The sequence below is a fragment of the Brachyhypopomus gauderio genome, unplaced genomic scaffold, assembly GCF_052324685.1.
Source record: "Brachyhypopomus gauderio isolate BG-103 unplaced genomic scaffold, BGAUD_0.2 sc314, whole genome shotgun sequence".
In the NCBI taxonomy this organism is placed as follows: domain Eukaryota; kingdom Metazoa; phylum Chordata; class Actinopteri; order Gymnotiformes; family Hypopomidae; genus Brachyhypopomus; species Brachyhypopomus gauderio.
Genome location: NW_027507135.1, coordinates 23,039 through 95,127, shown reverse-complemented (window position 1 = coordinate 95,127; position 72,089 = coordinate 23,039). Strand labels below are relative to the sequence as shown.

The 72,089-nt window shown below is 37.5% G+C and overlaps 4 long non-coding RNA genes across 4 annotated transcripts in view; all 4 read right to left on the bottom strand.

The window, feature by feature from the left end:
- Nucleotides 1-1,615: 1,615 nt before the first annotated feature.
- LOC143504678 (uncharacterized) lies at nt 1,616-3,675 on the bottom strand. The gene is made up of 3 exons (XR_013127618.1): nt 3,181-3,675; nt 2,465-2,568; nt 1,616-2,086 (listed from the first exon to the last, which is right to left on the bottom strand). It is a non-coding gene; the product is annotated as an uncharacterized LOC143504678 (long non-coding RNA).
- Nucleotides 3,676-27,312: 23,637 nt separating this feature from the next.
- On the bottom strand, nt 27,313-38,099 carry LOC143504680 (uncharacterized). Its single transcript, XR_013127620.1, has 4 exons — nt 37,943-38,099; nt 35,610-35,660; nt 34,490-34,553; nt 27,313-27,706 (listed from the first exon to the last, which is right to left on the bottom strand). It is a non-coding gene; the product is annotated as an uncharacterized LOC143504680 (long non-coding RNA).
- A 6,961-nt stretch (nt 38,100-45,060) lies between these two features.
- On the bottom strand, nt 45,061-47,120 carry LOC143504679 (uncharacterized). The gene is made up of 3 exons (XR_013127619.1): nt 46,626-47,120; nt 45,910-46,013; nt 45,061-45,531 (listed from the first exon to the last, which is right to left on the bottom strand). It is a non-coding gene; the product is annotated as an uncharacterized LOC143504679 (long non-coding RNA).
- A 23,638-nt stretch (nt 47,121-70,758) lies between these two features.
- LOC143504681 (uncharacterized) overlaps nt 70,759-72,089 on the bottom strand; it is a 10,861-nt gene continuing 9,530 nt past the window's right edge. Inside the window, exon 4 of the long non-coding RNA XR_013127621.1 lies at nt 70,759-71,152. This is a non-coding gene — a long non-coding RNA (uncharacterized LOC143504681). The remainder of the gene's footprint in view (nt 71,153-72,089) is intronic.

Sequence of the window (72,089 nt, the reverse complement as noted above, 5' to 3'; positions counted from 1 at the left end):
TTTTATCTCTTCTTTTTCATCCTGTGCTGTTCACCCATTGTCTTCGATTCATTTTTCACTACCTTAATTTTTCTCTGCATTCAATGCCTTTTCTGATATTACCCTCAATATCACTATATGGAAAATCTGGTTTGATATCAATAAAGGTCCAATTATTTTTCACCACTCATGCAATATTCATCCTTTTTTCATTCCTTCATCTTTCCATAGGAACAATATAGATTGAACAACTAAATCTGCTGAACTGATTCAACTGTTTATATGCTAAACATGGTGTTATATGGTCTTTATATATGGAACCGATATTTCAGTAGCATTAAGTAACACCCGTCGAATACATAAAATAAGGGTACTGTAAAAACCTAATTTCCCCATATAGCCTAAATAAGGTTTGGTAAGGATTTTGGTGTTTGGCCATATAAGAACCACAAGATCTATTTGAACAAGCTCCGGTAACAATATAGAAGTTAAATCACCATGGTGTCTAAGAGCCGGTACCAGACTGAAGTAGCTACACTACTGCATAAACCGGCAAAATTAAAACAATGACATTATGCTTAAATTTGTCTTACATTTCTGCACTTATGTAGCCGTTTACTTTAGGCAAATTATTGAACTGTTTAGCCTCCGAATTCGATTCTAGCGGCATTGATGAGCTCGCAAAGTAGGCTATAGCCTTTGTCTATTTTTATGTCAACAGGCGGTACTCGTTTGGCCATCAGACTTCCATCATTCATTTTAGATAAATAATAAGATAGTGGTAGTGATTGGTATCAACTGAATACACCAAGGGACCTGGTGACTTCGACCTTTTATGAGCATAGTGGCAGGGCAATTACTGCATTTCGAATAAAGTAAAGTAAAGCTCAGCACAGTTATATAAATATCTTACTTTCCTTTTTATAAAACTACCTTATGACAAAGTTGGAACAAAGATTTTTATTTAAATCACATAACTTTCAATTTAACAGAAAACTTTACAAAACTACAGTATTGTTTCCATTGCCTCCCTCCAGGGCTCATCACAATGGCAAACTATATCTGAAGCACTTAAAGCCACCACCCCATACAGCAGGCCACCAGCTGCAAAAGTAGTGTCTGCTCAAAAAAAAAAAAATGTAGACCATGCTACAAGTTTTAGTTTCAATGCGGACAAGGTCACTGTAGCCTCATCCAACCATTACATGCATTTTGGCATTACTGATGGCCAACATGCAATTAAAAGTTGTCATCAATTTGGAGTACCAGTCCAGTCACATCAACATGGAGGGGGGGGGGGGGTTACATTATTAAGGGGTTATGCCATTATCAAAGAAAAAAAAAAAAAAAAAGGCAGGACTTTTTTTAATTACGAAAGACACCAAAATCTTCAGGACCGCCTCAAAGTGTGACAGCAGAGATTGGAGAAAAGACCCCGGAAAACCATCTTGCCATCCTGCAGGGAACAGTGGATGCTGTAAGTTATACTCCATTGTGTTCACTTAAGGTGTGCACACACGTGTGTACTTGTTGCCAGTCACCAGTGGTGGAACAGATTATATTTCAAAATCTCTGAATAATTAGGAACATATTCAAGTTTTGGTTAATTAATGATATCTAGACTAAATAGGGAGGAAAATGCATAAGGCTGGGTAGTTTCTGGAATAATAGATCATTACATTTTACTCTATGAAGGATACATGACACATTTGCACTGCCACAAATGCTACTTAGAATAAGTACTTACATTTAAATCCATTTGTTGTTCAATTGAAATTGTTTTTTATTTTTTAATATAAACATCCAATTTTCTTGCTGCCCATCAAGACTTTTGTACAGTGTAAACTTTTGCAGACATGTACAATGCAATTACAGTGCAAATATTTGTCTTGATTTATTTTGAGGTGAGTGCACCTCGACAGGTCAAGCTTCACGAGGGGGACGTGCCCATTGTGGACCCCTCACTTGCGGATGGATACAAGAGAGTCCAAGTATCCCTTTGGCGGGAGACTGCCCTGAACGCCATCCATGTAGGCCAGCAGATAACCCTCACCGACCTCTGCTGGACAACTGATAGAACTGTGGGCTTCAAATGGAATTCCACATCCTACACAACCATAAAGGTGAAAGTTATGCAATTAATGTTTTCAAACATTTAAGCTTCAGTAAACACAAAGTATCATGCATGTATGTGACAATATACTAAAAATGGAATAAAGCCTTTAAAGAAACCAAGTGAAAGTTGGGGATTGTATACACTGCTGTTTCTTTGTAGCCAATTTAAGCAGCAACATGGTATGTTGGCCTTAATATTGTTATCCATCAATATGACTGCAAGATGTTTAGCTATAGCCTATGGTTATCAAATCATTTCAACTTACATTTTTAGTTATTCATATACTTACCAAACTAAAAAATGCTGAAAAAGTAGGCGTTATATTAATTATGCAGTAAATTACACGTTATTTCTAGCGCAACATTTTACCTGCTGTCTGTCTGAATCCAAGTCTGAAGTCGCGATACCCTTAGCTGGCTCCGTGAGCAGTTATTCTTTCGCAGTTTCCTCATTTGGGAAAGCACTGCCATTGCCTGATGTAATCACGAAAATGAACAGAACATTTAAAAAAAGCATAATATTTGAACTAATGTGAATGACGCAAGCTAGCAACCAAGTAGCTAATGCCAATATTTTTTATTTCATATTGCTTTAAAAAAAAAGCAAATCTGGCCATGACTTTAAACAAAACAGCAGGCAGCTGCTGTAGACAACTACGTTAACGCCTACGTGTTTAGCTACCTGCGATTTACTAGCTATCTAGCTTTAATTTAACATACTCTTAATAAATCTGCATGTTGTAAAGATGTGCACACCGACTAACACAATGCAACATCAAGCTTTTACACAAATGTTTGTAAAACTACATCTTTCACCGTAACTTAGCGTTCCCTTACTTGATGTTGAAGTAGCCACAAAGCTAGCTAGCTATAGCCATAACTTACCCGTTATATAGTAGTCTGCTGTGAATGAGCTCAGTTATAAACACATTAGGAGTCTGGATCAAAGGCTTCGAACCTTTTCATAATAGCAACGCTTTTGACGACGAGGTTGCACAGTAGGGCAACACACATGAGCATAAGCAGCTATCAATAATGCACCTTACAGACCAACGATATACAAAATGGGGAAAAGCGTTAACTCACCATTAATATGTGCTTCCTGTCCGTAGTTACCAGTTACTTCGTTCCCTCCACGTCACGATCAGTTTCCCAGTCAATATATACACGCACGAAGCATACACGTGACAGAGTAATGCAATTACAATGATAATATATTCATTAACATCAGAATTATTAATGAAGGCTTTTCTCTTCTCCGTACATGAATAACTGCACTCCCATCAGCAGCTCAGTTCAATTACTTTAGTTTGCAGATGACACCACCTTATAGGTGTAATTACAGTGGTGAAAAAGTTCTGAGTGGAATGAACAGTGGTCCTCAAACAGCATGTATGTCTATATATATATTCCTTGAGACAGCTCAAGAAACTGTATTGCACAATTTTACAGTTCTACAAAGCAATAATTGAAAACGAATACCTTTTTGTTTGGTTTGGCTCTTCTGTGAAAACACATGGCATCTTATGATTAGAGGTGTCAATTCCAGGTTCATAGATTAAAAGTCCTCACCGTAGCGAGGGGAGGTGTACAAGCTGAATGCGCAGCACTGTACGGCGCTACCTGTGGGGATTTAAAGTGCCCGAGTCCAATTAGTGCCAGGTGCTAATACTCGGGTGATTGGGAGTGAGGGAGTGTCCGGGAGTGAGAGGGCGTGCGCATAGTCGGAGTGGGCGTGTGTGAGTGGGAAGGAGTGTGTCTGCGCGCCCTCTGGTTGCGTCTGGGCTGACCCACCGTGACACTGATATGATCTAAAACAGCTTTTTATTATCTTCTATTCATTCTTTTTTCATCCTTTCATCCTCCCATTGGAAACCACCGATTTAACTCCATCAGATGTATAGATAGAACAACTAAATCTGCTGTAATGATTCAACTGTAAATATGATAAATATGATGTTATATGGTCTTATTGTGACGCGGGGACAGAGGCATCAGGAGGCAGATGCTGTGAGCAAAAGGCTTTATTATCCAGTTTAAACTGAAATACTCAGGCCACCAGGCAGACCAAACACAACAGTATACTCCAGGAAATGCATGTAAGTAAAGCAGCCACAGAAGCCATATGGTTTAAAACAGCCTTTTATTTTCAACTATTCATTTTTTTTCATCCCTTCATCCCTCCATTCTCCCATTGGAAACCACTGATATAACACAGATGTATAGATAGAACAACTAAATCTGCTGTACCAATTCAATTGTATATATATGCTAAACATGTTGTCATATGGTCTTATATGGTCTAAAACAGCTTTTTATTTTATTCTATTCTTTCTTTTTTCATCCCTCCATCTGATATAACTTAATCAAACTCCATCATTCCATAAGAATCCACTGATTTAAAAAAATCCCTTAATTTTCAAGATATAGAGATCAAACTTGGTGACCTGACTCAGTAGCTGGTCCCTAGCACTGCACTGAATATCATATTGAAGCCATTTGTCTATCCTCCCATTCTATCACTTCATTCATCCCTCCATCCTCTCATAGATAAACATTGATTTAATCAAATCCTTAATTTTCAAGATACAGTGATCAAACTTGGTGACATGACTCACTACCTCATCCCTAGCACTACACTGAATATCATATTGATGCCATTTGTCTATCCTCCGATTATATCATTTCAATCATCCCTCCATCCTCCCATAAGAATCAATTTATGTTAAAAATCCCTTAATTTTAAAGATACAGTGATCAAACTTGGTGAAATGACTCAATAGCTGATTCCTACCACTGCGCTGCATTTCATATCGATGCCATTTCTATCATTTCATTCATCCCTCCATCCTCCCACATGGTTCATTTGGTTTTATAACTCCAGATGTATAAATAGAACAACTAAAACTGCTGTACTCACTCAACTGTAAATATACTAAATATGGTCTTACATGGTTTTAAACAGTTTTTTCTTCTATTCATTCGTTTTCATCCCTCCATCCTCCCATAGGAAACCATTGATTTTTTAATCTGTTTCAGCTGTTAAGATAAAACAAACTATATTTGCTGTCCTTATTGAACTACTATGCTTTTCTGGGACCAACTATTATCATTTAACATACTTAACATTGCTGTTACAACAGGCTTTGTCAAGCCAACTTAAAGTTTGTTCACAAACTTTACTTTCTAGTTATTATTATTATTATTATTCCGACTCGTAAAAATTTGACACGCTATTTCGTCCACAGCTTTTAAGATAGAACCACCAAACTTTGTAGGAACCTCCGCCCTATATCAGAATAGTGTGCTTGTGCTTTATAGAAAGATACACCACCTGCCTCCACCCTTTTTATGCCTCCAACCGAGCCATTTTTCCCATAGACTTGCATGGGGCCAATTTTCAAACTGCTCTCATTTTGTCAGATTTCAAGATAAATCCACCAAACTCGATATACATGGTCCAGTGATGGAAAGAACGAAAACAACAACTTTTCACAACTCTATCACTCTTTTATCCCTTCTTTTTCATCCCTTCTTTTTCACCCATTCACTTCCATTCATTTTTCACTGCCTTGTAGCTCGTATGTTTTACATGCTATTACCACCAAAATCACTAGATATAGTACATCTGGTCTGATATCAGTAAAGATACAACTATTTTTTACCACTCATTTTGTATTCATCCTTTTTTCATCCCTCCATTCTCCCATAGAAATACATTGATTTTATAACTACATCAGCTGTATAGATAGTACAACTATATCTGCTGTACTGACTAAGCTGTATATATGCTACACATGGTGGTATATGGTCTTATATGGTCTAAAACAGCTTTTTATTTTCTTCTATTCATTCTTTTTTCATTCCTTCATCCCTCCATCCTCCCATTGGAAACAACTAATATAACTCAATCAGCTGTTTAGATAGATCAACTAAACATGCTATTCCAATTCAATCTTATATATGATAAACATAGTGTTATATGGTCTTATATGGTCTAAAACAGCTTTTTATTTTCTTCTATTCATTCTTTTTTCATTCCTTCATCCCTCCATCCTCCCATTGAAAACCACTGATAAAACTGAATCAGATGTATAGATAGAACAACTAAATCTGCTGTACTGATTCAACTGTTAATATGATAAATATGCTGTTATATGGTCTAAAACAGCTTTTTATTTTCTTCTATTCATTCTTTTTTCATTCCTTCATCCCTCCATCCTCCCATTGGAAACAACTAATATAACTCAATCAGCTGTTTAGATAGAACAACTAAAAATGCTATTCCAATTCAATTGTATATATGCTAAACATGGTGTTATATGGTCTTATATGGTCTAAAACAGTTTTTTCTTTTCTTCTATTCATTCTTTTTCATCCTTTCATCCCTCCATCCTCCCATTGGAAACCATTGATTTAATCAAATCCTTAATTTTCAAGATACAGTGATCAAACCTTGTGACATGACTCAGTCACTGATCCCTAGCACCGCACTGAATAGCATATTGATACCATTTGTCTATCCTCCCATTCTATCATTTCATTCATCCCTCCATCCTCCCATTGGAAACCATTGATTTAATCAAATCCCTAATTTTCAAGATACAGTGATCAAACCTTGTGACATGACTCAGTCACTGATCCCTAGCACCGCACTGAATAGCATATTGATACCATTTGTCTATCCTCCCATTCTATCATTTCATTCATCCCTCCATCCTCCCATTGGAAACCATTGATTTATTCAAATCCCTAATTTTCAAGATACAGTGATCAAACTTGGTGACATGACTCAGTAGCTGATCCCTAGCACCGCACTGAATAGCATATTGATGCCATTTGTCTATCCTCCCATTCTATCATTTCATTCATCCCTCCATCCTCCCATTGGAAACCATTGATTTAATCAAATCCTTAATTTTCAAGATACAGTGATCAAATTTGGTGAAATGACTCAGTAGCTGATCCCTAACACTGCCCTGAATATCATATTGATGCCATTTGTTTATCCTCCCATTCTATCATTTCATTCATCCCTCCATCCTCCCATTGGAAACCTATGATTTAATCAAATCCTTCATTTTCAAGATACAGTGATCAAATTTGGTGAAATGACTCAGTAGCTGATCCCTAACACTGCCCTGAATATCATATTGATGCCATTTGTCTATCCTCCCATTCTATCATTTCATTCATCCCTCCATCCTCCCATTGGAAACCATTGATTTATTCAAATCCTTAATTTTCAAGATACAGTGATCAAACTTGGTGACATGACTCAGTAGCTGATCCCTAACACTGCCCTGAATATCATATTGATGCCATTTGTTTATCCTCCCATTCTATCATTTCATTCATCCCTCCATCCTCCCATTGGAAACCATTGATTTATTCAATCCCTTAATTTTCAAGATACAGTGATCAAACTTGGTGAAATGACTCAGTAGCTGATCCCTAACACTGCCCTGAATATCATATTGATGCCATTTGTCTATCCTCCCATTCTATCATTTCATTCATCCCTCCATCCTCCCATTGGAAACCATTGATTTAATCAAATCCTTAATTTTCAAGATACAGTGATCAAACTTGGTGACATGACTCAGTAGCTGATCCCTAGCACCACACTGAATATCATATTGATGCCATTTGTCAATCCTCCCATTCTATCATTTCATTCATCCCTCCATCCACCCATTGGAAACCATTGATTTAATCAAATCCTTAATTTTCAAGCTACAGTGATCAAACTTGGTGAAATGACTCAGTAGCTGATCCCTAGCACCGCACTGAATAGCATATTGATGCCATTTGTCTATCCTCCCATTCTATCATTTCATTCATCCCTCCATCCTCCCATTGAAAACCATTGATTTAATCAAATCCTTAATTTTCAAGATACAGTGATCAAACCTTGTGACATGACTCAGTAGCTGATCCCTAGCACCGCACTGAATAGCATATTGATGCCATTTGTCTATCCTCCCATTCTATCATTTCATTCATCCCTCCATCCTCCCATTGGAAACCTATGATTTAATCAAATCCTTAATTTTCAAGATACAGTGATCAAATTTGGTGAAATGACTCAGTAGCTGATCCCTAACACTGCCCTGAATATCATATTGATGCCATTTGTCTATCCTCCCATTCTATCATTTCATTCATCCCTCCATCCTCCCATTGGAAACCATTGATTTATTCAAATCCTTAATTTTCAAGATACAGTGATCAAACTTGGTGACATGACTCAGTAGCTGATCCCTAGCACTACACTGAATATCATATTGATGCAATTTGTCTATCCTCCCTTTCTATCATTTCATTCATCCCTCCATACTCTCATAGTAACCCATTGATTTACTAACTGCCTTAATTTTCAAGATACAGTGATCAAACTTGGTAAAATTACTCAATAGCTGATACCAACCATTGAGCTGCATTTCATATCGATGCCATTTGTCCATCTGCCATTTCTATCATTTCATTCATCCCTCCATCCTCCCATATGATTCAATTGGTTTTATAACTCCACCAGATGTATGGATAGAACAACTAAAACTGCTGTACTTACTCAACTGTAAATATACTAAATATGGTCTTACATGGTTTTAAACAGTTTTTTCTTCTATTCATTCGTTTTCATCCCTCCATCCTCCCATAAGAAACCATTGAATTTTTAACTGTTTCAGCTGGTAAGATAAAACAACTATATTTGCTGTCCTTATTGAACTACTATGCTTTTCTGGGACCAACTATTATCATTTAACATACTTAACATTGTCTTCATGCTGTTACAACAAGCTTTGTCAAGCCAACTTAAAGTTTGTTCACAAACTTTACTTTCTAGTTATTATTATTATTATTATTATTCCGACTCGTAAAAATTTGACACGCTATTTCGTCCACAGCTTTTAAGATAGAACCACCAAACTTTGTAGGAACCTCCGCCCTATATCAGATATAGTGTGCTTGTGCTTTATAGAAAGATACACCACCTGCCTCCACCCTTTTTATGCCTCCAACCGAGCCATTTTTCCCATAGACTTGCATGGGGCCAATTTTCAAACTGCTCTCATTTTGTCAGATTTCAAGATAAATCCACCAAACTCGATATACATGGTCCAGTGATGGAAAGAACGAAAACAACAACTTTTCACAACTCTATCACTCTTTTATCCCTTCTTTTTCATCCCTTCTTTTTCACCCATTCACTTCCATTCATTTTTCACTGCCTTGTAGCTCGTATGTTTTACATGCTATTACCACCAAAATCACTAGATATAGTACATCTGGTCTGATATCAGTAAAGATACAACTATTTTTTACCACTCATTTTGTATTCATCCTTTTTTCATCCCTCCATTCTCCCATAGAAATACATTGATTTTATAACTACATCAGCTGTATAGATAGTACAACTATATCTGCTGTACTGACTAAGCTGTATATATGCTACACATGGTAGTATATGGTCTTATATGGTCTAAAACAGCTTTTTATTTTCTTCTATTCATTCTTTTTTCATTCCTTCATCCCTCCATCCTCCCATTGGAAACAACTAATATAACTCAATCAGCTGTTTAGATAGATCACCTAAACATGCTATTCCAATTCAATCTTATATATGATAAACATAGTGTTATATGGTCTTATATGGTCTAAAACAGCTTTTTATTTTCTTCTATTCATTCTTTTTTCATTCCTTCATCCCTCCATCCTCCCATTGAAAACCACTGATAAAACTGAATCAGATGTATAGATAGAACAACTAAATCTGCTGTACTGATTCAACTGTTAATATGATAAATATGCTGTTATATGGTCTAAAGCAGCTTTTTATTTTCTTCTATTCATTCTTTTTTCATTCCTTCATCCCTCCATCCTCCCATTGAAAACCACTGATAAAACTGAATCAGATGTATAGATAGAACAACTAAATCTGCTGTACTGATTCAACTGTTAATATGATAAATATGCTGTTATATGGTCTAAAACAGCTTTTTATTTTCTTCTATTCATTCTTTTTCATCCTTTCATCCCTCCATCCTCCCATTGGAAACCATTGATTTATTCAAATCCTTAATTTTCAAGATACAGTGATCAAACTTGGTGACATGACTCAGTAGCTGATCCCTAGCACCGCACTGAATATCATATTGATGCCATTTGTCTATCCTCCCATTCTATCATTTCATTCATCCCTCCATCCTCCCATTGGAAACCATTGATTTAATCAAATCCTTAATTTTCAAGATACAGTGATCAAACCTTGTGACATGACTCAGTAGCTGATCCCTAGCACCGCACTGAATAGCATATTGATGCCATTTGCCTATCCTCCCATTCTATCATTTCATTCATCCCTCCATCCACCCATTGGAAACCATTGATTTAACCAAATCCTTAATTTTCAAGATACAGTGATCAAATTTGGTGAAATGACTCAGTAGCTGATCCCTAACACTGCCCTGAATATCATATTGATGCCATTTGTCTATCCTCCCATTCTATCATTTCATTCATCCCTCCATCCTCCCATTGGAAACCATTGATTTATTCAAATCCTTAATTTTCAAGATACAGTGATCAAACTTGGTGACATGACTCAGTAGCTGATCCCTAGCACCGCACTGAATATCATATTGATGTCATTTGTCTATCCTCCCATTCTATCATTTCATTCATCCCTCCATCCTCCCATTGGAAACCATTGATTTAATCAAATCCTTAATTTTCAAGATACAGTGATCAAATTTGGTGAAATGACTCAGTAGCTGATCCCTAACACTGCCCTGAATATCATATTGATGCCATTTGTTTATCCTCCCATTCTATCATTTCATTCATCCCTCCATCCTCCCATTGGAAACCATTGATTTATTCAATCCCTTAATTTTCAAGATACAGTGATCAAACTTGGTGAAATGACTCAGTAGCTGATCCCTAACACTGCCCTGAATATCATATTGATGCCATTTGTCTATCCTCCCATTCTATCATTTCATTCATCCCTCCATCCTCCCATTGGAAACCATTGATTTAATCAAATCCTTCATTTTCAAGATACAGTGATCAAACCTTGTGACATGACTCAGTAGCTGATCCCTAGCACCGCACTGAATATCATATTGATGCCATTTGTCTATCCTCCCATTCTATCATTTCATTCATCCCTCCATCCTCCCATTGGAAACCATTGATTTAATCAAATCCTTAATTTTCAAGATACAGTGATCAAACCTTGTGACATGACTCAGTAGCTGATCCCTAGCACCGCACTGAATATCATATTGATGCTATTTGTTTATCCTCCCATTCTATCATTTCATTCATCCCTCCATCCTCCCATTGGAAACCATGGATTTAATCAAATCCTTAATTTTCAAGATACAGTGATCAAACCTTGTGACATGACTCAGTAGCTGATCCTCAGCACCGCACTGAATATCATATTGATGACATTTGTCTATCCTCCCATTCTATCATTTCATTCATCCCTCCATCCTCCCATAAGAATCCATTGATTTTATAACTCCATCAGATGTATAGATTTAACAACTAAATCTGATATAGTGACTCAACTGTAAATATACTAAATATGGTCTTACATGGTGTTAAAGTTTTTTCGTCTATTCATTCGTTTTCATCCCTCCATCCTCCCATAGGAAACCATTGATTTTTAAACTGTTTCAGCTGTTAAGATAAAACAAACTATATTTGCTGTCCTTATTGAACTACTATGCTTTTCTGGGACCAACTATTATTATTTAACATACTTAACATTGTCTTCATGCTGTTACAACAAGCTTTGTCAAGCCAACTTAAAGTTTGTTCACAAACTTTACTTTCTAGTCTTCTTATTATTAAGTTGGCTTGACAAAGCCAACTTGCTGTTCTTCTTAATCTTCTTATTATGTTGGCTTGCGAAGCAGCCAACATCTTGTTCTCCCTATTCTTCTTATTTTTATTATTCTTCCGCATCACTTTTTGACACTTTTCACAGGTCGCAGTTTTTGAGCTAGAACCTTGAAAATTGGCAGGATCACAGATCCCATACGGGAATAGTGTGCTTGTGCTTTTGGGACATGTCGGACATACAGTGTCCGCAGGACAATGCTCCAAAAGCCCTATCCGGACGGGATTAGTTTCTCAGGGGGTCCTGGGGTAATTTTCTCTTTTACGGGGGGTCCTCTGTGATTTTAATCCCGTCCGGAACGAGCATGTCCGTGTTTTTCTCAGACGTCCTCAGAGAAAATTACAGGCGGAATTACCTACTGTTTTTCGCTGTACTCCGTGGTCGTCTGGTAATTTTAGTCCCGTCCGGATCCACATGTCTGAGTTTATACATGCAGACATCACCTCGCGTTTAATAAAACAGCTATATGTCCACTGCCACGCACCGTAGTTACACGTTGGGCGCGCGTTTTCACGGAGATCCACGTAAAGACAGCGGCGAGCGAAAATGGATTTACTGGATTTTTTAATGGATTTATTTTATTTTATTTAACGGATTTATTTAGCTATTTACATTCATTAGCGATTTTTTATAATGTGTTTTCTGTATTGGTTTAACAAAATAGCTTAACTTAAACGGAGATCTTAAATGCTGAACTGAACAGTAGTAAAGTTAAAAGTTAAAAAGGAATCATCAGAGTTGGCAGTGTGACATTATTAAACATGCTATCACGTGACAAGGCGATGTCATGTGACCGAGAAAGCCAAAAACTCGCGGGTCCTCCTGTTTTTTCAATTGCTGTCCGGATGCAAGAGTTTTATCACTGAGTACAAGGGTGAAATATTTTTCACAGACGTCCCCCTGAAAAACTAATCCCGTCCGGATAGGGCTAAAGTTGACTTTTTCCCATAGAGAATGAATGGCGGAATGTTCAGAACTGAACATTCCGTAAGGGAGATCCCCACAGGCTCACACAACACACGCACGGAACCTCTTCTCTCCCTCAGTCCCTGCAGCAGTATTAACGGTATAACTGAACAACAACCCAATTTTTACTACCCCACAACCAATTACCCCTCAACAGTAATTGCCCCATAACAGTAATTGCCCCACCACAAATAAATACCCCCTCAAAAAAAAAACACAACATCTAAACAAGCTTTTACCAGGAACTACACAATAATCTTAATACCCATCAACAACAATAACCTCAACAGGTCAATAACCCCTCAATATCAACTACCCCACAGCCAATTACCCCTCAGCAGTAATTGCCCCAAACAGCTAAATCACCTCTTAACATTAACAATCCCATTAAACTAATAGCCTTCAACAATATCAAATACATCTGCATTAACTACCCCAATGGCAATTTTACTACCCCACAACTAATTGCCCCTCAACAGTAATTGCCCCACCACAGGTAAATACCCCCTCAACAAAACATTCCACATCTAAACAAGCTTTTCACAGGAACTACACAGTAATCTTAATAGCCATCAACAACAATAACCCCAACAGGTCAATAACCCCTCAATATCAACTACCCCACAGCCAATTACCCCTCAGCAGTAATTGCCCCAAACAGCTATATTACCTATTAACCGCAACAACACCATTAAACTAATAGCCTTCAACAATATCAAATACATCTGCATTAACTACCCCAATGGCAATAGCCCCTCAACAGTAATTGCCCCACCACAGGTAATTGCCCCTCAACAACAAATACAACATCTAAACAAGCTTTTAACAGGAACTACACAGTAATCCTAATATCCATCAACAACAATAACCCCAATAGGTCAATAACCCCTCAATGTTAACTACCCCACAGCCAATTACCCCTCAACAGTAATTGCCCCACCACAGGTAAATACCCCCTCAACAAAACATTCCACATCTACAAAAGCTTTTCACAGGAACTACACAGTAATCTTAATACCCATCAACATCAATAACCCCAACAGGTCAATAACCCCTCAATATCAACTACCCCACAGCCAATTACCCCTCAGCAGTAATTGCCCCAAACAGCTATATTACCTATTAACCGCAACAACACCATTAAACTAATAGCCTTCAACAATATCAAATACATCTGCATTAATTACCCCAATGGCAATAGCCCCTCAACAGTAATTGCCCCACCACAGGTAATTGCCCCTCAACAACAAATACAACATCTAAACAAGATTTTAACAGGAACTACACAGAAATCTTTAAAGCTATCAACAACAATAACCCCAACAGGTCAAAAATCCCTCAATGTCAACTACCCCACAGCCAATTGCCCCTCAACTATAATTGCCCCACCACAGGTAAATACCCCCTCAACAAAACATTCCACATCTAAACAAGCTCTTCACAGGAACCACACAGTAATCTTAATACCCATCAACAACAATAACCCCAACAGGTCAATAACCCCTCAATATCAACTACCCCACAGCCAATTACCCCTCAGCAGTAATTGCCCCAAACAGCTAAATCCCCTCTTAACATTAACAAACCCATTAAACTAATAGCCTTCAACAATATCAAATACATCTGCATTAACTACCCCAATGGCAATTTTACTACCCCACAACCAATTGCCCCTCAACAGTAATTGCCCCAAACAGCTATATTACCTATTAACCGCAACAACACCATTAAACTAATAGCCTTCAACAATAACAAATACATCTGCATTAACTACCCCAATGGCAATAGCCCCTCAACAGTAATTGCCCCACCACAGGTAATTGCCCCTCAACAATAAATACAACATCTAAACAAGCTTTTAACAGCAACTACACAGTAATCTTAATAGCCATCAACAACAATAACCCTAACAGGTCAATAACCCCTCAATGTCAACTACCCCACAGCCAATTACCCCTCAGCAGTAATTGCCCCAAACAGCTATATTACCTCTTAACTGCAACAACCCCATTAAACTAATAGCCTTCAACAATATCAAATACATCTGCATTAACTACCCCAATGGCAATTTTACTACCCCACAACTAATTGCCCCTCAACAGTAATTGCCCCACCACAGGAAAATACCCCTTCAACAAAACATTCCACATCTAAACAAGGTTTTAACAGGAACTACACAGTAATCTTAATAGCCATCAACAACAATAACCCCAACAGGTCAATAACCCCTCAATATCAACTACCCCACAGCCAATTACCCCTCAGCAGTAATTGCCCCAAACAGCTATATTACCTATTAACCGCAACAACACCATTAAACTAATAGCCTTCAACAATAACAAATACATCTGCATTAACTACCCCAATGGCAATAGCCCCTCAACAGTAATTGCCCCACCACAGGTAAATACCCCCTCAACAAAACATTCCACATCTAAACAAGCTTTTCACAGGAACTACACAGTAATCTTAATACCCATCAACAACAATAGCCCCAACAGGTCAATAACCCTTCAATATCAACTACCCCACAGCCAATTACCCCTCAGCAGTAATTACCCCAAACACCTAAACTACCCCTTAACCGCAACATAATCTAACAATGCTAACATTAAAACAACCTTTAACATTAGGTCATCAACATTCAAAACAGCGTTTCAGCTGCTTTGCAAGCCAACATAAAGTTTGTTCACAAACTTTGCCTATCTAGTTATTAAGTTGGCTTGACAAAGCCAACTTACTGTTCTTCTTATTCTTCTTCTTATTATTATTATTCCCCCTCGTAAAAAACTAGACAGCTATTTCGTCCACAGCTTTTAAGATAGAACCACCAAACTTTGTAGGAACCTCCGCCCCATATCAGAATAGTGTGCTACTGCTTTATAGAAAGATACACCACCTGCCTCCACCCTTTTTATGCCTCCAACCGAGCCATTTTTCCCATAGACTTTCATGGGGACAATTTTCAAACTGCTCTCATTTTATCAGATCTCAAGATAAATCCACCAAAATCGATAAACATGGTCCAGGGATGGATAGAAATGATTCAACCACTTTTCACAACTATATCACTCTTTTATCACTTCTTTTTCATCCCTTCTTTTTCACCCATTCACTTCCATTCATTTTTCACTGCCTTCTAGCTCTTATGTTTTATATGCTATTACAACCAAAATCACTCGATATAGTACATCTGGTCAGATGTCAAGAAAGATACAATTATTTTTCACCACTCAATCTTTATTCATCCTTTTTTCATCCCTCCATTCTCCCATTGGAATACATTGCTTTTATAACTACATCAGCTGTATAGGTAGTACAACTATATCTGCTGTACTGACTAAGCTGTATATATGCTACACATGGTGGTATATGGTCTTATATGGTCTAAAACAGCTTTTTATTTTCTTCTATTCATTCTTTTTTCATTCCTTCATCCCTCCATCCTCCCATTGGAAACAACTAATATAACTCAATCAGCTGTTTAGATAGATCAACTAAAAATGCTATTCCAATTCAATCATATATATGCTAAACATAGTGTTATATGGTCTTATATGGTCTAAAACAGATATTTATTTTCTTATATTCATTCTTTTTTCATTCCTTCATCCCTCCATCCTCCCATTGGAAACAACTAATATAACTGAATCAGCTGTTTAGATAGAACAACTAAAAATGCTATACCATTTCAACTGTATATATGCTAAACATGCTGTTATATGGTCTTATATGGTCTAAAACAACTTTTTATTTTCTTCTCTTTGTTCTTTTTTCATCCCTTCATCCCTCCATCCTCCCATTGGAAACAACTAATATAACTGAATCAGCTGTTTAGATAGAACAACTAAAAATGCTATACCATTTCAACTGTATATATGCTACACATGGTGGTATATGGTCTTATATGGTCTAAAACAGCTTTTTATTTTCTTCTATTCATTCTTTGTCATCCCTTCATCCCTCCATCCTCCCATAGGATTACATTGATTTCATAACTCCCTTAACTTTCAAGATACAGTGATCAAACTTGGTGACATGACTCAGTAGCTGATCCCTAACACTGCCCTGAATATCATATTGATGCCATTTGTTTATCATCCCATTCTATCATTTCATTCATCCCTCCATCCTCCCATAGAGAACCATTGATTTCATTAAATCCCTTAATTTTCAAGATACAGTGATCAAACTTGGTGACATGACTCAGTAGCTGATCCCTAGCACCGCACTGAATATCATATTGATGCCATTTGTCTATCCTCCCATTCTATCATTTCATTCATCCCTCCATCCTCCCATTGTAAACCATTGATTTAATCAAATCTTTAATTTTCAAGATATAGTGATCAAAACTTGTGACATGACTCAGTAGCTGATCCCTAGCACCGCACTGAATATTATATTGATGTCATTTGTCTATCCTCCCATTCTATCATTTCATTCATCCCTCCATCCTCCCATAGAGAACCATTGATTTCATTAAATCCCTTAATTTTCAAGATACAGTGATCAAACTTGGTGACATGACTCAGTAGCTGATCCCTAGCACTGCACTGAATATCATATTGATGCCATTTGTCTATCCTCCCATTCTATCATTTCATTCATCCCTCCATCCTCCCATTGTAAACCATTGATTTAATCAAATCTTTAATTTTCAAGATACAGTGATCAAAACTTGTGACATGACTCAGTAGCTGATCCCTAGCACCGCACTGAATATCATATTGATGTCATTTGTCTATCCTCCCATTCTATCATTTTATTCATCCCTCCATCCTCCCATTGGAAACCATTGATTTAATCAAATCTTTAATTTTCAAGATACAGTGATCAAAACTTGTGACATGACTCAGTAGCTGATCCCTAGCACCGCACTGAATATCATATTGATGCCATTTGTCTATCCTCCCATTCTATCACTTCATTCATCCCTCCATCCTCTCATAGATAACTTTTGATTGAATCAAATCCTTAATTTTCAAGATACAGTGATCAAACTTGGTGAAATGACTCACTACCTGATCCCTAGCCCTGCACTGAATATCATATTGATGCCATTTGCCTATCCTCCCATTCTATCATTTCATTCATCCCTCCATCCTCCCATAAGAATCCATTGATTTCATCAATCCCCCAATTTTCAAGATACAGTGATCAAACCTGGTGACATGACTCAGTACCTGATCCCTAGCACTGTACTGAATGTCATATTGATGCAATTTGTCTATCCTCCTATTCTATCATTTCATTCATCTCTCCATCCTCCCATTGGAAACCATTGATTTAATCAAATCCTTAATTTTCAAGATACAGTGATCAAACTTGGTGACATGACTCAGTAGCTGATCCCTAGCACTACACTGAATATCATATTGATGCCATTTGTCTATCCTCCCATTCTATCATTTCATTCATCCCTCCATACTCTCATAGTAACCAATTGATTTACTAACTGCCTTAATTTTCAAGATACAGTGATCAAACTTGGTGAAATTACTCAATAGCTGATGCCTGTTATTGCACTGAATATTATATTGAGGCCATTTGTCTATCCTCCTATTCTATCATTTCATTCATCCCTCTATCCTCCCATAAGAATCCATTGATTTCATAAATCGCTTAATTTTCAAGATACAGTGATCAAACTTGGTGATATGACTCAGTAGCTGATCCCTAGCACTACACTGAATATCATATTGATGCAATTTGTCTATCCTCCCTTTCTATCATTTCATTCATCCCTCCATACTACCATAGTAACCCATTGATTTACTAACTGCCTTAATTTTCAAGATACAGTGATCAAACTTGGTGAAATTACTCAATAGCTGATGCCTGTCACTGTACTGAATATCATATTGATGCCATTTGTCTATCCTTCTCTTCTATCATTTCATTCATCCCTCCATCCTCCCATTGGAAACCATTGATTTAATCAAATCCTTCATTTTCAAGATACAGTGATCAAACTTGGTGACATGACTCAGTAGCTGATCCCTAGCACCACACTGAATATCATATTGATGCCATTTGTCAATCCTCCCATTCTATCATTTCATTCATCCCTCCATCCACCCATTGGAAACCATTGATTTAATCAAATCCTTAGTTTTCAAGATACAGTGATCAAACTTGGTGACATGACTCAGTAGCTGATCCCTAACACTGCCCTGAATATCATATTGATGCCATTTGTTTATCCTCCCATTCTATCATTTCATTCATCCCTCCATCCTCCCATAAGAATCCATTGATTTAATCTCTTATTTTTAAAGATACAGTGATCAAACCTTGTGACATGACTCAGTAGCTGATCCCTAGCACCGCACTGAATATCATATTGATGCCATTTGTCTATCCTCCCATTCTATCATTTCATTCATCCCTCCATCCTCTCATTGGAAACCATTGATTTAATCAAATCCTTAATTTTCAAGATACAGTGATCAAACCTTGTGACATGACTCAGTGGCTGATCCCTAGCACTGCACTGAATACCATATTGATGCCATTTGTCTATCCTCCCATTCTATCATTTCATTCATCCCTCCATCCTCCCATAAGAATCCATTGATTTAATCAATCCCTTAATTTTTAAGATACAGTGATCAAACTTGGTGAAATGGCTCAGTAGCTGGTCCCTAGCACTGCACTGAATATCATATTGATGCCATTTGTCTATCCTCCCATTCTATCATTTCATTCATCCTTCCATCCTCCCATAGGATTTTATTGATTTTATAACTCCATCAGATGTAAAGATTTAACAACTAAATCTGATATACTGTCTCAAATGTAAATATACTAAATATGGTCTTACATGATGTTAAACAGTTTTGTCTTCTATTCATTTGTTTTCATCCCTCCATCCTCCCATTGGAAACCATTGATTTAATCAATCCCTTAATTTTCAAGATGCAGTGATCAAACTTGGTGAAATGACTCAGTAGCTGATCCCTAGCCCTGCACTGAATAACATATTGATGCCATTTGACTATCCTCCCATTTCTATCATTTCATTCACCCCTCCATCCTCCCATATGATTCAATTGGTTTTATAACTCCACCAGATGTATAGATGGAACAACTTAAACTGCTGTACTCACTCAACTGTAAATATACTAAATATGGTCTTACATGGTTTTAAACAGTTTTTTCTTCTATTCATTCGTTTTCATCCCTCCATCCTCCCATAGGAAACCATTGATTTTTTAACTGTTTCAGCTGTTAAGATAAAACAACTATATTTGCTGTCCTTATCGAACTACTATGCTTTTCTGGGACCAACTATTATCATTTAACATACTTAACATTGTCTTCATGCTGTTACAACAAGCTTTGTCAAGCCAACTTAAAGTTTGTTCACAAACTTTACTTTCTAGTTAAGTTGGCTTGACAAAGCCAACTTGCTGTTCTTCTTAATCTTCTTATTATTATTATTATTATTCCGACTCGTAAAAATTTGACACGCTATTTCGTCCACAGCTTTTAAGATAGAACCACCAAACTTTGTAGGAACCTCCGCCCTATATCAGAATAGTGTGCTTGTGCTTTATAGAAAGATACACCACCTGCCTCCACCCTTTTTATGCCTCCAACCGAGCCATTTTTCCCATAGACTTGCATGGGGCCAATTTTCAAACTGCTCTCATTTTGTCAGATTTCAAGATAAATCCACCAAACTCGATATACATGGTCCAGTGATGGAAAGAACGAAAACAACAACTTTTCACAACTCTATCACTCTTTTATCCCTTCTTTTTCATCCCTTCTTTTTCACCCATTCACTTCCATTCATTTTTCACTGCCTTGTAGCTCGTATGTTTTACATGCTATTACCACCAAAATCACTAGATATAGTACATCTGGTCTGATATCAGTAAAGATACAACTATTTTTTACCACTCATTTTGTATTCATCCTTTTTTCATCCCTCCATTCTCCCATAGAAATACATTGATTTTATAACTACATCAGCTGTATAGATAGTACAACTATATCTGCTGTACTGACTAAGCTGTATATATGCTACACATGGTGGTATATGGTCTTATATGGTCTAAAACAGCTTTTTATTTTCTTCTATTCATTCTTTTTTCATTCCTTCATCCCTCCATCCTCCCATTGGAAACAACTAATATAACTCAATCAGCTGTTTAGATAGATCAACTAAACATGCTATTCCAATTCAATCTTATATATGATAAACATAGTGTTATATGGTCTTATATGGTCTAAAACAGCTTTTTATTTTCTTCTATTCATTCTTTTTTCATTCCTTCATCCCTCCATCCTCCCATTGAAAACCACTGATAAAACTGAATCAGATGTATAGATAGAACAACTAAATCTGCTGTACTGATTCAACTGTTAATATGATAAATATGCTGTTATATGGTCTAAAACAGCTTTTTATTTTCTTCTATTCATTCTTTTTTCATTCCTTCATCCCTCCATCCTCCCATTGGAAACAACTAATATAACTCAATCAGCTGTTTAGATAGAACAACTAAAAATGCTATTCCAATTCAATTGTATATATGCTAAACATGGTGTTATATGGTCTTATATGGTCTAAAACAGTTTTTTCTTTTCTTCTATTCATTCTTTTTCATCCTTTCATCCCTCCATCCTCCCATTGGAAACCATTGATTTAATCAAATCCTTAATTTTCAAGATACAGTGATCAAACCTTGTGACATGACTCAGTAGCTGATCCCTAGCACCGCACTGAATAGCATATTGATGCCATTTGTCTATCCTCCCATTCTATCACTTCATTCATCCCTCCATCCTCTCATAGACAACCATTGATTTAATCAAATCCTTAATTTTCAAGATACAGTGATCAAACCTTGTGACATGACTCAGTCACTGATCCCTAGCACCGCACTGAATAGCATATTGATACCATTTGTCTATCCTCCCATTCTATCATTTCATTCATCCCTCCATCCTCCCATTGGAAACCATTGATTTAATCAAATCCCTAATTTTCAAGATACAGTGATCAAACTTGGTGACATGACTCAGTAGCTGATCCCTAGCACCGCACTGAATAGCATATTGATGCCATTTGTCTATCCTCCCATTCTATCATTTCATTCATCCCTCCATCCTCCCATTGGAAACCATTGATTTAATCAAATCCTTAATTTTCAAAATACAGTGACTAACCTTGTGACATGACACAGTAGCTGATCCCTAGCACCGCACTGAATAGCATATTGATGCCATTTGTCTATCCTCCCATTCTATCATTTCATTCATCCCTCCATCCTCCCATTGGAAACCTATGATTTAATCAAATCCTTAATTTTCAAGATACAGTGATCAAATTTGGTGAAATGACTCAGTAGCTGATCCCTAACACTGCCCTGAATATCATATTGATGCCATTTGTTTATCCTCCCATTCTATCATTTCATTCATCCCTCCATCCTCCCATTGGAAACCATTGATTTATTCAATCCCTTAATTTTCAAGATACAGTGATCAAACTTGGTGAAATGACTCAGTAGCTGATCCCTAACACTGCCCTGAATATCATATTGATGCCATTTGTCTATCCTCCCATTCTATCATTTCATTCATCCCTCCATCCTCCCATTGGAAACCATTGATTTAATCAAATCCTTCATTTTCAAGATACAGTGATCAAACCTTGTGACATGACTCAGTAGCTGATCCCTAGCACCGCACTGAATATCATATTGATGCCATTTGTCTATCCTCCCATTCTATCATTTCATTCATCCCTCCATCCTCCCATTGGAAACCATTGATTTAATCAAATCCTTAATTTTCAAGATACAGTGATCAAACCTTGTGACATAACTCAGTAGCTGATCCCTAGCACCGCACTGAATATCATATTGATGCCATTTGTTTATCCTCCCATTCTATCATTTCATTCATCCCTCCATCCTCCCATTGGAAACCATGGATTTAATCAAATCCTTAATTTTCAAGATACAGTGATCAAACCTTGTGACATGACTCAGTAGCTGATCCCTAGCACCGCACTGAATAGCATATTGATGCCATTTGTCTATCCTCCCATTCTATCATTTCATTCATCCCTTCATTCTCCCATTGGAAACCATTGATTTAATCAAATCCTTAATTTTTAAGATACAGTGATCAAACCTTGTGACATGACTCAGTAGCTGATCCCTAGCACCGCACTGAATATCATATTGATGCCATTTGTCTATCCTCCCATTCTATCATTTCATTCATCCCTCCATCCACCCATTGGAAACCATTGATTTAATCAAATCCTTAATTTTCAAGATACAGTGATCAAACTTGGTGACATGACTCAGTAGCTGATCCCTAACACTGCCCTGAATATCATATTGATGCCATTTGTTTATCCTCCCATTCTATCATTTCATTCATCCCTCCATCCTCCCATAAGAATCCATTGATTTAATCAATCTCTTATTTTTAAAGATACAGTGATCAAACCTTGTGACATGACTCAGTAGCTGATCCCTAGCACCGCACTGAATATCATATTGATGCCATTTGTCTATCCTCCCATTCTATCATTTCATTCATCCCTCCATCCTCTCATTGGAAACCATTGATTTAATCAAATCCTTAATTTTCAAGATACAGTGATCAAACCTTGTGACATGACTCAGTGGCTGATCCCTAGCACTGCACTGAATATCATATTGATGACATTTGTCTATCCTCACCTTCTATCATTTCATTCATCCCTCCATCCTCCCATAGAAGACCACTGATTTAATCAAATCCTTAATTTTTTAGATATAGTGATCAAACTTTGTGACATGACTCAGTAGTTAATCCATAGCACTGCATTGAATATCATATTGATGCCATATGTCTATCGTCCACTTTTATCATTTCATTCATCCCTTCATCCTCCAATTGGAAACCACTGAAATAACTCCATCAGATGTATAGATAGAACTAAAAATACTATACCAATTCAACTATATATATGTTAAACATGGTGTTATATGGTCTAAAACAGCTTTTCATTTTCTTCTATTCATTCTTTTTTCATCCATCTATCCTCTCATTGGAAACCACTGATATAACTCAGACGTATAGAAAGAATAACTAAAAATCCTATACCAATTCAATTGTATATATGCGAAACATCGTGTCATATGGTCTAAAACAGCTTTTTATGTTCTTCTATTCATTCTTTTTTCATCCTGTCATCCCTCCATCCTCCCATTGGAAACCACTGATATAACTCTATCAGATGTATTAATAGAACAACTAAAATTCTATACCAATTCAACTGTATATATGCTAAAAACGGTGTTATATGATTGTATATCATCTAAAACAGCTTTTTATTTTCTTCTATTCATTCTTTTTTCATCCCTTCATCCCGCCATTGAAAACCACTAACTCAATCAAATATAGATAGATCAACTAAAATGCTATACCAATTCAACTGTATTTATGCTAAACATGATGTTTTATGGTCTAAAACAGCCTTTTCTTTTTTCATCCCTTCATCCCTCCATCCTCCCAGAGGAATGCATTGCTTTTACAAATCTCTTAAATTTCAAGATACAGTGATCAAACCTGGTGAAATGACTGAATAGCAGCCCTGCACTGAATATCATATTGATGCCATTTGTCTATCCTCCCCTTCTATCATTTCATTCATCTCTCCATCCTCTTATGGGAATCCATTGATTTTATCTATCCCTTAATTTTCAAGATACAGTGATCAAACCTGGTGAAAAGACTGAATAGCTGATCTGCAGCCCTGCACTGAATATCATATTGATGCCATTTGTCTATCCTCTTCTTCTATCATTTAATTCATCCCTCCATACTCCCATAGTGAACCATTGATTTAATCAAATCCTTACTTTTTCAGATATAGTGATCAAACTTTGTGACATGACTCAATAGCAGATCCCTAGCACTGCGCTGAATATCATATTGATGTTATGTGTCATTCCTCCTCTTCTATCATTTCATTCATCCCACCATCCTCCCGTAGAAACACTTTGATTTTATAAATCCCTTAATTTTCAAGGTGCAGTGATCAAACTTGGAAAATGACTCACTAGCTGATCCATAACATTACAGTCCATCATATTGATTCAGTTTGTCCATCCTGCCCTTCCATCATTTCATTCATCCCACCTTCCTCCCATTTTCACGTTACAATAATCAATCTTGGTGACATGACTCAATATTTTATCTCTATCACTAGAATTCTATTCCCCTTTTATCCTTTTCATCCCTCCATCCCCTCGTATGAAACCACTGATTTATAATTCACTTTATTGTCAAGTTATTTCCATCATAAGTTACATCCAGAAAATGTAGATGTTGAGCACAAAATTGAATTTCATTGTGATGGCTTTTTAATCAAATCAATAAAATGTATTTATGTAGTACTCTTTACAACAGTTGTTGTCACAAAGTAGCTTTACAAGTGTCCGAGTCCAAGCCCCCAGTGAGCAAGCCAAGGGCAACAGTGGCAAGGAAAAACTCCCTAAGGGCATGAGGAAGAAACCTTGAGAGGAACCAAGACTCAGGGGGGGAACCCATCCTCTTCTGGCTGACGCCGGTCACCATGACAACAATAATTGGACAGATACATAAACAAATAAGTTATGCGTCTCTAAACAATTCTTATTCTTAAGAGTCCTAGATTTCTTGATTGTCAGTAATAGTAGTCCAGGGCTGTGGAAATAGTCATAGCAGGGGAAAATTCATGGTGGTGAGAGGGGCCAGGGCAGTACGTTGATGCTTCATCCATAGCTGGTTAGGCAGAAGGTGGCTGGCCCAGGGTGGATAGCAGCAAAAGCTCGTCTCTCCTCATCGCAGGAATTTCTCAGGTAGGGGGGCAGCCATTTGGACAGAGAAAATAGGCACAATTAGTTCTGTATGTGATTGTATGTGGGACAGAGATAATGTAAACATTTTTGGAGTGTGGCAGAAACTCCAGCATTAAATTATTACAACCTAACTAAAGGGGCGGAACCTGAAGGTAACACAGACTTGGGAGCATCCTGAGACATTGGCATCTTATCCACTACACTGTCAACAAACATGAGTGATCACGTGCAGTGACAGGATGACAGCACCTATTCAATATTACATTGTGTATTACAAAATTAGTAGCTACACTTTTTGTGTTTTCTGTCAGGATGCAGTCCTGGTAATGTGTCGAAGTTGTTGCCACCAGCTGAAACTGGATAAAGTCTTAGACACCTAATACTTTGTTCACAGCTGCACAAACAAATGCATACACAAACACACAAAAAAAAAAAACACTTACATATTCTTGTGGCACTGTGCGTAGTGGCAACTTGGGATGTACTGCTGGAATAGCAGCTTCCTCTTGAATCCAAGCCCCATCCTGTGAGGAGTTTGCACATGTTCCCTGACAGAAACTGCATATAATTGAGACATTTACATCTGGACACTCCAGTTTCATCCCAAATTGCAAAGGTGTGCATGGTTTGGCATATCGAAATGTTCCAAAGTACAAATTTCCAAAGTTTCTGCTCATAATTTACTGTATATGATTTACAGCCGTTTCTCACAAAACCTTTGAATTTTATAACTTGAGTATTAAAATATTCATATTACATATTGACTAAGGTTTAAAGGATATCACAATACAACATGCATATTTAGAATTTCTTCATGTTTTTTTGGCCCACCTCCACCCCCCCCGTCTTTGGAGGACAACTTTGTTTTTATTTAAATATCAAATTAAAACAATTCAGTATAATACAGTAAAATAGTGATGAAAATACAATGCTTTGATAGCTTCTATGTTAGAGTCTGTGTCCAAGTGCACCTGTGTTTATGTAGTGTGTGAGTGTGTGTGTGTGTGTGTGTGTGTGTGAGTGTGTGAGAGAGAGTGTGTGAGAGAGTGTGTGAGAGTGTGTGTGTCTTGGTTATGTTCTTTTTTTATCATAATGCTAGACTTGACAGGCCAAAGAGAATCTGTAAAAAAGAGAGGAGAGACAAGAGGGGGAGACAAAGTAAAAAGGGAAAAGACAGAAGGGCAAAAAGAACATGGCACAAATGACCACTGTGATGGTTCACCAACTGCTGCTGGTGAAAGAAGAATTTTCATCTGTAATATGACAGCATTTCATTAATCCTGAAATCATTTATCTGTTCAATTATGATGTTTTTTTAAGTCGTTATTCATTAAAAAACATTACGAATTAAAACACAAATGACCACTGTGATGGTTCACCAACTGCTGCTGGTGAAAGAAGATTTTTCATCTGTAATATGACAGCATTTCATTAATCCTGAAATCATTTATCTGTTCAATTATGATGTTTTTTTTAAGTCGTTATTCATTAAAAAACGTTACGCATTAAAACACAAATGACCACTGTGATGGTTCACCAACTGCTGCTGGTGAAAGAAGATTTTTCATCTGTAATATGACAGCATTTCATTAATCCTGAAATCATTTATCTGTTCAATTATGATGTTTTTTTAAAAAGTCGTTATTCATTAAAAAACGTTACGCATTAAAACAACACAGAAATATTACGTGATTTACTGATAAATCTGTTGATTCTAAAAAACACAATAAACAGGATTATGGTAGCTGTAATATGTTTGTAACACCCCGGCTGCAGCACTTGTATGGGAGCTGGAAAAGAACACAGGATCCAAAAGCGTTTTCTTTTCTGTTGTAGCTCTGTTGATTAGTTGAGTGTATCCTTTTTCCTGAAACAAATTAAAAATGGGTTTGTTTGCATTTGAGAGTTGATTTTCGTTTAAATCCCCACACACTACAACAGGTTGGTAACTCATGATGTTTAAGGAGTTCAAAAGAGCATTAAGGTTTGGCAAAAACTCTGTCAAATTGTAATTTGGGGGTCTGTAAAGGACTGCTATTAATGCTTGTTTGGGTGCCTCTACTTTTAAGACTAAACATTCCAGATCTGTTACATTCTGAATGTACTGCACAGGATGAGCCTGGACATCATTTTTAACATACATGGCAACACCACCACCACCACTGTTGTTCAAATGAATGTAGGTTGAGTAAGACACATGTCTGTTGCGCTTGTAAATTTGGTATCCATTCAGCTGAAGACTATCAGCAACAACTGAACCAGACATGTGAGTTTCAGTGAGGCATAGAATGTCAGCAAGGAGAAGCTCATGATGGCTCCTAATATCTTCAATGTGACTTTGTAGGCCCTCTGTATTGTGATGCACCACCTTTAGTAATGAATTCAGATTTGATTCTCTTACAATGTGCAAAAGTGGCTGGATATGATGGAGGTCAGCGTTTAGCATGTTGTCTAGTGAATCACTTATTTCAGGATCACAAAAAATCTTATTTTCATCAAAATCAATAATGTGCAATCCACTGAGTGAAGTGGTTCTGCTAAGTGCAACATATGCCATGCCAGGTTCAAATATTTTTTTTAGAGACACAACTGCACAGTGAGTTGTCATTCCTTGAACTTTATGAACAGTGCATGCAAAAGCCAACTTTAGAGGAAACTGTCTTCGCACTGCTCCCTTTTTTTTAAGTGGTTCCTCTGTTCTCTCAATATAAACAATATCATTGGGGGCACCAGGCACTTTGTTGCGGTGTTTCTGTCCTGCATCAACATTATCCAGTTTAAGACCAATCATATCAACAAATGGAACAGTTTCACGTGACTGCATGATTACCTTCACCACTTTGCCAAATGAACCATTGACCAGTCCATCTTCAACATCAATGTTTCTGATCAACATCACTCGAGCACCAATTGCAACTTGCAATGTATCATTAAGATCACACTTGTCTCCTTTTAATGTGGTACTTTGCCTTTGCATCTTACCAGATCTAGGATCTTTTTTATAATCGTCTGCATCTATGTTTATAATATCAGAAAAGCGTGAGAGTAAAGTTGCTGAGTTATGATTATCAACTTCTTTATTTGTTGCAAATATATGAAGTGCATCAGGGGGGCACTCTTCAGGTGATTTAACAACCTGTTCCAGCATACACCGGTCAGCATTAGACAGTGTTTCATGCTTGTTTTTCACTCTCAGCCTATTAAGCAGCTCAGCAAATGCAAGATCATCTTTTTGACGCATTATTTCGGTCAGTGTTATAATCTTAAAATGATCTCTCCAGAAATCAATGACATGTTCTTCATATACACACAGCGGTTTGGCCCTTCCTAATGGAGGCAACTGCTGAAAGTCTCCGACTGTAATCACTGAAACATTGCCAAAAGGTTTGGTGTTTCCTTTAATCTGTTGCAGTCTCCAGTTCACATAGGCAAAGAGTGGTTTTGAAACCATTGATATTTCATCAATTATCATGATTTGCACATTATAAAAGTTTGCTCTCATTTCATCTAGACTATTTCCAAGTCCTTGATATGGGGGCTTCAAGCTTCTTGGAAGTTTAAACAGGGAATGCAGTGTTTTTCCATTAATATTATAACTTGCACAACCTGTAAATGCCGTTAGTAGCACTGTGGGTTTTGATATGTCTGTCTCTTCACTTAGGCAGGGCAGCTTACGTAATAATTGTGTTGCTTCTGCATAAATTGATTTAATAAGGTGACTCTTTCCTGTACCTGCTGTTCCTGAGACATAGAAAAGAAACTGAGGTGGATTTTCACCAAAAACACATCTTTTGCACCAATCACGAACAGCATAGAATACAGCCGCCTGTGTTTCATTTAAACTCTGGTACATTTTTCTAATACGTAAAGGATTCATCTGTGGCTCTTCCATCAATGGCATAGCTGTGCTGTTACCACAAGCAGATGTGGAATATTCAGGAACATCATCTTGTTCACTTATAACATTCGGATCTGTGGGTTCACGCTCCAAAATAGTGTCCAAACGGATCTGTTCATTTGCTGGTGCCAGTGAAGTCCAGGCATCTTCAATTGGACCATTTTGTTCAAAATCGTCAATTGCTTGGTCAATAGCCTCACTGTTCTTTTCATACTTTGCTCTGTTCTCATTTACAATGGTGTAAACACGGTGAAGTGTATCTGAGCCCTTCAGTTTTACAGAGGCAAAGCCATAAAAGGATTCATAATTCTGGTATCGTGTTGACTTAAGTTGTGTGATTTTTCGGTATGGTAAGTATAACTTCAGCAATGTTCCATAGAACTTTTCTGGATGTTTTTGCTGGGAGAATCGAGCAAATCGAATGATGGCAGGTTTTCCCCTAGTACGTTTTTGTATGTGCCCCATGTTGTTCTGTAATGACAAAACATTTTTGCCTTTTTTCTGCCCTCCATAAACAATTCTATATTCACTAGCAAATTCTGCCATGCACATGTTTTCAAATTCAAGAGTGTTTGGCCTGGACATGTACTTGTCAGTCAGTCCAACCATCCACACATCCTCATCATCAGGGTCTTTGTTTTGCAGATATCTCAGTGGTAAACTCATCCGTACAGCATTGTCATCAGTTGGTATGAAAACAACAGCACGAGATGATGATTTGAGTTTCAAACTGCAAGTTCGTGCAACTGCCTCCTGGGCACTGACCTCTCGGTTTTTGGCGTAGGCATGCATGATCTGTTTCATGGTTTCACTTTCAGATGTGCTGTTACATGCATCTGTCATCACTCGCTTTAGATAATCACTCAATTCATGTTCAGCTTTTGAAATGTATGACAGTATGTACATTATACAGCTATATGGATTCAGTATGAATTGAATGTCCATGTTGGCATTCCAGGCTTTTAACAACAGAGGATTGTAGCCATTTACCCAGCAGTCTTTTGGTGCTCGTTCCATTATGATCAGACTGGATGTAGAAAGAGATTCAACACTTCTCTTATAGTCCTGGTAAGACATATTTACCTTTTCAAGCAGTTCTGTGATGCTTTCAAACTGTTGATTTGTGTCATTCAACAGATCCCACACATTCTGTAGATTAGGTTTAGCCTGTGCTTGTTCATTTATTTCTGTATTTTCCTCATCAGAATCTGTGTCAAGGGATGGTGGTCTGGGACGTGTAATCATTGTTCTTGCCATAGGTGGTTTAGGAAATCCAAACCTGCAGTGCTTGTTATTTTTTTTGCATGATTTAGAGTGATTTCGACTGTGTGTTTGTACTTCAGTTACTATTCTGTTCAGCTCTTGGTCTGTGTTTGGGTCTGGCAACTTGCATGATATGTATTTGTCAATGAAATCACATACAACTTGATCTGGATCATCTTCAAATTCTGGTGCATCTTTCACCCAAAACAGACAGTGAATATGTGGAGAACCTCGCTGTTGAAATTCTACACGGTAAAAATAGTCAACCACTTCACCAATGGGCTGTGAAGAAGACATAATGAGGTTCATGAGTGCTTCTACACGTTTCTCAAACATTCTCATGGCAGTAACTGGATTGCTACGTAATATTTCACACTTCTCTGACCAGTCCAATGCTGGAAAGTCCACAGTTTCACATTGTTGTGCTTTAATTGCTGTTATTACCTCTGGCCATCTCATCTCAGCAGCACTGAATGTACAAAAGAATGTGGGAGTTCCCAGTTGTCTGAGCATAGCAAACAGATCTCTGAGTGTTTTTTGCCAGTAAGCAGGTGTACCTCTCAGAGGCTGCATGAATCTGGTCCCTTCATTGTTTTGTATAAGTTTATCTAATTCAGTTTTGTTCTGTAAAAGTGAACTGTTGATTCTACGTCCATCACGTGTCATAGTTTTTGATTTTCTCAGTTGAATGGACATGCTTGAACAGGCTAAATGCATTTCAGTCACAAACTGGGCAAAGAAAATGTAGTTTGTATCTCTGGCAAAACGATTATCAACAGCAAACAGTCTTGCATTAAAATACCTGCTGGGTGATAGAGCAGTTTGCCTGTGAAGTTCATCAAATGTGTTATTACCATCAGGAAATTGTACTGGAAATGCCATAGCTTCCAACCTAGGAACTTTGAATATGCTTGTAGGACTGTTTCTTTCTGCTGGAGCAATACAGAATATTCCATCATTGAATGACAGGAGCTGTTGACCAAGATCTGGTGGTTGAAGGCATGTGTCTAAAGCTAAACCAATGTGCTGCTCTGAAGTATTTTGTGTGGCCTCATGGTCATTCAACTGCACATTTTCAGGCTGTTGTGCGTCATTGTCGTTTTCGGTCTCCATCTCATCATCATTTGAACAGTTTGCAAAAGAATTAATTGTTTCCTCAGAATTTAGAACAATGTTTCTGTATTCAGAATGAATTTCTCTTAATTTAATTAAAGCAGACATAACTTTATGCATATTGATAGTTTGAAACTGGTAGTGACCCTGAAAACACAGTCGTCTTTTCAGTTTTACTGTGAGTAACTGTGATTCATCTCTTGGCCTGGGCAAAACATTTACTGTGGTTTCAACATCTGAAGCAACTGATACAACAGCACCCTTTATAGCTTTCTGTTGACCTTTTGGAAGGGTTATAATTTTTGCAAAAGGTATGTATTTTGCTATAATATGCCTTTCTAAGATATTCAAATCACACAGTTCTGGTGGGATGGGAGTAAGCTTTAGTTTATTAGCTACAGCAATGGCAGGCATTTTTCCTTTCATCAAATTTTCATGGCAACTATGGCAGATCCACTCATGTCTCCTCTCCTCATTCACACAATCATCAAGACAATCTGCAGAGCACGTGTGAATGTATGTTCCTGTTAAACAGGCTGAAACCACTGCAGGGTCTTTTTGATAACGTCCACGATCACATAGCCGAACTTGATCAGAAAACAAAGCCCTGTGACAAACTGTGCAAACAAATGTTGGTCCCCTTTTGGTCATAGCAGCAAAATTGGACAGTGCATTCACAACTTGAGGATTCTGTTGTTCAATGGAATGTTGATTCTGACTTTGTAATCTCCACATCCGAAACTGATTAATGTGTCTGTACTTCTGCAGAATGTGTTGCACACATCGTGTCCTCTGAAAAATCTTCATTTTAGAACTTTTATTTTTAGAGCGAACTGAACAGCTTTCATTGTGACGGGATCTGAAACTAGGGTCACTATAATATAATCTCTTCATTTTTTGTTTAATTTGTTCATAATAATTCACATCATTTTTGCACTTATTTGTAAAGTAGCATTTTTGTCTTTGTCTGAACACTGGATCTTTCCAATATCTATTAGTAATGTAATGTTTATGCCATTCTCTGTACATTTCATTGCTCTTGTAGTTATGGACCACATACTTTTTCTGCTTGTCTCTGTATGCTTCACTGTTCTTGTAGTTTCTGACCACATACTTTTTCTGCTTGTCTCTGTATGCTTCACTGTTCTTGTAGTTTCTGACCACATACTTTTTCTGCTTGTCTCTGTATGCTTCACTGTTCTTGTAGTTTCTGACCACATACTTTTTCTGCTTGTCTCTGTATGCTTCACTGTTTATGTAATTACTCACAATGTGTTGTTTCTTTTTTTCTCTGTAGTTTATATTTATACAGTATTTACGTCTGTGTTGTTGATTTTTCATTTTTCTAATCTCAGAATCATCTGTACTTTTAAGTGACCTTCTCGGTTGTGCATTTTGTTTAGATGTTTTACTTTTTGTTCGTGAAATATTCTTGTTTTCTTTACAGTTAGATTTAGTTTGGAAATAGATTCTTCTATATGCTTTCCTTTTTCGCTCTCTGTTAATTTTTCCCAACCTGGATTGAACTACCTGGTCAACATTTGAAACTGGCTCATTCTTTTGAGTTACACTGTAATCAGTATTATATAAGGCTTCACTATTGACACTGTTTTCACAAGAGATAGATGGAATTTCAGGTATCTCAGGCTCTGTTGTCTCTGGTGCACTGTTGACTTTGTCAGAATGCTGATCATGATTGTTAATGGGTATTTCTGCAGTCAGAAAAGAGACAGGAAGAAGTTCGTACTGCTCCTGATCACTGCTGCCTTCATACAGTTGTAGCAGTATTTGTGTCAAGTCCTCTAATGTGTAAAATGTCGACATTATAGCTGTACCCGTGCCACACCTAGGTCGTAGGACTTCAGGTGTTCTGCCATGGGAATCAAAAAATCCAAATCTCCCAGCACGGTCTCTAAATACAGCAATGCATTCTGCATTAACAATCAGTAGTGCATCAGTTACATCTCCACTAAGACAATGAAGCATAGTCTCCAGATTACTGTATTCCTCCATTCCTGGTAAGGGATTATCTCTCAAAAACCCGACCTTTGGTTCATGTTTAATGACGTTGTAGCAGCATGAGTCTGTCTCAATAATAGTTGGTAGCTCCTCAAAAGTCAGAAAGTCACTTACAAATCTGCCTTCATTCAGTAATGCAAGTTTGACTGCAGTGTATAGAAGATCACCCTTCATTAAAACGTTATCAAGATCCTGGCTGTTTAAGGCATTATGTTCATTATGTACAGCTAGGAATGTAAGGGCATTACAAGTACACTGTTTTCCAACAGAGAATTCTGAATAACGTACATCACCTTGAGAGTGGGACGCTTGAACAACTGTAACACGCGGGATTGTAGTAATCATTTGGGTACTTACAGAGAGGTCTTGACTTGCCTTTTTCACTTCACGCTGCTTGGCTGCTTGAGATTTCTTGCTTTTTCTTCCCATTGTATACAGACAGAGAAATTCAACAAAATGTATCAATGTGACAGATAATTGTATCAGTATAAAATATAATAATAGGGAGTGATAGGCCAACAGACAGCACACCAATGTGTTACTCAGACTGGTTGTTCAACAACAGGTTCTTTTCAGGTTGGTCTGCAATGATTCACTTGGTCAGGTGAGAAACAGGGCCTCTTTGGGCAGCTCACAAACAGGGCCTCTTGGCAGTAACAGGGAGTATCACACAATCAGGGCACTTCAGGAGTGCAGTTACGGGACACTCTGGGAGTGCAGTTACGGGGCACTCTGGGAGTGCAGATACGGGGCACTCTGGGAGCGCAGATACGGGGCACTCTGGGAGCGCAGATACGGGGCACTCTGGGAGCGCAGTTACGGGGCACTCTGGGAGCGCAGTTACGGGGCACTCTGGGAGCGCAGTTACGGGGCACTCTGGGAGCGCAGATACGGGGCACTCTGGGAGCGCAGATACGGGGCACTCTGGGAGCGCAGATACGGGGCACTCTGGGAGCGCAGATACGGGGCACTCTGGGAGCGCAGTTACGGGGCACTCTGGGAGCGCAGTTACGGGGCACTCTGGGAGCGCAGTTACGGGGCACTCTGGGAGCGCAGGGACGGGGCACTCTGGGAGCGCAGGGACGGGGCACTCTGGGAGCGCAGGGACGGGGCACTCTGGGAGCGCAGGGACGGGGCACTCTGGGAGCGCAGTTACGGGGCACTCTGGGAGCGCAGTTACGGGGCACTCTGGGAGCGCAGTTACGGGGCACTCTGGGAGCGCAGTTACGGGGCACTCTGGGAGCGCAGTTACGGGGCACTCTGGGAGTGCAGGGACGGAGCACTCTGGGAGCGCTGTAACACGGTACTGCAGGAGTGCTGTGATGCGGCACTGCAGCACTTATAGTGTGCGGTAACTGAGCACTTCAGGGAGAGCAGTAACACATGCAATGTATCTTGTGGGGACAGAAAAAAATATATGAGATTATTATTACTGTATATTTCTTTATATTAGCTTTTTTACTTGAATGTTACTCACCGTATTACTCTCTAGAAGATTAAGCCACAAATGATATTTCATTGACTGATTCTGTATGCAAAACAAACATGCACTCATATCTACACCTCATACATGCAGACGCAAATAACCCTAACATTTTTGAAGTTTAAATGTAATTTCACGTAATGAAGAACGAATAAAAATAAAATTGATTGTAAAACTTTTTTGCCTAAAACATTTTTGTAAAGGGTCTGCGATGACGTAATTCCATGGTCAAATTTAGGTGTAAAACCAGGTCACGTTAACGTTTGCCGTTTTAGACATCTTTATCGATACAAGTAGCGGATGTGTGTGAAAAGTAAACTGAAGCATAACTATTAACCCTCTGACGCATAGTGGTCACTACAGTGGACAGCTGTTTAAATGTCATTTTCTCCTATGGTGAAAGGTTTCTATGTGAAATTGCATATCAGCATTTAGAATGCTCTCTGCTGCCACCCTCCATTTAGGTGTATTCAGTGGTTAGTTGTTGTAACTCCAAGTAAACCTCCTCTGAATCCAAGATGGCCAACAGACAGCCACACTTGTTGAACACTGCTGGAATATCTTGTCAATCTTTCTATTCTAGGAGAACCATAGAGGTAAAAAAAATATGGTGACATACAGGAGTATCTAAGTAACAATACTATTCTTTCTTTTAGTTTTGAAAAAAATATTTCAAATAAGTAGGAATTTATGATTAACCATGTGTCTAACCATTTGTCATTTATAGACCACAAGTGCAGCAAAGAATAGGGAAAGCTATAGAATAGTGCAGGAAGTTTCATTTGACTCCAGTGATGATGAGTATAGTGACAACAGCAATGATGAGTGAGTGGCTGCCACAGAACAACAGAGATGAGGATGCTGACAATCAAGATGATGAGGGGCGGGATGATGGGAGACAGGATGATGAGGGGGGCAGGATGATGATGAGGGACAGGAGGATGAGGGGCAGGATGATGAGGGGCAGGATGATGAGGGGCAGGATGATGAGGGGCAGGAGGATGAGGGGCAGGATGATGATGAGGGGTAGGATGATGGGGGGGACAGGATGATGATGAGGGGCAGGATGATGATGGGGACAGGATGATGATGATGAGGGGCAGGATGATGATGGGGACAGGATGATGATGGGGACAGGATGATGATGATGAGGGGCAGGATGATGATGGGGACAGGATGATGATGGGGACAGGATGATGATGGGGACAGGATGATGATGAGGGGCAGAATGATGATGATGAGGGGCAGGATGATGATGATGAGGGGCAGGATGATGATGATGAGGGGCAGGATGATGATGGGGACAGGATGATGATGGGGACAGGATGATGATGAGGGGCAGGATAATGATGAGGGGCAGGATGATGGGGGGACAGGATGATGGGGGGACAGGATGATGATGCATAACAATGAAATGAATGCTCATGGATTTATGATAAAATTTAATTACATTCATTCTTCCATTAAGTTTATACAGTTTTATTTGAGTGCTTAAGCACATGTAGTCCACTGTGGTGGACATGTCTGTAACTTTCTGAAAAAATGAAGATTTTGGGAAAAAAGTTTATATTTGTTTTTGCATGCCCTATAAAGTGTAAAAACAGATTAGAATGACTCAGTATTTCATAATTCATGCATCAGAGGGTCAATGTATACAAAATGTAATTTATCTATGATTCTTTCAAAAGGTTTTACTTTCTGCGCAGCTACCAAAACATTAGCCAGACAATAAGTAATGCGACATTGCTCAACTATTTGCGTCCAAGTTTAGCCAACAGGCAGCTGCTTGAAGGAAGCATATTAGCCAGCTAACGCTCCTAACTAGCTAGTTAGGTTTTAGCTTAAACTTTTTTTAAACGCTGATATAGCTAGTTGTGTGTATACATATCGAATAACGTTTTAAATCTTTAAAACGCCGTTGCGCGACAGCGAATTTTTACCTCAGGCAACGTTAGCACAAAGCTAACCTAGCTGGGTAAATAAGCTAACTTTAGTGTATTACGAAGGTATATGTATACTGATACTTTGTTTTACAATATTCACAATTACATTAACTTACAGGAATAAATGACAATCCTCCGAACGCTCCTAACTAGCTAGTTAGGTTTTAGCTTAAACGTTTTAAAGCTGATATAGCTAGTTGTGTGTATACATATCGAATAACGTTTTAAATCTTTAAAACGCCGTTGCGCGACAGCGAATTTTTACCTCAGGTAACGTTAGCACAAAGCTAACCTAGCTGGGTAAATAAGCTAACTTTGGTGTATTACGAAGGTATATGTATATTGATACTTTGTTTTACAATATTCACAATTACATTAACTTACATGAATAGATGACAATTCTCCAAACGCTGACCGACTGAACCAACAATAAACTCCACTTCTCTCTCTCGTCGCATAAGCACAAAGACAGTTTGACTTCTCTCTCTCCTCGCCCAAGCAAACAGAAGACAGCTAAACGCTAAGAACTCGAGTTTGGGTTGTTGCGATGGATGACATCATTCGCCCAACAACGGACTACAAAATCGGCCAATCAGCACACTGTACATTCTCCCTTCTCTACCAATCTTAGCGAGGAAGCGAGACTCGTTAGACACCGCAGTCTGCAGAAGCGACGCAGTGACAGTAGTACATTAAACATCTAACAGTACCTTGATAATAAACTGACCACTGATAGACTCAGTCTAACTTTAATTAAAGAAATGTTACAATTGTGACTGACGGACAGATTTTCACAGTTATAGTATTAAAAATGGCTAAACTGAATATAGTGTCTGTTATTATAAATGTCAGATATAATGGGATAAACGGGTTAAACTGAAAATAATTTGGAAATACATGTCTGATTTTGGAACAACAGATTATATTTGTAGGCTATTTGGCCATGGGGTATCTGACTGTTAAACATAGTCTGGGTTACTTTATACAGCTCCAAATTAGTGTTTCTTCATGGAGTCAGATCATGAATCAGCTTAGCAAGACGTTTCAGAATTTTTAAAGCAACTATTCATACTGGATGCCTGTTTTATTATGTCTTTACTGTCGTAGTGTCATGAAGTCAGAAGTGGAATTTGCTTAGCAACACCTATCGGATTTTCTGTTTTCATAAAGCAACTATTACCATAGGATGTCACAGTTTTATTATGTCTCATTCAGAAATAAACAGCTTTATCTTCGATCACTCTCACTAATCTTTACCATTTCGAGATCAGAAGCCAACGTCAAGAAATAACTGAATAGAAAAGGTAAATTCTCATATTTCTGTTTTCTTTTTTATGTTGAAGGTTTATACTGGCTAAAAATATAAATGTATGTAGTATCACAAAACATAACTAACTATATTTCTTTAACTGATAGTAAATTATTTGGAAAATTTTAATTGACTTTAATTAAACTTATTAGCCTAGTAATGTGATGACAACGTGTCTCATTTTGTTCGTTAATTATGAAAGTGATCTTAGCTGAAAGAATTTTGTTAGAATTTTTTTTCGTTGTTCAGGTTGTTAATATAATCTGTGTGTAGGCCTCCCGGGTCCTGAATATTACCTCAGAATAGAGGATAACAGTTTAACGCAGATGAATAATTTCCCGTGTAACTGAGTATGACCAGAAACAATAGCCCAAAGTGCGCAGTAGTGTCTTTATAACGTCGAGTTTAAAACATTTTGAGTGACATTGATAGGCTAATACATTAATCAATGGATGTAAAATGTGTTTTTTATGTTGTTGCGATCAAAATGATTATATCTATGCTGTGTTCGTCACAACTGGACTCAAACTTCGAGAAAGCCTTTGTACTCAAATAGACAGACCGATATTTCAGTAGCATTAAGTAAAACCCGTCGAATACATAAAATAGGGGTATAGTAAAAACCTAATTAATTTCCCCTTATAGCCTAAATAAGGTCTGGTAAGGATTTTGGTGTTTGGCCATATCAGAACCACAAGATCTATTTGAACAAGCTCCGGCAACAATATAGAAGTTAAATCATATTGTTCTTTTCGATTCATTAGCCTATCCGATGTAGCAAGTGTCATAGCTAGAGGTTGATTACAGCATCAGCGCTCATCTTACTCGTTCCGCCAGCATTTTCCGCAGCGACGAAATGTAACTTATTAATGCGGTAGTCTTGAGGTTTCGTCTCTCAAACACAGTGGTGTCTAAGAGCCGGTAGCTCACTGAAGTAGCTACACTTCTGGATAAATACACTACTGGATAAACCGGCAAAATTAAAACAATGACATTGTGCTTCCATTTGTCTTACATTTCTGCACTTATGAATGTAGCCGTTTACTTTAGGCAATTATTGAACTGTTTAGCCTCCGAATTCGATTAAAACGGCATCGATGAGCTCGCAAAGTAGGCTATAGTATGTCTATTTTTTTATGTCAATAGGCGGTATTCGTTTGGTCGTCAGATTTCCATTACTTATTTTAGATAAATAAGATAGTGGTAGTGATTGGTATCGACTGAATAAAACAAGGGACCTGGTGACTTGAAGTCTGGGGATTCGACCTTTTATGAGCACAGCGGCAAGGCAATTACTGCATTTCGAATAAAGTAAAGCTCAGCACACAGTTATATAAATATCTTACTTTCCTTTTTATAAAACGACTACCTTATGACAAGAAGTTGGAACAATAACGTCTTTATTTAAATCACATAACTTTCATTTGAACAGAAAACTTGCATTTCCTTTCTACAAAACTACAGTATTGTTTCTCTTTCCTCCCCAGCAGGGCTCATCACAATGGCAACTGTATCTGAAGCACTAAGCAAAAGCACCACCCCATACAGTAGACCACCAGCTGTAAAAGTCAAGTGCGTTTTTAAAAAAAGTGTAGACCGTGCTACAGGTTTTAGTTTCAACGCGGACCAAGTGACTGTAGCTTCATCCAAACATTATATTCATTTTGGCGCTACTGATGGCCAACAGGCAATTAAAGTGGTCATCAATTTGGACTACCAGTCCAATCACATCAACATGGAGGAGGGGGGGTTTATATTATTAAAGGTTATGCAGTTATTAAAGAAAAGAAAACAGGGCAGGACTTTTTTTTAATCACCAAAGACACCAAAATCTTCAGAACCGGCATTTTTGATGTGTCCATGGAGGCAGAACAAAGGGCGATCCGGGTCGTCGAGCCTCTAAGTGTGCCAACGGAAATAGGAGAAAAGACTCCAGAAAACCATCTTGCTACCCTGAAGGGAACAGTGGACACTGTAAGTTATACTACATTGTGTTCACTTAAACAGTTGTGCACGCGTGTGTACTTGTTGCCAAACAATCACCAGTGGTGTAACAGAATGTATTTCAAAATCTCTGGATAATTATGAACAAGTTCAGGTGTGGGTTAATTAGTGATATCTAAGCTACAAGGAGGAAAATGCATAAGGCTGGGTAGTTTCTGGAACAATAAATTACATTTTACTCTATGAAGGATACAGGAGTCATTTGCACTGCCAAAAATGCTACTTGGAATAAGTACTTAAAATGTAATCAATTTGTTATTCAATTGAATTTGATTTTACTATAAAATTGGTCTTTTTTAACACCCAATTTTCTTGCTGCCTATTAAGATACATTTTTGTACAGTGTATACTTTTGCAGACATGTACAGTGCAAATTTGTCTTGATTTATTGTCAGGTGAGTGCACCTCGACGAGTCAAACTTCACGAGGGGGATGTGCCCATTGTAGACCTCTCCCTTGCGGATGGGTACAGGAGAGTGCAAGTGTCCCTTTGGAGGGAGACTGCCCTGAATGCCATTCATGAAGGCCAGCAGATAACAATCACCCACCTCCGCTGGACAACTGATAAATCTGTGGGCTACAAATGGAACTCTACATCCTACACAACCATAAAGGTGAAAAAAAAGTTATGCGATTATTATTTTCAAACATTTAATATATTTTACATGACAGCTTCAGTAAATACACTCAAGTATTAAAATGTATGTGACAATATAATAAAAATGCAATAATGCCTATAAAGAAACCTGCAAACTAAGTGAAAGTTAGGATTGTTTACACTGCATTTTCTTGTTAGTCAATTTAAGCAGCAACATTGTATATAGGCCTAATATTGTTATCCATTAATGTAATTGTAAGATGTTTACCTATATGGTGATCAAACCATTTCAACATAAATACACATCTTGTTATTCGCATACTTACCAAACAAAAAAAAATCAATGCCTAAAATAATAGGCCAACTTTATATTAACATTATGTTTATAATAATTAACATATTATATTAATTATGTGGGAAATTTCACGATATTTCTCATGCAACATTTTACTTGCTGTCTGTCTGAATCCAAGTCTGAAGTCGCGATACCCTTAGCTGGCTCCGTGAGCAGTTATTCTTTCGCAGTTTCCTCATTTGGGAAAGCACTGTCATTGCCTGATGTAATCACGAAAATGAACAGAACATTAAAAATGCATTCGAACCAATGTGAATGACACAAGCTAGCAGCAAAGTAGCTAATGCTAATGTTATTTCAAATTGCTTAAAAAAAACAAGAAATCTGGCCATGACTTTAAATAAAACAGCAGGCAGCTGCTGTAGACAGCTACGTTAATGGCTACGTGTTTTAGCTACCTGCGCTTTACTATGCGTAATGGGTGAGGATTTTTTGTCATTGGAAAATATCCCCCAATTTCTTTTGAGTTTGTATGTTAAAAGTTAATCGATATGCTGTATCTCCACTCACATGTTCGTCTCTGCCCATAAACAAATGCGGGGATCCGATCACGTGACTCGCGAAGCAGCGGAGCCGAATCTTTAGCACTAAGCGTTCGCTTGTTGAAAATAGCGAAGACAAAAATAACGGATTTTTCACAGCCTACATCTCTGTGGGATCATAATAGGCCACACTCCTTTATAACTGTACATAGTTTAAAGTTATTTTTAATGGGATCAAAAGTCACTCATATGCATTCATTGAGACGACTCAAGTAACTGCACAATTTTACAGTTCTACAACGCAATAACTGAAAGTATTGATACCTTTTTTGTTTGGTTTCATTTACATTTTACATTTACGGCATTTTGCAGATGCCCTTATCCAGAGCGACTTACATTTTTATCTCATTTTTATTGAGGGTTTAGGCCTCAGTCATGGCCTCAGGCCTGGAAATCAAACCCACAACCCTCCGGTCACAAGATCAGTTCCCTAACCACCAGGCCACGACTGCCTTTCACTCTTCTGTGTGAACACATGACATCCTAAGATACATTCATCTATCTTTATAGCAGTGCACATAGTTGAAAAATCCTTGTTCTAACTGGTATTTTTCTTGTAACTCTTTTCTATTACAGGAAAGTGAAGAGGGCCCAAAAACAGAACGTGTCAAAATAATAGGATTAGTGGAAAAAGACCAGCACGTTCTGCTGATGACAGAAAAAGAGGAGGAACTGGTCATTGAATGGGAAGTAATAAAAAATGCATTCAATGACATTTCACTACATGAATTTGTATACATGCTCCCTGTAGAGTGCCAAGCTAAAATTAAACAAAACAAAATAATTGAAATACTATGAAAAGTTTATAAGAAACATGTTCTTGTTTAAATAATTCAGTTTTAAATATTGTAAGTTGTTCAATGTGTTTGTTATGTAGTCCTATAGTTTTTTAATATGAACTCCCTTTCTTGTTCAAAACATGATTTGAAATTTTAAATAGATATAAAAAATATATGATACAACAGATATTTTCAGTTTATATTGATATAATATTGTCTTTTCATAATTAATATTAATTAAACAATTTGTGTGCTGATATTCTAGTAAAAAGGTTTACATGCTGTTACAACAATCCACTTTTTTATCTCTTCTTTTTCATCCTGTGCTGTTCACCCATTGTCTTCGATTCATTTTTCACTACCTTAATTTTTCTCTGCATTCAATGCCTTTTCTGATATTACCCTCAATATCACTATATGGAAAATCTGGTTTGATATCAATAAAGGTCCAATTATTTTTCACCACTCATGCAATATTCATCCTTTTTTCATTCCTTCATCTTTCCATAGGAACAATATAGATTGAACAACTAAATCTGCTGAACTGATTCAACTGTTTATATGCTAAACATGGTGTTATATGGTCTTTATATATGGAACCGATATTTCAGTAGCATTAAGTAACACCCGTCGAATACATAAAATAAGGGTACTGTAAAAACCTAATTTCCCCATATAGCCTAAATAAGGTTTGGTAAGGATTTTGGTGTTTGGCCATATAAGAACCACAAGATCTATTTGAACAAGCTCCGGTAACAATATAGAAGTTAAATCACCATGGTGTCTAAGAGCCGGTACCAGACTGAAGTAGCTACACTACTGCATAAACCGGCAAAATTAAAACAATGACATTATGCTTAAATTTGTCTTACATTTCTGCACTTATGTAGCCGTTTACTTTAGGCAAATTATTGAACTGTTTAGCCTCCGAATTCGATTCTAGCGGCATTGATGAGCTCGCAAAGTAGGCTATAGCCTTTGTCTATTTTTATGTCAACAGGCGGTACTCGTTTGGCCATCAGACTTCCATCATTCATTTTAGATAAATAATAAGATAGTGGTAGTGATTGGTATCAACTGAATACACCAAGGGACCTGGTGACTTCGACCTTTTATGAGCATAGTGGCAGGGCAATTACTGCATTTCGAATAAAGTAAAGTAAAGCTCAGCACAGTTATATAAATATCTTACTTTCCTTTTTATAAAACTACCTTATGACAAAGTTGGAACAAAGATTTTTATTTAAATCACATAACTTTCAATTTAACAGAAAACTTTACAAAACTACAGTATTGTTTCCATTGCCTCCCTCCAGGGCTCATCACAATGGCAAACTATATCTGAAGCACTTAAAGCCACCACCCCATACAGCAGGCCACCAGCTGCAAAAGTAGTGTCTGCTCAAAAAAAAAAAAATGTAGACCATGCTACAAGTTTTAGTTTCAATGCGGACAAGGTCACTGTAGCCTCATCCAACCATTACATGCATTTTGGCATTACTGATGGCCAACATGCAATTAAAAGTTGTCATCAATTTGGAGTACCAGTCCAGTCACATCAACATGGAGGGGGGGGGGGGGGTTACATTATTAAGGGGTTATGCCATTATCAAAGAAAAAAAAAAAAAAAAGGCAGGACTTTTTTTAATTACGAAAGACACCAAAATCTTCAGGACCGCCTCAAAGTGTGACAGCAGAGATTGGAGAAAAGACCCCGGAAAACCATCTTGCCATCCTGCAGGGAACAGTGGATGCTGTAAGTTATACTCCATTGTGTTCACTTAAGGTGTGCACACACGTGTGTACTTGTTGCCAGTCACCAGTGGTGGAACAGATTATATTTCAAAATCTCTGAATAATTAGGAACATATTCAAGTTTTGGTTAATTAATGATATCTAGACTAAATAGGGAGGAAAATGCATAAGGCTGGGTAGTTTCTGGAATAATAGATCATTACATTTTACTCTATGAAGGATACATGACACATTTGCACTGCCACAAATGCTACTTAGAATAAGTACTTACATTTAAATCCATTTGTTGTTCAATTGAAATTGTTTTTTATTTTTTAATATAAACATCCAATTTTCTTGCTGCCCATCAAGACTTTTGTACAGTGTAAACTTTTGCAGACATGTACAATGCAATTACAGTGCAAATATTTGTCTTGATTTATTTTGAGGTGAGTGCACCTCGACAGGTCAAGCTTCACGAGGGGGACGTGCCCATTGTGGACCCCTCACTTGCGGATGGATACAAGAGAGTCCAAGTATCCCTTTGGCGGGAGACTGCCCTGAACGCCATCCATGTAGGCCAGCAGATAACCCTCACCGACCTCTGCTGGACAACTGATAGAACTGTGGGCTTCAAATGGAATTCCACATCCTACACAACCATAAAGGTGAAAGTTATGCAATTAATGTTTTCAAACATTTAAGCTTCAGTAAACACAAAGTATCATGCATGTATGTGACAATATACTAAAAATGGAATAAAGCCTTTAAAGAAACCAAGTGAAAGTTGGGGATTGTATACACTGCTGTTTCTTTGTAGCCAATTTAAGCAGCAACATGGTATGTTGGCCTTAATATTGTTATCCATCAATATGACTGCAAGATGTTTAGCTATAGCCTATGGTTATCAAATCATTTCAACTTACATTTTTAGTTATTCATATACTTACCAAACTAAAAAATGCTGAAAAAGTAGGCGTTATATTAATTATGCAGTAAATTACACGTTATTTCTAGCGCAACATTTTACCTGCTGTCTGTCTGAATCCAAGTCTGAAGTCGCGATACCCTTAGCTGGCTCCGTGAGCAGTTATTCTTTCGCAGTTTCCTCATTTGGGAAAGCACTGCCATTGCCTGATGTAATCACGAAAATGAACAGAACATTTAAAAAAAGCATAATATTTGAACTAATGTGAATGACGCAAGCTAGCAACCAAGTAGCTAATGCCAATATTTTTTATTTCATATTGCTTTAAAAAAAAAGCAAATCTGGCCATGACTTTAAACAAAACAGCAGGCAGCTGCTGTAGACAACTACGTTAACGCCTACGTGTTTAGCTACCTGCGATTTACTAGCTATCTAGCTTTAATTTAACATACTCTTAATAAATCTGCATGTTGTAAAGATGTGCACACCGACTAACACAATGCAACATCAAGCTTTTACACAAATGTTTGTAAAACTACATCTTTCACCGTAACTTAGCGTTCCCTTACTTGATGTTGAAGTAGCCACAAAGCTAGCTAGCTATAGCCATAACTTACCCGTTATATAGTAGTCTGCTGTGAATGAGCTCAGTTATAAACACATTAGGAGTCTGGATCAAAGGCTTCGAACCTTTTCATAATAGCAACGCTTTTGACGACGAGGTTGCACAGTAGGGCAACACACATGAGCATAAGCAGCTATCAATAATGCACCTTACAGACCAACGATATACAAAATGGGGAAAAGCGTTAACTCACCATTAATATGTGCTTCCTGTCCGTAGTTACCAGTTACTTCGTTCCCTCCACGTCACGATCAGTTTCCCAGTCAATATATACACGCACGAAGCATACACGTGACAGAGTAATGCAATTACAATGATAATATATTCATTAACATCAGAATTATTAATGAAGGCTTTTCTCTTCTCCGTACATGAATAACTGCACTCCCATCAGCAGCTCAGTTCAATTACTTTAGTTTGCAGATGACACCACCTTATAGGTGTAATTACAGTGGTGAAAAAGTTCTGAGTGGAATGAACAGTGGTCCTCAAACAGCATGTATGTCTATATATATATTCCTTGAGACAGCTCAAGAAACTGTATTGCACAATTTTACAGTTCTACAAAGCAATAATTGAAAACGAATACCTTTTTGTTTGGTTTGGCTCTTCTGTGAAAACACATGGCATCTTATGATTAGAGGTGTCAATTCCAGGTTCATAGATTAAAAGTCCTCACCGTAGCGAGGGGAGGTGTACAAGCTGAATGCGCAGCACTGTACGGCGCTACCTGTGGGGATTTAAAGTGCCCGAGTCCAATTAGTGCCAGGTGCTAATACTCGGGTGATTGGGAGTGAGGGAGTGTCCGGGAGTGAGAGGGCGTGCGCATAGTCGGAGTGGGCGTGTGTGAGTGGGAAGGAGTGTGTCTGCGCGCCCTCTGGTTGCGTCTGGGCTGACCCACCGTGACACTGATATGATCTAAAACAGCTTTTTATTATCTTCTATTCATTCTTTTTTCATCCTTTCATCCTCCCATTGGAAACCACCGATTTAACTCCATCAGATGTATAGATAGAACAACTAAATCTGCTGTAATGATTCAACTGTAAATATGATAAATATGATGTTATATGGTCTTATTGTGACGCGGGGACAGAGGCATCAGGAGGCAGATGCTGTGAGCAAAAGGCTTTATTATCCAGTTTAAACTGAAATACTCAGGCCACCAGGCAGACCAAACACAACAGTATACTCCAGGAAATGCATGTAAGTAAAGCAGCCACAGAAGCCATATGGTTTAAAACAGCCTTTTATTTTCAACTATTCATTTTTTTTCATCCCTTCATCCCTCCATTCTCCCATTGGAAACCACTGATATAACACAGATGTATAGATAGAACAACTAAATCTGCTGTACCAATTCAATTGTATATATATGCTAAACATGTTGTCATATGGTCTTATATGGTCTAAAACAGCTTTTTATTTTATTCTATTCTTTCTTTTTTCATCCCTCCATCTGATATAACTTAATCAAACTCCATCATTCCATAAGAATCCACTGATTTAAAAAAATCCCTTAATTTTCAAGATATAGAGATCAAACTTGGTGACCTGACTCAGTAGCTGGTCCCTAGCACTGCACTGAATATCATATTGAAGCCATTTGTCTATCCTCCCATTCTATCACTTCATTCATCCCTCCATCCTCTCATAGATAAACATTGATTTAATCAAATCCTTAATTTTCAAGATACAGTGATCAAACTTGGTGACATGACTCACTACCTCATCCCTAGCACTACACTGAATATCATATTGATGCCATTTGTCTATCCTCCGATTATATCATTTCAATCATCCCTCCATCCTCCCATAAGAATCAATTTATGTTAAAAATCCCTTAATTTTAAAGATACAGTGATCAAACTTGGTGAAATGACTCAATAGCTGATTCCTACCACTGCGCTGCATTTCATATCGATGCCATTTCTATCATTTCATTCATCCCTCCATCCTCCCACATGGTTCATTTGGTTTTATAACTCCAGATGTATAAATAGAACAACTAAAACTGCTGTACTCACTCAACTGTAAATATACTAAATATGGTCTTACATGGTTTTAAACAGTTTTTTCTTCTATTCATTCGTTTTCATCCCTCCATCCTCCCATAGGAAACCATTGATTTTTTAATCTGTTTCAGCTGTTAAGATAAAACAAACTATATTTGCTGTCCTTATTGAACTACTATGCTTTTCTGGGACCAACTATTATCATTTAACATACTTAACATTGCTGTTACAACAGGCTTTGTCAAGCCAACTTAAAGTTTGTTCACAAACTTTACTTTCTAGTTATTATTATTATTATTATTCCGACTCGTAAAAATTTGACACGCTATTTCGTCCACAGCTTTTAAGATAGAACCACCAAACTTTGTAGGAACCTCCGCCCTATATCAGAATAGTGTGCTTGTGCTTTATAGAAAGATACACCACCTGCCTCCACCCTTTTTATGCCTCCAACCGAGCCATTTTTCCCATAGACTTGCATGGGGCCAATTTTCAAACTGCTCTCATTTTGTCAGATTTCAAGATAAATCCACCAAACTCGATATACATGGTCCAGTGATGGAAAGAACGAAAACAACAACTTTTCACAACTCTATCACTCTTTTATCCCTTCTTTTTCATCCCTTCTTTTTCACCCATTCACTTCCATTCATTTTTCACTGCCTTGTAGCTCGTATGTTTTACATGCTATTACCACCAAAATCACTAGATATAGTACATCTGGTCTGATATCAGTAAAGATACAACTATTTTTTACCACTCATTTTGTATTCATCCTTTTTTCATCCCTCCATTCTCCCATAGAAATACATTGATTTTATAACTACATCAGCTGTATAGATAGTACAACTATATCTGCTGTACTGACTAAGCTGTATATATGCTACACATGGTGGTATATGGTCTTATATGGTCTAAAACAGCTTTTTATTTTCTTCTATTCATTCTTTTTTCATTCCTTCATCCCTCCATCCTCCCATTGGAAACAACTAATATAACTCAATCAGCTGTTTAGATAGATCAACTAAACATGCTATTCCAATTCAATCTTATATATGATAAACATAGTGTTATATGGTCTTATATGGTCTAAAACAGCTTTTTATTTTCTTCTATTCATTCTTTTTTCATTCCTTCATCCCTCCATCCTCCCATTGAAAACCACTGATAAAACTGAATCAGATGTATAGATAGAACAACTAAATCTGCTGTACTGATTCAACTGTTAATATGATAAATATGCTGTTATATGGTCTAAAACAGCTTTTTATTTTCTTCTATTCATTCTTTTTTCATTCCTTCATCCCTCCATCCTCCCATTGGAAACAACTAATATAACTCAATCAGCTGTTTAGATAGAACAACTAAAAATGCTATTCCAATTCAATTGTATATATGCTAAACATGGTGTTATATGGTCTTATATGGTCTAAAACAGTTTTTTCTTTTCTTCTATTCATTCTTTTTCATCCTTTCATCCCTCCATCCTCCCATTGGAAACCATTGATTTAATCAAATCCTTAATTTTCAAGATACAGTGATCAAACCTTGTGACATGACTCAGTCACTGATCCCTAGCACCGCACTGAATAGCATATTGATACCATTTGTCTATCCTCCCATTCTATCATTTCATTCATCCCTCCATCCTCCCATTGGAAACCATTGATTTAATCAAATCCCTAATTTTCAAGATACAGTGATCAAACCTTGTGACATGACTCAGTCACTGATCCCTAGCACCGCACTGAATAGCATATTGATACCATTTGTCTATCCTCCCATTCTATCATTTCATTCATCCCTCCATCCTCCCATTGGAAACCATTGATTTATTCAAATCCCTAATTTTCAAGATACAGTGATCAAACTTGGTGACATGACTCAGTAGCTGATCCCTAGCACCGCACTGAATAGCATATTGATGCCATTTGTCTATCCTCCCATTCTATCATTTCATTCATCCCTCCATCCTCCCATTGGAAACCATTGATTTAATCAAATCCTTAATTTTCAAGATACAGTGATCAAATTTGGTGAAATGACTCAGTAGCTGATCCCTAACACTGCCCTGAATATCATATTGATGCCATTTGTTTATCCTCCCATTCTATCATTTCATTCATCCCTCCATCCTCCCATTGGAAACCTATGATTTAATCAAATCCTTCATTTTCAAGATACAGTGATCAAATTTGGTGAAATGACTCAGTAGCTGATCCCTAACACTGCCCTGAATATCATATTGATGCCATTTGTCTATCCTCCCATTCTATCATTTCATTCATCCCTCCATCCTCCCATTGGAAACCATTGATTTATTCAAATCCTTAATTTTCAAGATACAGTGATCAAACTTGGTGACATGACTCAGTAGCTGATCCCTAACACTGCCCTGAATATCATATTGATGCCATTTGTTTATCCTCCCATTCTATCATTTCATTCATCCCTCCATCCTCCCATTGGAAACCATTGATTTATTCAATCCCTTAATTTTCAAGATACAGTGATCAAACTTGGTGAAATGACTCAGTAGCTGATCCCTAACACTGCCCTGAATATCATATTGATGCCATTTGTCTATCCTCCCATTCTATCATTTCATTCATCCCTCCATCCTCCCATTGGAAACCATTGATTTAATCAAATCCTTAATTTTCAAGATACAGTGATCAAACTTGGTGACATGACTCAGTAGCTGATCCCTAGCACCACACTGAATATCATATTGATGCCATTTGTCAATCCTCCCATTCTATCATTTCATTCATCCCTCCATCCACCCATTGGAAACCATTGATTTAATCAAATCCTTAATTTTCAAGCTACAGTGATCAAACTTGGTGAAATGACTCAGTAGCTGATCCCTAGCACCGCACTGAATAGCATATTGATGCCATTTGTCTATCCTCCCATTCTATCATTTCATTCATCCCTCCATCCTCCCATTGAAAACCATTGATTTAATCAAATCCTTAATTTTCAAGATACAGTGATCAAACCTTGTGACATGACTCAGTAGCTGATCCCTAGCACCGCACTGAATAGCATATTGATGCCATTTGTCTATCCTCCCATTCTATCATTTCATTCATCCCTCCATCCTCCCATTGGAAACCTATGATTTAATCAAATCCTTAATTTTCAAGATACAGTGATCAAATTTGGTGAAATGACTCAGTAGCTGATCCCTAACACTGCCCTGAATATCATATTGATGCCATTTGTCTATCCTCCCATTCTATCATTTCATTCATCCCTCCATCCTCCCATTGGAAACCATTGATTTATTCAAATCCTTAATTTTCAAGATACAGTGATCAAACTTGGTGACATGACTCAGTAGCTGATCCCTAGCACTACACTGAATATCATATTGATGCAATTTGTCTATCCTCCCTTTCTATCATTTCATTCATCCCTCCATACTCTCATAGTAACCCATTGATTTACTAACTGCCTTAATTTTCAAGATACAGTGATCAAACTTGGTAAAATTACTCAATAGCTGATACCAACCATTGAGCTGCATTTCATATCGATGCCATTTGTCCATCTGCCATTTCTATCATTTCATTCATCCCTCCATCCTCCCATATGATTCAATTGGTTTTATAACTCCACCAGATGTATGGATAGAACAACTAAAACTGCTGTACTTACTCAACTGTAAATATACTAAATATGGTCTTACATGGTTTTAAACAGTTTTTTCTTCTATTCATTCGTTTTCATCCCTCCATCCTCCCATAAGAAACCATTGAATTTTTAACTGTTTCAGCTGGTAAGATAAAACAACTATATTTGCTGTCCTTATTGAACTACTATGCTTTTCTGGGACCAACTATTATCATTTAACATACTTAACATTGTCTTCATGCTGTTACAACAAGCTTTGTCAAGCCAACTTAAAGTTTGTTCACAAACTTTACTTTCTAGTTATTATTATTATTATTATTATTATTCCGACTCGTAAAAATTTGACACGCTATTTCGTCCACAGCTTTTAAGATAGAACCACCAAACTTTGTAGGAACCTCCGCCCTATATCAGATATAGTGTGCTTGTGCTTTATAGAAAGATACACCACCTGCCTCCACCCTTTTTATGCCTCCAACCGAGCCATTTTTCCCATAGACTTGCATGGGGCCAATTTTCAAACTGCTCTCATTTTGTCAGATTTCAAGATAAATCCACCAAACTCGATATACATGGTCCAGTGATGGAAAGAACGAAAACAACAACTTTTCACAACTCTATCACTCTTTTATCCCTTCTTTTTCATCCCTTCTTTTTCACCCATTCACTTCCATTCATTTTTCACTGCCTTGTAGCTCGTATGTTTTACATGCTATTACCACCAAAATCACTAGATATAGTACATCTGGTCTGATATCAGTAAAGATACAACTATTTTTTACCACTCATTTTGTATTCATCCTTTTTTCATCCCTCCATTCTCCCATAGAAATACATTGATTTTATAACTACATCAGCTGTATAGATAGTACAACTATATCTGCTGTACTGACTAAGCTGTATATATGCTACACATGGTAGTATATGGTCTTATATGGTCTAAAACAGCTTTTTATTTTCTTCTATTCATTCTTTTTTCATTCCTTCATCCCTCCATCCTCCCATTGGAAACAACTAATATAACTCAATCAGCTGTTTAGATAGATCACCTAAACATGCTATTCCAATTCAATCTTATATATGATAAACATAGTGTTATATGGTCTTATATGGTCTAAAACAGCTTTTTATTTTCTTCTATTCATTCTTTTTTCATTCCTTCATCCCTCCATCCTCCCATTGAAAACCACTGATAAAACTGAATCAGATGTATAGATAGAACAACTAAATGTGCTGTACTGATTCAACTGTTAATATGATAAATATGCTGTTATATGGTCTAAAGCAGCTTTTTATTTTCTTCTATTCATTCTTTTTTCATTCCTTCATCCCTCCATCCTCCCATTGAAAACCACTGATAAAACTGAATCAGATGTATAGATAGAACAACTAAATCTGCTGTACTGATTCAACTGTTAATATGATAAATATGCTGTTATATGGTCTAAAACAGCTTTTTATTTTCTTCTATTCATTCTTTTTCATCCTTTCATCCCTCCATCCTCCCATTGGAAACCATTGATTTATTCAAATCCTTAATTTTCAAGATACAGTGATCAAACTTGGTGACATGACTCAGTAGCTGATCCCTAGCACCGCACTGAATATCATATTGATGCCATTTGTCTATCCTCCCATTCTATCATTTCATTCATCCCTCCATCCTCCCATTGGAAACCATTGATTTAATCAAATCCTTAATTTTCAAGATACAGTGATCAAACCTTGTGACATGACTCAGTAGCTGATCCCTAGCACCGCACTGAATAGCATATTGATGCCATTTGCCTATCCTCCCATTCTATCATTTCATTCATCCCTCCATCCACCCATTGGAAACCATTGATTTAACCAAATCCTTAATTTTCAAGATACAGTGATCAAATTTGGTGAAATGACTCAGTAGCTGATCCCTAACACTGCCCTGAATATCATATTGATGCCATTTGTCTATCCTCCCATTCTATCATTTCATTCATCCCTCCATCCTCCCATTGGAAACCATTGATTTATTCAAATCCTTAATTTTCAAGATACAGTGATCAAACTTGGTGACATGACTCAGTAGCTGATCCCTAGCACCGCACTGAATATCATATTGATGTCATTTGTCTATCCTCCCATTCTATCATTTCATTCATCCCTCCATCCTCCCATTGGAAACCATTGATTTAATCAAATCCTTAATTTTCAAGATACAGTGATCAAATTTGGTGAAATGACTCAGTAGCTGATCCCTAACACTGCCCTGAATATCATATTGATGCCATTTGTTTATCCTCCCATTCTATCATTTCATTCATCCCTCCATCCTCCCATTGGAAACCATTGATTTATTCAATCCCTTAATTTTCAAGATACAGTGATCAAACTTGGTGAAATGACTCAGTAGCTGATCCCTAACACTGCCCTGAATATCATATTGATGCCATTTGTCTATCCTCCCATTCTATCATTTCATTCATCCCTCCATCCTCCCATTGGAAACCATTGATTTAATCAAATCCTTCATTTTCAAGATACAGTGATCAAACCTTGTGACATGACTCAGTAGCTGATCCCTAGCACCGCACTGAATATCATATTGATGCCATTTGTCTATCCTCCCATTCTATCATTTCATTCATCCCTCCATCCTCCCATTGGAAACCATTGATTTAATCAAATCCTTAATTTTCAAGATACAGTGATCAAACCTTGTGACATGACTCAGTAGCTGATCCCTAGCACCGCACTGAATATCATATTGATGCTATTTGTTTATCCTCCCATTCTATCATTTCATTCATCCCTCCATCCTCCCATTGGAAACCATGGATTTAATCAAATCCTTAATTTTCAAGATACAGTGATCAAACCTTGTGACATGACTCAGTAGCTGATCCTCAGCACCGCACTGAATATCATATTGATGACATTTGTCTATCCTCCCATTCTATCATTTCATTCATCCCTCCATCCTCCCATAAGAATCCATTGATTTTATAACTCCATCAGATGTATAGATTTAACAACTAAATCTGATATAGTGACTCAACTGTAAATATACTAAATATGGTCTTACATGGTGTTAAAGTTTTTTCGTCTATTCATTCGTTTTCATCCCTCCATCCTCCCATAGGAAACCATTGATTTTTAAACTGTTTCAGCTGTTAAGATAAAACAAACTATATTTGCTGTCCTTATTGAACTACTATGCTTTTCTGGGACCAACTATTATTATTTAACATACTTAACATTGTCTTCATGCTGTTACAACAAGCTTTGTCAAGCCAACTTAAAGTTTGTTCACAAACTTTACTTTCTAGTCTTCTTATTATTAAGTTGGCTTGACAAAGCCAACTTGCTGTTCTTCTTAATCTTCTTATTATGTTGGCTTGCGAAGCAGCCAACATCTTGTTCTCCCTATTCTTCTTATTTTTATTATTCTTCCGCATCACTTTTTGACACTTTTCACAGGTCGCAGTTTTTGAGCTAGAACCTTGAAAATTGGCAGGATCACAGATCCCATACGGGAATAGTGTGCTTGTGCTTTTGGGACATGTCGGACATACAGTGTCCGCAGGACAATGCTCCAAAAGCCCTATCCGGACGGGATTAGTTTCTCAGGGGGTCCTGGGGTAATTTTCTCTTTTACGGGGGGTCCTCTGTGATTTTAATCCCGTCCGGAACGAGCATGTCCGTGTTTTTCTCAGACGTCCTCAGAGAAAATTACAGGCGGAATTACCTACTGTTTTTCGCTGTACTCCGTGGTCGTCTGGTAATTTTAGTCCCGTCCGGATCCACATGTCTGAGTTTATACATGCAGACATCACCTCGCGTTTAATAAAACAGCTATATGTCCACTGCCACGCACCGTAGTTACACGTTGGGCGCGCGTTTTCACGGAGATCCACGTAAAGACAGCGGCGAGCGAAAATGGATTTACTGGATTTTTTAATGGATTTATTTTATTTTATTTAACGGATTTATTTAGCTATTTACATTCATTAGCGATTTTTTATAATGTGTTTTCTGTATTGGTTTAACAAAATAGCTTAACTTAAACGGAGATCTTAAATGCTGAACTGAACAGTAGTAAAGTTAAAAGTTAAAAAGGAATCATCAGAGTTGGCAGTGTGACATTATTAAACATGCTATCACGTGACAAGGCGATGTCATGTGACCGAGAAAGCCAAAAACTCGCGGGTCCTCCTGTTTTTTCAATTGCTGTCCGGATGCAAGAGTTTTATCACTGAGTACAAGGGTGAAATATTTTTCACAGACGTCCCCCTGAAAAACTAATCCCGTCCGGATAGGGCTAAAGTTGACTTTTTCCCATAGAGAATGAATGGCGGAATGTTCAGAACTGAACATTCCGTAAGGGAGATCCCCACAGGCTCACACAACACACGCACGGAACCTCTTCTCTCCCTCAGTCCCTGCAGCAGTATTAACGGTATAACTGAACAACAACCCAATTTTTACTACCCCACAACCAATTACCCCTCAACAGTAATTGCCCCATAACAGTAATTGCCCCACCACAAATAAATACCCCCTCAAAAAAAAAACACAACATCTAAACAAGCTTTTACCAGGAACTACACAATAATCTTAATACCCATCAACAACAATAACCTCAACAGGTCAATAACCCCTCAATATCAACTACCCCACAGCCAATTACCCCTCAGCAGTAATTGCCCCAAACAGCTAAATCACCTCTTAACATTAACAATCCCATTAAACTAATAGCCTTCAACAATATCAAATACATCTGCATTAACTACCCCAATGGCAATTTTACTACCCCACAACTAATTGCCCCTCAACAGTAATTGCCCCACCACAGGTAAATACCCCCTCAACAAAACATTCCACATCTAAACAAGCTTTTCACAGGAACTACACAGTAATCTTAATAGCCATCAACAACAATAACCCCAACAGGTCAATAACCCCTCAATATCAACTACCCCACAGCCAATTACCCCTCAGCAGTAATTGCCCCAAACAGCTATATTACCTATTAACCGCAACAACACCATTAAACTAATAGCCTTCAACAATATCAAATACATCTGCATTAACTACCCCAATGGCAATAGCCCCTCAACAGTAATTGCCCCACCACAGGTAATTGCCCCTCAACAACAAATACAACATCTAAACAAGCTTTTAACAGGAACTACACAGTAATCCTAATATCCATCAACAACAATAACCCCAATAGGTCAATAACCCCTCAATGTTAACTACCCCACAGCCAATTACCCCTCAACAGTAATTGCCCCACCACAGGTAAATACCCCCTCAACAAAACATTCCACATCTACAAAAGCTTTTCACAGGAACTACACAGTAATCTTAATACCCATCAACATCAATAACCCCAACAGGTCAATAACCCCTCAATATCAACTACCCCACAGCCAATTACCCCTCAGCAGTAATTGCCCCAAACAGCTATATTACCTATTAACCGCAACAACACCATTAAACTAATAGCCTTCAACAATATCAAATACATCTGCATTAATTACCCCAATGGCAATAGCCCCTCAACAGTAATTGCCCCACCACAGGTAATTGCCCCTCAACAACAAATACAACATCTAAACAAGATTTTAACAGGAACTACACAGAAATCTTTAAAGCTATCAACAACAATAACCCCAACAGGTCAAAAATCCCTCAATGTCAACTACCCCACAGCCAATTGCCCCTCAACTATAATTGCCCCACCACAGGTAAATACCCCCTCAACAAAACATTCCACATCTAAACAAGCTCTTCACAGGAACCACACAGTAATCTTAATACCCATCAACAACAATAACCCCAACAGGTCAATAACCCCTCAATATCAACTACCCCACAGCCAATTACCCCTCAGCAGTAATTGCCCCAAACAGCTAAATCCCCTCTTAACATTAACAAACCCATTAAACTAATAGCCTTCAACAATATCAAATACATCTGCATTAACTACCCCAATGGCAATTTTACTACCCCACAACCAATTGCCCCTCAACAGTAATTGCCCCAAACAGCTATATTACCTATTAACCGCAACAACACCATTAAACTAATAGCCTTCAACAATAACAAATACATCTGCATTAACTACCCCAATGGCAATAGCCCCTCAACAGTAATTGCCCCACCACAGGTAATTGCCCCTCAACAATAAATACAACATCTAAACAAGCTTTTAACAGCAACTACACAGTAATCTTAATAGCCATCAACAACAATAACCCTAACAGGTCAATAACCCCTCAATGTCAACTACCCCACAGCCAATTACCCCTCAGCAGTAATTGCCCCAAACAGCTATATTACCTCTTAACTGCAACAACCCCATTAAACTAATAGCCTTCAACAATATCAAATACATCTGCATTAACTACCCCAATGGCAATTTTACTACCCCACAACTAATTGCCCCTCAACAGTAATTGCCCCACCACAGGAAAATACCCCTTCAACAAAACATTCCACATCTAAACAAGGTTTTAACAGGAACTACACAGTAATCTTAATAGCCATCAACAACAATAACCCCAACAGGTCAATAACCCCTCAATATCAACTACCCCACAGCCAATTACCCCTCAGCAGTAATTGCCCCAAACAGCTATATTACCTATTAACCGCAACAACACCATTAAACTAATAGCCTTCAACAATAACAAATACATCTGCATTAACTACCCCAATGGCAATAGCCCCTCAACAGTAATTGCCCCACCACAGGTAAATACCCCCTCAACAAAACATTCCACATCTAAACAAGCTTTTCACAGGAACTACACAGTAATCTTAATACCCATCAACAACAATAGCCCCAACAGGTCAATAACCCTTCAATATCAACTACCCCACAGCCAATTACCCCTCAGCAGTAATTACCCCAAACACCTAAACTACCCCTTAACCGCAACATAATCTAACAATGCTAACATTAAAACAACCTTTAACATTAGGTCATCAACATTCAAAACAGCGTTTCAGCTGCTTTGCAAGCCAACATAAAGTTTGTTCACAAACTTTGCCTATCTAGTTATTAAGTTGGCTTGACAAAGCCAACTTACTGTTCTTCTTATTCTTCTTCTTATTATTATTATTCCCCCTCGTAAAAAACTAGACAGCTATTTCGTCCACAGCTTTTAAGATAGAACCACCAAACTTTGTAGGAACCTCCGCCCCATATCAGAATAGTGTGCTACTGCTTTATAGAAAGATACACCACCTGCCTCCACCCTTTTTATGCCTCCAACCGAGCCATTTTTCCCATAGACTTTCATGGGGACAATTTTCAAACTGCTCTCATTTTATCAGATCTCAAGATAAATCCACCAAAATCGATAAACATGGTCCAGGGATGGATAGAAATGATTCAACCACTTTTCACAACTATATCACTCTTTTATCACTTCTTTTTCATCCCTTCTTTTTCACCCATTCACTTCCATTCATTTTTCACTGCCTTCTAGCTCTTATGTTTTATATGCTATTACAACCAAAATCACTCGATATAGTACATCTGGTCAGATGTCAAGAAAGATACAATTATTTTTCACCACTCAATCTTTATTCATCCTTTTTTCATCCCTCCATTCTCCCATTGGAATACATTGCTTTTATAACTACATCAGCTGTATAGGTAGTACAACTATATCTGCTGTACTGACTAAGCTGTATATATGCTACACATGGTGGTATATGGTCTTATATGGTCTAAAACAGCTTTTTATTTTCTTCTATTCATTCTTTTTTCATTCCTTCATCCCTCCATCCTCCCATTGGAAACAACTAATATAACTCAATCAGCTGTTTAGATAGATCAACTAAAAATGCTATTCCAATTCAATCATATATATGCTAAACATAGTGTTATATGGTCTTATATGGTCTAAAACAGATATTTATTTTCTTATATTCATTCTTTTTTCATTCCTTCATCCCTCCATCCTCCCATTGGAAACAACTAATATAACTGAATCAGCTGTTTAGATAGAACAACTAAAAATGCTATACCATTTCAACTGTATATATGCTAAACATGCTGTTATATGGTCTTATATGGTCTAAAACAACTTTTTATTTTCTTCTCTTTGTTCTTTTTTCATCCCTTCATCCCTCCATCCTCCCATTGGAAACAACTAATATAACTGAATCAGCTGTTTAGATAGAACAACTAAAAATGCTATACCATTTCAACTGTATATATGCTACACATGGTGGTATATGGTCTTATATGGTCTAAAACAGCTTTTTATTTTCTTCTATTCATTCTTTGTCATCCCTTCATCCCTCCATCCTCCCATAGGATTACATTGATTTCATAACTCCCTTAACTTTCAAGATACAGTGATCAAACTTGGTGACATGACTCAGTAGCTGATCCCTAACACTGCCCTGAATATCATATTGATGCCATTTGTTTATCATCCCATTCTATCATTTCATTCATCCCTCCATCCTCCCATAGAGAACCATTGATTTCATTAAATCCCTTAATTTTCAAGATACAGTGATCAAACTTGGTGACATGACTCAGTAGCTGATCCCTAGCACCGCACTGAATATCATATTGATGCCATTTGTCTATCCTCCCATTCTATCATTTCATTCATCCCTCCATCCTCCCATTGTAAACCATTGATTTAATCAAATCTTTAATTTTCAAGATATAGTGATCAAAACTTGTGACATGACTCAGTAGCTGATCCCTAGCACCGCACTGAATATTATATTGATGTCATTTGTCTATCCTCCCATTCTATCATTTCATTCATCCCTCCATCCTCCCATAGAGAACCATTGATTTCATTAAATCCCTTAATTTTCAAGATACAGTGATCAAACTTGGTGACATGACTCAGTAGCTGATCCCTAGCACTGCACTGAATATCATATTGATGCCATTTGTCTATCCTCCCATTCTATCATTTCATTCATCCCTCCATCCTCCCATTGTAAACCATTGATTTAATCAAATCTTTAATTTTCAAGATACAGTGATCAAAACTTGTGACATGACTCAGTAGCTGATCCCTAGCACCGCACTGAATATCATATTGATGTCATTTGTCTATCCTCCCATTCTATCATTTTATTCATCCCTCCATCCTCCCATTGGAAACCATTGATTTAATCAAATCTTTAATTTTCAAGATACAGTGATCAAAACTTGTGACATGACTCAGTAGCTGATCCCTAGCACCGCACTGAATATCATATTGATGCCATTTGTCTATCCTCCCATTCTATCACTTCATTCATCCCTCCATCCTCTCATAGATAACTTTTGATTGAATCAAATCCTTAATTTTCAAGATACAGTGATCAAACTTGGTGAAATGACTCACTACCTGATCCCTAGCCCTGCACTGAATATCATATTGATGCCATTTGCCTATCCTCCCATTCTATCATTTCATTCATCCCTCCATCCTCCCATAAGAATCCATTGATTTCATCAATCCCCCAATTTTCAAGATACAGTGATCAAACCTGGTGACATGACTCAGTACCTGATCCCTAGCACTGTACTGAATGTCATATTGATGCAATTTGTCTATCCTCCTATTCTATCATTTCATTCATCTCTCCATCCTCCCATTGGAAACCATTGATTTAATCAAATCCTTAATTTTCAAGATACAGTGATCAAACTTGGTGACATGACTCAGTAGCTGATCCCTAGCACTACACTGAATATCATATTGATGCCATTTGTCTATCCTCCCATTCTATCATTTCATTCATCCCTCCATACTCTCATAGTAACCAATTGATTTACTAACTGCCTTAATTTTCAAGATACAGTGATCAAACTTGGTGAAATTACTCAATAGCTGATGCCTGTTATTGCACTGAATATTATATTGAGGCCATTTGTCTATCCTCCTATTCTATCATTTCATTCATCCCTCTATCCTCCCATAAGAATCCATTGATTTCATAAATCGCTTAATTTTCAAGATACAGTGATCAAACTTGGTGATATGACTCAGTAGCTGATCCCTAGCACTACACTGAATATCATATTGATGCAATTTGTCTATCCTCCCTTTCTATCATTTCATTCATCCCTCCATACTACCATAGTAACCCATTGATTTACTAACTGCCTTAATTTTCAAGATACAGTGATCAAACTTGGTGAAATTACTCAATAGCTGATGCCTGTCACTGTACTGAATATCATATTGATGCCATTTGTCTATCCTTCTCTTCTATCATTTCATTCATCCCTCCATCCTCCCATTGGAAACCATTGATTTAATCAAATCCTTCATTTTCAAGATACAGTGATCAAACTTGGTGACATGACTCAGTAGCTGATCCCTAGCACCACACTGAATATCATATTGATGCCATTTGTCAATCCTCCCATTCTATCATTTCATTCATCCCTCCATCCACCCATTGGAAACCATTGATTTAATCAAATCCTTAATTTTCAAGATACAGTGATCAAACTTGGTGACATGACTCAGTAGCTGATCCCTAACACTGCCCTGAATATCATATTGATGCCATTTGTTTATCCTCCCATTCTATCATTTCATTCATCCCTCCATCCTCCCATAAGAATCCATTGATTTAATCTCTTATTTTTAAAGATACAGTGATCAAACCTTGTGACATGACTCAGTAGCTGATCCCTAGCACCGCACTGAATATCATATTGATGCCATTTGTCTATCCTCCCATTCTATCATTTCATTCATCCCTCCATCCTCTCATTGGAAACCATTGATTTAATCAAATCCTTAATTTTCAAGATACAGTGATCAAACCTTGTGACATGACTCAGTGGCTGATCCCTAGCACTGCACTGAATACCATATTGATGCCATTTGTCTATCCTCCCATTCTATCATTTCATTCATCCCTCCATCCTCCCATAAGAATCCATTGATTTAATCAATCCCTTAATTTTTAAGATACAGTGATCAAACTTGGTGAAATGGCTCAGTAGCTGGTCCCTAGCACTGCACTGAATATCATATTGATGCCATTTGTCTATCCTCCCATTCTATCATTTCATTCATCCTTCCATCCTCCCATAGGATTTTATTGATTTTATAACTCCATCAGATGTAAAGATTTAACAACTAAATCTGATATACTGTCTCAAATGTAAATATACTAAATATGGTCTTACATGATGTTAAACAGTTTTGTCTTCTATTCATTTGTTTTCATCCCTCCATCCTCCCATTGGAAACCATTGATTTAATCAATCCCTTAATTTTCAAGATGCAGTGATCAAACTTGGTGAAATGACTCAGTAGCTGATCCCTAGCCCTGCACTGAATAACATATTGATGCCATTTGACTATCCTCCCATTTCTATCATTTCATTCACCCCTCCATCCTCCCATATGATTCAATTGGTTTTATAACTCCACCAGATGTATAGATGGAACAACTTAAACTGCTGTACTCACTCAACTGTAAATATACTAAATATGGTCTTACATGGTTTTAAACAGTTTTTTCTTCTATTCATTCGTTTTCATCCCTCCATCCTCCCATAGGAAACCATTGATTTTTTAACTGTTTCAGCTGTTAAGATAAAACAACTATATTTGCTGTCCTTATCGAACTACTATGCTTTTCTGGGACCAACTATTATCATTTAACATACTTAACATTGTCTTCATGCTGTTACAACAAGCTTTGTCAAGCCAACTTAAAGTTTGTTCACAAACTTTACTTTCTAGTTAAGTTGGCTTGACAAAGCCAACTTGCTGTTCTTCTTAATCTTCTTATTATTATTATTATTATTCCGACTCGTAAAAATTTGACACGCTATTTCGTCCACAGCTTTTAAGATAGAACCACCAAACTTTGTAGGAACCTCCGCCCTATATCAGAATAGTGTGCTTGTGCTTTATAGAAAGATACACCACCTGCCTCCACCCTTTTTATGCCTCCAACCGAGCCATTTTTCCCATAGACTTGCATGGGGCCAATTTTCAAACTGCTCTCATTTTGTCAGATTTCAAGATAAATCCACCAAACTCGATATACATGGTCCAGTGATGGAAAGAACGAAAACAACAACTTTTCACAACTCTATCACTCTTTTATCCCTTCTTTTTCATCCCTTCTTTTTCACCCATTCACTTCCATTCATTTTTCACTGCCTTGTAGCTCGTATGTTTTACATGCTATTACCACCAAAATCACTAGATATAGTACATCTGGTCTGATATCAGTAAAGATACAACTATTTTTTACCACTCATTTTGTATTCATCCTTTTTTCATCCCTCCATTCTCCCATAGAAATACATTGATTTTATAACTACATCAGCTGTATAGATAGTACAACTATATCTGCTGTACTGACTAAGCTGTATATATGCTACACATGGTGGTATATGGTCTTATATGGTCTAAAACAGCTTTTTATTTTCTTCTATTCATTCTTTTTTCATTCCTTCATCCCTCCATCCTCCCATTGGAAACAACTAATATAACTCAATCAGCTGTTTAGATAGATCAACTAAACATGCTATTCCAATTCAATCTTATATATGATAAACATAGTGTTATATGGTCTTATATGGTCTAAAACAGCTTTTTATTTTCTTCTATTCATTCTTTTTTCATTCCTTCATCCCTCCATCCTCCCATTGAAAACCACTGATAAAACTGAATCAGATGTATAGATAGAACAACTAAATCTGCTGTACTGATTCAACTGTTAATATGATAAATATGCTGTTATATGGTCTAAAACAGCTTTTTATTTTCTTCTATTCATTCTTTTTTCATTCCTTCATCCCTCCATCCTCCCATTGGAAACAACTAATATAACTCAATCAGCTGTTTAGATAGAACAACTAAAAATGCTATTCCAATTCAATTGTATATATGCTAAACATGGTGTTATATGGTCTTATATGGTCTAAAACAGTTTTTTCTTTTCTTCTATTCATTCTTTTTCATCCTTTCATCCCTCCATCCTCCCATTGGAAACCATTGATTTAATCAAATCCTTAATTTTCAAGATACAGTGATCAAACCTTGTGACATGACTCAGTAGCTGATCCCTAGCACCGCACTGAATAGCATATTGATGCCATTTGTCTATCCTCCCATTCTATCACTTCATTCATCCCTCCATCCTCTCATAGACAACCATTGATTTAATCAAATCCTTAATTTTCAAGATACAGTGATCAAACCTTGTGACATGACTCAGTCACTGATCCCTAGCACCGCACTGAATAGCATATTGATACCATTTGTCTATCCTCCCATTCTATCATTTCATTCATCCCTCCATCCTCCCATTGGAAACCATTGATTTAATCAAATCCCTAATTTTCAAGATACAGTGATCAAACTTGGTGACATGACTCAGTAGCTGATCCCTAGCACCGCACTGAATAGCATATTGATGCCATTTGTCTATCCTCCCATTCTATCATTTCATTCATCCCTCCATCCTCCCATTGGAAACCATTGATTTAATCAAATCCTTAATTTTCAAAATACAGTGACTAACCTTGTGACATGACACAGTAGCTGATCCCTAGCACCGCACTGAATAGCATATTGATGCCATTTGTCTATCCTCCCATTCTATCATTTCATTCATCCCTCCATCCTCCCATTGGAAACCTATGATTTAATCAAATCCTTAATTTTCAAGATACAGTGATCAAATTTGGTGAAATGACTCAGTAGCTGATCCCTAACACTGCCCTGAATATCATATTGATGCCATTTGTTTATCCTCCCATTCTATCATTTCATTCATCCCTCCATCCTCCCATTGGAAACCATTGATTTATTCAATCCCTTAATTTTCAAGATACAGTGATCAAACTTGGTGAAATGACTCAGTAGCTGATCCCTAACACTGCCCTGAATATCATATTGATGCCATTTGTCTATCCTCCCATTCTATCATTTCATTCATCCCTCCATCCTCCCATTGGAAACCATTGATTTAATCAAATCCTTCATTTTCAAGATACAGTGATCAAACCTTGTGACATGACTCAGTAGCTGATCCCTAGCACCGCACTGAATATCATATTGATGCCATTTGTCTATCCTCCCATTCTATCATTTCATTCATCCCTCCATCCTCCCATTGGAAACCATTGATTTAATCAAATCCTTAATTTTCAAGATACAGTGATCAAACCTTGTGACATAACTCAGTAGCTGATCCCTAGCACCGCACTGAATATCATATTGATGCCATTTGTTTATCCTCCCATTCTATCATTTCATTCATCCCTCCATCCTCCCATTGGAAACCATGGATTTAATCAAATCCTTAATTTTCAAGATACAGTGATCAAACCTTGTGACATGACTCAGTAGCTGATCCCTAGCACCGCACTGAATAGCATATTGATGCCATTTGTCTATCCTCCCATTCTATCATTTCATTCATCCCTTCATTCTCCCATTGGAAACCATTGATTTAATCAAATCCTTAATTTTTAAGATACAGTGATCAAACCTTGTGACATGACTCAGTAGCTGATCCCTAGCACCGCACTGAATATCATATTGATGCCATTTGTCTATCCTCCCATTCTATCATTTCATTCATCCCTCCATCCACCCATTGGAAACCATTGATTTAATCAAATCCTTAATTTTCAAGATACAGTGATCAAACTTGGTGACATGACTCAGTAGCTGATCCCTAACACTGCCCTGAATATCATATTGATGCCATTTGTTTATCCTCCCATTCTATCATTTCATTCATCCCTCCATCCTCCCATAAGAATCCATTGATTTAATCAATCTCTTATTTTTAAAGATACAGTGATCAAACCTTGTGACATGACTCAGTAGCTGATCCCTAGCACCGCACTGAATATCATATTGATGCCATTTGTCTATCCTCCCATTCTATCATTTCATTCATCCCTCCATCCTCTCATTGGAAACCATTGATTTAATCAAATCCTTAATTTTCAAGATACAGTGATCAAACCTTGTGACATGACTCAGTGGCTGATCCCTAGCACTGCACTGAATATCATATTGATGACATTTGTCTATCCTCACCTTCTATCATTTCATTCATCCCTCCATCCTCCCATAGAAGACCACTGATTTAATCAAATCCTTAATTTTTTAGATATAGTGATCAAACTTTGTGACATGACTCAGTAGTTAATCCATAGCACTGCATTGAATATCATATTGATGCCATATGTCTATCGTCCACTTTTATCATTTCATTCATCCCTTCATCCTCCAATTGGAAACCACTGAAATAACTCCATCAGATGTATAGATAGAACTAAAAATACTATACCAATTCAACTATATATATGTTAAACATGGTGTTATATGGTCTAAAACAGCTTTTCATTTTCTTCTATTCATTCTTTTTTCATCCATCTATCCTCTCATTGGAAACCACTGATATAACTCAGACGTATAGAAAGAATAACTAAAAATCCTATACCAATTCAATTGTATATATGCGAAACATCGTGTCATATGGTCTAAAACAGCTTTTTATGTTCTTCTATTCATTCTTTTTTCATCCTGTCATCCCTCCATCCTCCCATTGGAAACCACTGATATAACTCTATCAGATGTATTAATAGAACAACTAAAATTCTATACCAATTCAACTGTATATATGCTAAAAACGGTGTTATATGATTGTATATCATCTAAAACAGCTTTTTATTTTCTTCTATTCATTCTTTTTTCATCCCTTCATCCCGCCATTGAAAACCACTAACTCAATCAAATATAGATAGATCAACTAAAATGCTATACCAATTCAACTGTATTTATGCTAAACATGATGTTTTATGGTCTAAAACAGCCTTTTCTTTTTTCATCCCTTCATCCCTCCATCCTCCCAGAGGAATGCATTGCTTTTACAAATCTCTTAAATTTCAAGATACAGTGATCAAACCTGGTGAAATGACTGAATAGCAGCCCTGCACTGAATATCATATTGATGCCATTTGTCTATCCTCCCCTTCTATCATTTCATTCATCTCTCCATCCTCTTATGGGAATCCATTGATTTTATCTATCCCTTAATTTTCAAGATACAGTGATCAAACCTGGTGAAAAGACTGAATAGCTGATCTGCAGCCCTGCACTGAATATCATATTGATGCCATTTGTCTATCCTCTTCTTCTATCATTTAATTCATCCCTCCATACTCCCATAGTGAACCATTGATTTAATCAAATCCTTACTTTTTCAGATATAGTGATCAAACTTTGTGACATGACTCAATAGCAGATCCCTAGCACTGCGCTGAATATCATATTGATGTTATGTGTCATTCCTCCTCTTCTATCATTTCATTCATCCCACCATCCTCCCGTAGAAACACTTTGATTTTATAAATCCCTTAATTTTCAAGGTGCAGTGATCAAACTTGGAAAATGACTCACTAGCTGATCCATAACATTACAGTCCATCATATTGATTCAGTTTGTCCATCCTGCCCTTCCATCATTTCATTCATCCCACCTTCCTCCCATTTTCACGTTACAATAATCAATCTTGGTGACATGACTCAATATTTTATCTCTATCACTAGAATTCTATTCCCCTTTTATCCTTTTCATCCCTCCATCCCCTCGTATGAAACCACTGATTTATAATTCACTTTATTGTCAAGTTATTTCCATCATAAGTTACATCCAGAAAATGTAGATGTTGAGCACAAAATTGAATTTCATTGTGATGGCTTTTTAATCAAATCAATAAAATGTATTTATGTAGTACTCTTTACAACAGTTGTTGTCACAAAGTAGCTTTACAAGTGTCCGAGTCCAAGCCCCCAGTGAGCAAGCCAAGGGCAACAGTGGCAAGGAAAAACTCCCTAAGGGCATGAGGAAGAAACCTTGAGAGGAACCAAGACTCAGGGGGGGAACCCATCCTCTTCTGGCTGACGCCGGTCACCATGACAACAATAATTGGACAGATACATAAACAAATAAGTTATGCGTCTCTAAACAATTCTTATTCTTAAGAGTCCTAGATTTCTTGATTGTCAGTAATAGTAGTCCAGGGCTGTGGAAATAGTCATAGCAGGGGAAAATTCATGGTGGTGAGAGGGGCCAGGGCAGTACGTTGATGCTTCATCCATAGCTGGTTAGGCAGAAGGTGGCTGGCCCAGGGTGGATAGCAGCAAAAGCTCGTCTCTCCTCATCGCAGGAATTTCTCAGGTAGGGGGGCAGCCATTTGGACAGAGAAAATAGGCACAATTAGTTCTGTATGTGATTGTATGTGGGACAGAGATAATGTAAACATTTTTGGAGTGTGGCAGAAACTCCAGCATTAAATTATTACAACCTAACTAAAGGGGCGGAACCTGAAGGTAACACAGACTTGGGAGCATCCTGAGACATTGGCATCTTATCCACTACACTGTCAACAAACATGAGTGATCACGTGCAGTGACAGGATGACAGCACCTATTCAATATTACATTGTGTATTACAAAATTAGTAGCTACACTTTTTGTGTTTTCTGTCAGGATGCAGTCCTGGTAATGTGTCGAAGTTGTTGCCACCAGCTGAAACTGGATAAAGTCTTAGACACCTAATACTTTGTTCACAGCTGCACAAACAAATGCATACACAAACACACAAAAAAAAAAAACACTTACATATTCTTGTGGCACTGTGCGTAGTGGCAACTTGGGATGTACTGCTGGAATAGCAGCTTCCTCTTGAATCCAAGCCCCATCCTGTGAGGAGTTTGCACATGTTCCCTGACAGAAACTGCATATAATTGAGACATTTACATCTGGACACTCCAGTTTCATCCCAAATTGCAAAGGTGTGCATGGTTTGGCATATCGAAATGTTCCAAAGTACAAATTTCCAAAGTTTCTGCTCATAATTTACTGTATATGATTTACAGCCGTTTCTCACAAAACCTTTGAATTTTATAACTTGAGTATTAAAATATTCATATTACATATTGACTAAGGTTTAAAGGATATCACAATACAACATGCATATTTAGAATTTCTTCATGTTTTTTTGGCCCACCTCCACCCCCCCCGTCTTTGGAGGACAACTTTGTTTTTATTTAAATATCAAATTAAAACAATTCAGTATAATACAGTAAAATAGTGATGAAAATACAATGCTTTGATAGCTTCTATGTTAGAGTCTGTGTCCAAGTGCACCTGTGTTTATGTAGTGTGTGAGTGTGTGTGTGTGTGTGTGTGTGTGAGTGTGTGAGAGAGAGTGTGTGAGAGAGTGTGTGAGAGTGTGTGTGTCTTGGTTATGTTCTTTTTTTATCATAATGCTAGACTTGACAGGCCAAAGAGAATCTGTAAAAAAGAGAGGAGAGACAAGAGGGGGAGACAAAGTAAAAAGGGAAAAGACAGAAGGGCAAAAAGAACATGGCACAAATGACCACTGTGATGGTTCACCAACTGCTGCTGGTGAAAGAAGAATTTTCATCTGTAATATGACAGCATTTCATTAATCCTGAAATCATTTATCTGTTCAATTATGATGTTTTTTTAAGTCGTTATTCATTAAAAAACATTACGAATTAAAACACAAATGACCACTGTGATGGTTCACCAACTGCTGCTGGTGAAAGAAGATTTTTCATCTGTAATATGACAGCATTTCATTAATCCTGAAATCATTTATCTGTTCAATTATGATGTTTTTTTTAAGTCGTTATTCATTAAAAAACGTTACGCATTAAAACACAAATGACCACTGTGATGGTTCACCAACTGCTGCTGGTGAAAGAAGATTTTTCATCTGTAATATGACAGCATTTCATTAATCCTGAAATCATTTATCTGTTCAATTATGATGTTTTTTTAAAAAGTCGTTATTCATTAAAAAACGTTACGCATTAAAACAACACAGAAATATTACGTGATTTACTGATAAATCTGTTGATTCTAAAAAACACAATAAACAGGATTATGGTAGCTGTAATATGTTTGTAACACCCCGGCTGCAGCACTTGTATGGGAGCTGGAAAAGAACACAGGATCCAAAAGCGTTTTCTTTTCTGTTGTAGCTCTGTTGATTAGTTGAGTGTATCCTTTTTCCTGAAACAAATTAAAAATGGGTTTGTTTGCATTTGAGAGTTGATTTTCGTTTAAATCCCCACACACTACAACAGGTTGGTAACTCATGATGTTTAAGGAGTTCAAAAGAGCATTAAGGTTTGGCAAAAACTCTGTCAAATTGTAATTTGGGGGTCTGTAAACGACTGCTATTAATGCTTGTTTGGGTGCCTCTACTTTTAAGACTAAACATTCCAGATCTGTTACATTCTGAATGTACTGCACAGGATGAGCCTGGACATCATTTTTAACATACATGGCAACACCACCACCACCACTGTTGTTCAAATGAATGTAGGTTGAGTAAGACACATGTCTGTTGCGCTTGTAAATTTGGTATCCATTCAGCTGAAGACTATCAGCAACAACTGAACCAGACATGTGAGTTTCAGTGAGGCATAGAATGTCAGCAAGGAGAAGCTCATGATGGCTCCTAATATCTTCAATGTGACTTTGTAGGCCCTCTGTATTGTGATGCACCACCTTTAGTAATGAATTCAGATTTGATTCTCTTACAATGTGCAAAAGTGGCTGGATATGATGGAGGTCAGCGTTTAGCATGTTGTCTAGTGAATCACTTATTTCAGGATCACAAAAAATCTTATTTTCATCAAAATCAATAATGTGCAATCCACTGAGTGAAGTGGTTCTGCTAAGTGCAACATATGCCATGCCAGGTTCAAATATTTTTTTTAGAGACACAACTGCACAGTGAGTTGTCATTCCTTGAACTTTATGAACAGTGCATGCAAAAGCCAACTTTAGAGGAAACTGTCTTCGCACTGCTCCCTTTTTTTTAAGTGGTTCCTCTGTTCTCTCAATATAAACAATATCATTGGGGGCACCAGGCACTTTGTTGCGGTGTTTCTGTCCTGCATCAACATTATCCAGTTTAAGACCAATCATATCAACAAATGGA